The sequence below is a fragment of the Lycium ferocissimum genome, unplaced genomic scaffold, assembly GCF_029784015.1.
Source record: "Lycium ferocissimum isolate CSIRO_LF1 unplaced genomic scaffold, AGI_CSIRO_Lferr_CH_V1 ctg3077, whole genome shotgun sequence".
Classification (NCBI taxonomy): Eukaryota; Viridiplantae; Streptophyta; class Magnoliopsida; order Solanales; family Solanaceae; genus Lycium; species Lycium ferocissimum.
The window spans coordinates 1-71,003 of record NW_026725343.1 but is presented as its reverse complement, the minus strand read 5'-3'; the positions used below and the strand labels follow the sequence as shown (position 1 = coordinate 71,003).

The following is a 71,003-nucleotide window of genomic DNA, read 5'->3' as shown; positions in this document are numbered from 1 at the left end:
GAATAGAAGTTGAATAAAAGGTTAAACAATTAAAATTTGTGATTATATTTTGAGTTTATGGTGAATTAACATAACAAATACTCTATTTGTAGTTTAAAAATGTTCCGAATGGCAAGTAGTATTTTTATTTTTATAGATAATTAGAAATACCTTATAGTGCTTCTTGTTTTTTATTCATTTCGCGAATAAATTAGAGCATTGAAAAATTCAATAAAATGGACCTAAGTACTATGAACTATTAGTATACGTTTTTCATATACCTTTTTCAAGATTGATTTATATGTTATTGAAGTCTATGCAAAATATTATAAATTAAGTATTATTTATTTGTCTTGACAAGTTATAGTATTTCAACACGTTTGATCAGTTCTCATACAATTTATTTACTAGTAAAAAATAGGTACTTAAAGCCTCAAAACTACCATAACAGAGTTTTAAATTAAGCAAACAAAATGTTGAGCTCTCTAACTAGAAATTAGAGCTCATTGCTCAAATGGTCCGTCAATTATTGTAAATTAGATACTAAAGTAATCTTCTGCTTTTTCTTTAACAAAAAAGTCACTTTTCTATACTAATTAGATGGCGTATGTCCGTGCGCACTTTGGATTATAATGTATCTATGTGTATGTAGTTGTATTTGGGTAGTGATAATATAAGTATATTTTATATTGCTAATAAACATATATAAGTTTGCACTGTTTTTATGCATATGGATATATACTATGTTCAAAACACGATTAATATAACATTGTAGTTTGTGCTCCGTATCCAAAACTTTATTATATTAGTGTTTGCTACGAATAGAAAGTTTGCAAAAATTTATTAATACTTTTTAAAAGAGAAAACTTGTTTAAAAGGAAACTATTTTCCTCTTTTTGAGACAAAACAATATCAATATTTAAGTATCAGTTGATACTTTGAATTTTAATTCGATTAATTTAAAGGTGTAAAATATTCTATTGTTAATGTATGTAAATTGGACCTAAACAATACTTATTATTTTTTATCAAATTTTGATTTGGATAATTCTAATTCAAATTATTAAATTAATTTTACATGTTTAAAACGAAACAAAGTAGAAATTTGATTTTCTATTTAAACGAAAAACTACTATTTTTAAATTTTTGGTGAATATTCTTGGTTTAGCTCATTTTACTTGTCATGTTGTCTTTTGCACGGTTTTTTAAGGAAACGTCAATTAGAATTATAATTTGACTAATTTACCTTATTTATTATTTGATCTCCATTTTAATATTATTTTTTCTTTTATGACATTAATCTCTTTTCACATTTATTAGAGTAAGAATAAAAATGAAAAAGTAATTAAATTCTATCTAATTTTAAAATATAAATATTTTAAGTATATTTATTTTAGTAAACATAACAAATAAATGACATGACAAAATATCAAATACAACAGTTAAATATCTAGATTAGATCTCAGGCTAATATAAGAAAAGAAAGGAAATTGTATGGTTTGGCTATTTAACCTTTTGAAGAAAAGCAATAATATGGGGTCTACGTTTTTTGCTGTGCAATAATTTCATTTGCTGCCACTAATGGGTTGATACGCATGTAGCAATGAATCCATCATTATTGAATGGGGATACTTTGAGAATTACATGAATATTATTTGATTTTTAATATGGAGTGCCCCCCCCCCCCCCCCCCCTTTTTTTTTTTTGACATTGCTTGTTTTTTAATATGAGATCCACTTTTTTTTTTTTTTTTTTTTTATATGGCTTTATTTTTTTTTATTATGGGTCCACCTTCTTTTTTAAAAAAAAAAAAAAAAATGAGTTTGGAGGTGGGGGGTCTACTTTTTTTCCTTTTTTTTTTTTTTAGACGAAATCACTTTGGATTATATAGTGTATTTATGTGTATGTAGTTGTGTACAATTGTAAAGATTTATGTATTGGGTAGTGATAACATATATATTTTATATTGCTAATACATATACATAAATTTACACTGTCGATGCATATATATAGATGAACATTAATACATATACACAAATGTTATTTGTTTATTAAGTGAAATTGTGTGAGCATGATAAAATAGTGAAAAGTAAAAAGAGTGTAAAAGTGATACGTGGCCAAAAACATAATTAATACATACCACTTGAAATGACATCATCTGTCGTGATGCAATTTTTATGAGCACCGGATATAGTCGGGCTCTAATGCGGATACCGAACACCAGATGAAAAACCAAAAAATATTCTAACAATATGAAATGATAAATCTAAAATTTACCGATTATAGCTACAATAATAGAAGTTATATCATATAATATGTAATCTCATACATTAATTTGACTTTCCTATAAGATAATATTATGTTAGAAAAAATACCTAAGATGGTACCAAATAGAAGAACAATTAACAAGACACAAGATGCAACAATTAATTGAAATAGGGAGTAAATTTAGGAAGTGAAAAACCTATTGAATGCACACTATGGACGGCATATCCATCGCTATGTCTGTGCAATAATCTTGAGGCCATATTTCAAACATACAGCAAATCACTCAGAAATTAATGTGCACTAAAATAGAACTTTAAGATAACTTTTGAAAATCTCAGTTTGCTTTGTAGGAATTGGAGTGAATTAAGACAATATTGTTTGAGAAGATAGCTGACAATAACTTACTCTCTCCCAAAAACGGGATAAAAAGTTTAAGCATGTGAACTTAAATACATAACGAGAAATTCCGATTTGAAGGATCCGAAATATAAACACAAGGAATGAAAATGCCTTGCTTCAAACTTGCAACAAAAACAATTCGAATTGCAATGACTGGGAATTCAGATACAAGAACATAACATTACAGGCATTGACCTGAAATAAGACAGGTTAATATAAGGTTCATGAGCTGCCTACCTAGAAATTGCCGTACCCAACTACATTAATTCTAATTTTCAGAATATTCAAAATAACCCACTTTGTATATAAATTCTACACTGGGTGATGATAGAGGGAATTGCTTCATTTCCTCCATCATTTCCAATCCCTGCTTATTGAATTCTGGAATAGTGATAACGCATATTATCTCGAGTGCAGTTGCAGATGACAATACATACTTCAAAAGTTCCATTTCAAGTTCAGAAAACAGCATCAGTTTTAGATCCACCCTTTTGCTGCTTCAGTGCACTATGTAGCATTCCTTGGGAGTGCATGAAATATATAACACGTTCCGAAGGATCCTGTGAGGCATAACACTTTGAGAAAGTAAAAAAGGAGAAGTTAAGATTAATTGTCTGAAGAAAAAGCAGCAGTAATTCAGCCTGTTTAAGATCAGAAGATGAAAACCGTACTGTTAGTTGGAGCCTTTCTAAATTTGGGCAGTTGCTGATCAAGTAAAGCGCATATGCAGTCCACTCTAAGTTGATGTTTGAAAGCTTGATGTTACGCAGTGTTACATGAGGCTCTAGTACTGCAAAGGACTAAAACAAAGTGCGAAAAAATTAGCTCAAATTACAGAGCAAATCCATTAATGCATCTGACAGATTTCTCAATGATGGTCACTACCTCCAAAATGTTTGAAGACTGGCCCGCTATAATTTCCTCGAGCAAAGGGGTATTTTTTTTTAAGCAAATGGATTTTATTTTTCCGGTAGATTCAAAGGATTTGAGACGAGGGGCATCAACAACGAAGCAATCAAATGGACTGCACCAAGTCAACGTTACACATTCAAGTAATGGGCTACTTGAAAGGGGGGTCTGAAATGATGTTGGATTGAATTTCACAAACTGAAAGTTAAGGGTAACAAGCCTACTAAAAGCTGTGAAGTTGGCAGGAGAGGAGAATTTATGCCTATAAAGCTCCAGGCGCCTTAGATCCTGAAATTTGAATAGTTGAGAAGTGAGACGAAATTCCGTGAAGAAACGAATTCTAAGTGAGAATTCTTGGACATTTTTCTTTGACAGAAACAGAATCCAGTTATTAATATCAGGAAAAAGCTCAGAGTTAGAGATTAGGAGGCTAAAATTACGTAGTGGTCCTTCATGGATTAATAGAACTTGGTAAATAACTGTTTTCAGGAGAAGTCCTTTGTCAACATTATCATCAAACACTAGTTTAGAACGTACTGCCCATTTGTACCAGTACCTCCATTCTCGTGACAAAACACTTGTCCTTACAGCATAATGAAAGGCAGACATCCTAAAATCTTCTCAAGAACATCACAAGGCAAACTGCTAATTCTATCTGCAGCAGGCCTTTTCCCACTCCTCATATTAATGGACATAACGATTCAGTAACTCTGCAAATTGAATATCAGATGGTCAGACATAAGCACGCAAGAAAAAATATATATATCTCCTTTAAGCTCTTGAAGATTGCCTACTTGCCCATTAATAGGAATAGGTTATCTCCCCTGGATGATTAAAATTAAGGTTATACAGGTAATTATATAAACTGGGATACAATTAGTGCATTGAGCAACTCAATTCCAAAAAAGAATATATTTTTCCTTTCTAAACAGGTCAAACAAAACACATAAGGGAAATTAAAAAGGGAATGAAGAATCTCGAATAAACAATGTTATTGCTACAAAGATTGATCAATCTCGAACATTACCTGCAGCAAGGGAAGCATTTAACAGTATAGTTCCAAGAAAGTAAAAGGAGAGCAAGTGATGTTGATCTGATGGAAAATAAGCACATTGTACAATCATTAGAGAGTAGTTGAGCTTGTAAACCTAAACCCTAGAGCAAGAAGACGAACAAACTTAATTCTTGTGGTTGTTTTCTGAATAGCATAAAGGAAACAATGATCAAAAAAATACATCTAGAAACCAAATGTCTAGTTGTTTTCTGATTTTTTTTCACTGTTTCCTGATTGACTTTGTTATACATCATATAACCAAATATTACCAATTTAATTTTTTTTTCAATGACATGCGAACCCGCAACCGCTATCCTTCGGGTGCGCACAGGGTAAACCCAGCTCCTATGAAATAGCTCGCAAACTACATAGGAGAGATAACCCGCACTAGGCAAGCCCCGTGCGATGATAACAATTTTAATTCTTTTGTAGCATGTCCCAAGTTTCTTTTGAATTTGTACTAATATCCACCCTATTTCATACATGACATAGGTTCGAATCTTACCTATTTAAGTCGACTAGAGGAATGGATCCATTATCCACAAAGAACCTTGCGGCCCTCGCTATTTCTCTGTTTCAAAAAGAATGGGGAGCTCCTTCTTGTAATATTGCTACGCAATTTCCCTAAAAAGTACTGTAGCACCTAAGGGTGTAGCCTGGTAGTCAATGAATTAGGTTGAGAATAGTGCAGAGGGAGGAAGGGCCAAGGGATTCATCTGAACCCCTTTGGCGGAAAATTCTACTGTTTATATATGGTAAAAATTATTTTTGATGTATATATAGTAGACATTGAACCCCCTTTGGCTTCTCCGTGTGTTTACTTTTTCATATTTTGAAACTTAGTGAAAATCTTGGCTCCCCCACTGGTTGAGAATCAATACGTAATCAGCGGAGGCAAAACATTAGGCGATTTTCTCTCTTCTATCCAAGCCTTCATGGACAGAATTAACTACATGTGTTGGTGAGATGTAGCTTGTGCAATTAGTTGAGGTTGCATGCAAGGGACATCATGGTAATCCAAGAAAAAGAAATCCCAAAAGAAAACATAATGGAAAGGGTTCATGATAACCTGATTATTCAACAAAGAACTCCAATTTGAGAGCAAGTAATGAAAGATTATACAAGTACTGGTAACAAAGAAAAAACAGTACAAAAAGAGCAACACTATATAATAAAATAAGGGATATCTAAATTAAGTGCAGTCTGCAGAGGCTTACATGAAGCAGAGTCCACTGAGAGAGATGGAAAGCTGCCTCAACTTTTCACTCTCTTTGCTTCAGTTTCCTCTCGAGGCAATAAGGTGTGTAGCCATTTTTAAATGGTTATACGTACGCGTGTTGCACGTGTATCCCATATAAATATAATACATAACATATTTAAAAATTATATAGATATTATTAATAATATATTTGAGTTAAAAATTTTGAATCGAGGGTCTATCGGAAACAGCCTCTCTACCTCTCAAGGTAGAAGTGAGGTTTGTGTACACTTTACCCTCCTCATATCCCACTTGTGGATTACACTGTGTATGTTGTTGTTGAGTAAAAATTAAATTAAAGAAAAAAGTAAAAGATCTTGAATATTAATTTAGCTAACTCAATAATAGAAGAAATCAACAAAAAACTGAAAGGAAAACCTGTTCCGCAAGAGTAGAACAATGTGTTGACTGTATGTATGACCTTTATCCATTTTAATGTATGTTGTTGTTGTTGTTCAGTTAATTTGGAAGGTTTATTTTAATGTTACAAGCCTTCACAATTATAGGAAGATGGAACTGTATTTCTGACATGAGTAACATCACGATTATGACAACATGAAATGATAATCTAAAATTTACTGGTTACTATATCATATGCTAATATGTAATCTGAGACATTTATTTGACTTTCTGTAAGATACTCTCTCTGTTTCAATTTATTTTTCTGCTTTTAACGACACATGCTTTTTAAGATGATAAATAAGACTTTTGAGAACATACCAAAATGTCCTTGAATCTTGTAGTCTTAAATATGTCATGTGAAAAGTTAAAACTAAAGAGTTGCCAAAAAGAAAGAAATATTCTTTCTTAAACGGACTAAAAAGGAAATTAAGACAAATAAATTGAAAGGGGAAGTAATATCATGTTGGAAGAATCACCTAAGATGGTATCAAATAGAAGAATAATTAATAACACACATGACGCAACACCTAATTGAAAAAAGGAGAAAATTTAGGAAGTGAAAAACCAATTGAAATGTACGTTATGGAAGGCATATCCGTCGCTATGTTGGTAAAATAGTCTCTTGAGGTCATATTTCAAAATTACAACGAATCACACAAAAATCTTCTAATGTGCACACAAATAAATCTTTCGGAGCACTTTTAAGTATCTCAGTTGCTTTGTAGAAATTGAAGCCATGAAGAAAATAATGAATAATTCCCCTGCTGTCTAATCAATTTTAACTTCTTAGGAAGCAACAGTGTGTGTGAAGATGGCAGGCAATATCTTACTCCCTCTTAAAAAAGGAATAAAAATTTTAAGCATGTGAATTGAAATACTTAAAGTGTGATCTCCTATTAAAGGATCCCAAATATAAACACATAGAAATGAAAATACCTTGATTCAAACGAGCAACAAAAACAATTTGAGTTGCAATGATATGATTGCGAATTCAGATACAAGAATATACAGTACTTACATTGGCCTGAAATAAGACAGGTTAATAGAAAATTTATATATGAGCTGCCTATCTAGAAATTGCAGTACCCAACTAGTACAATTCTAATTTCTTAAATATAAATGATCCACTTCTTTACATATGAATTCTACATTGAGTGACGGTGGAGGGAATTGCTTTATCTCCTCCATCATTTTCATTCCCCTCTGACTAAATTCTGCACAAGTCACAATGCTTATAATCTCGAGTACAGTTGCAGATGACAATACATACTTCACAAATTCCATTTCAAGTTCAGAAAACAGCGAGAGTTTTATATCCACCCTTTTGAGTTGCTTCAGTGTACTATTTGGCATTCCTTGGGATCGCAACTGATGTATAAAACGCTCCACAACATTCTTAGAGGCATCACACTTGAGAAACTACAAAAGATGCCAGGTTTATGATTAATTATTAGAAGAAGAGCAGCAGCAACTCAACCTATTTAAAATCAGAAGATGAAAAATGAGACTACCGTAAATCGGAGCCTTTCTAAATTGGGGCAGTTGCTGATCAAATGAAGCGCATACGCAGCCCACTTAACCATATTGAAGAGAAACCTGAAATTCAATTGCTTGATGTAGTGCAGTGTTACCTGAGGCTCAAAGGACTAAACAAAGTGCGACACAATTAGCTAAAATTACAGGGCAAATACAGTAATGCATCTGACTTATTTCTCAATAATGATCATTACCTCTGACATGAAGCAATAAAGAGAAGTCTGTCCCATTATAATTTCCTCAAGCAGAGGGGTATTTTTGAAGCAATAAGATTTTGCTGCTCCCCAAAATTCAAAGGATTTGAGACTAGGGGCATCAACAGTGAAGCAATCAAATGGAGTGCACATAATCAACGTTACACGTTCAAGTAATGGGCTACTTGAAAGGATGGTCTGAAATGATGCAGGGTCAAAGGTGACGAACCAAAAGTCAAGGGTAACAAGCCTACTAAAAGCTCTAAATTTGCGAGGAGGGTCGAATGTACATGTATAAAGCTTCAGGTGACTTAGATCCTGAAATTTGAATAGGTGAGGAGGGAGACAAAAGTCCGTCTTGTCAGGAAATCCAAGTGAGAATTCTTGGACATTTTTCTTCGACAGAAACAGAATCAAGTTATCAATATTAGGACAAAACTCAAGGTTAGGGACCCTAAGGCTAAATTTCCGTAGTTGTACTTGATGGATTAACAAAATTTGGTAAATAAATGTTTTCAGGAGGAGTCCTTTATCAACGTTATCATCAAACACTAATTCGGAACGTGCTACCCACTTTTACCTCCATTTTCTTGACAAAACACTTGTCCTAATTACAGCATCATCCAAAGGCAAACATCCCAAAATCTTCTCGAGAACTTCACAAGGCAAACTGCTAATTCTATCTGCAGCAGATCTTTTCCCACAACCCATATTAATGGACATAATGATTCAATAACTCGGCAAATAGTGTATCAGATGGTCAGACATGAGCATGCAACAAAAACACACATATATCTCCTTTAACGGGAAATCAACAAATTTTGATAGCTTGCTACACGCATAGACAGCTAAATTTCACTTTTGCAATCAAATCTCAGTACAAGTAAAAAACCCCTCTTACCTATATTAGTTTTTCAATTTTGATGCTAAATCCTACAAATAACATTCTCAAAATCCACCTGAACACACTTCACCATAAACTACATTAACAAGTGCCTTTACCTTTATTGTTTCATGATTCTAGCTGTAAAAATATCTCTATATAAGTAGTGAAAATTCACAACTTATCAAACAACTTTCTTATATTCTGTTCAAGAAAAACCAGAAGTCAATGTCACACATGTTCCCTACACAAATATTATTAATACTAAATAATTTCAATTTGTCACAGGAGGAGTAAACTTTATATATATATATATATATCCATTCTAGGCAATCTCGAAATAAAGTGAGTAAAGCCGCAAATCAAAGAAGAGACTAGACTTGGGGCAAGGAGGTTCATGATTAGCATAAACATATACACATATGAGATAATGGGGACTTTAGTACCAGTGAGAGAAACCGATTGGAACTTTGGTTTTTCACTTGTCAAACTCCATCATAAATCATAATAGAGCGTCTAGTAGCAAGGGGTCGTTTAGTTCGTGGACAAAATTATCTTGGGATTAAATAATTCCTGGACTATTTAGTACTAGTTCTTTGTTTGGTTCACTGGTTTAAAGATGGGATATACTTATATACACTCCGAAACATGTGTTTGGTTGGAAGTTGGATAAAGCTGGATAAAAATTTATGTTTCCAATTTTAACCATGATATTTTAATGGCTTAGATGTAAGTGAATCATATATTGAAATGCAACGTTCACTAATATCTATACCCAAGCAGGGAATTAAACTACCATTTAAGTCACACTGTATTCTTAAGCATTTTTTATTCAAATTTTTACTCCACACATGAACCAATGCAGGAATAATGCAAAAGAAGAGCAAAAATTATGCAGAAAAATGCAAAGAAAGAAGGAGGGGGGGGGGGGGGGGGGGGGGGCAGGAATTGAAGCAAAAACTGCAGAAAATGCAAAAGGCATAATACATAAATAGGCCCTCAAACTTGGCCTCATTTTTTAAGTATGTCCTCCAACTTTGGATGTGCACGAGTAGGCACCTTAACTTGTAAAAAATTGAACACATAAACATAAATGCTGACGTGGCATTGACGTGGCACATAATTTTCGGGGTGTCTAGATGGTCATTTTATAAGTTAAAGTGTTCAAGAGACAAGCTGAGGTGCCTACTTGTGCACACCCAAAGTTGAAGGGTGAAATAGTTGGTTTTTTGTCATGTGATAGAAAAATTCATGTGACAATTTTAGTTGGATGATTTCTATTACTTGGAGCCAAAGAATGATTTACTTGGAGCCAAAGAATGCATTGCTTGGAGCCAAAGATGTGGAGGAGAATTGAAATGCCATGTAGCACACTTGGAGCCCAAGTCATTTTATGCCTACAAAATGAGAGGTAATTCTTCTTTGTTCATCATCCCAAAATTCATACAATCCTTTATAGTGAGTAGAGAGTTAAGAGAGCAATTCTCTTAAGTGTAATTGGAAAATCTCCCCTTTATTTGTTAATTATAAAAAGGCAACTGTTCTCTGGTGGACGTAGGATCATTTTGATCTGAACCATGTTAAATCTTGTGTTCTTTCTTTTACGTTTCCGCTAACAATTGGTATCAGAGCGTTAGGAATCTCTGAAGATCCCAGGAGGAAGAACAAGCAAAGATAAGTTCCATGAAGTTTTAAATCGATAGATTCAGTGGACGCAACAACTTCAATATCTGGAAGATCCAGATGATGGCGTTACTACGGAGGGAACGCTCAATCCATGCTATTGACGGAAGTATCCCAATGGTACATCGGCTTCCGACAAGGAGAAGATTGAAGGAGATGCATTGTGTATAATCCAACTATCCTTTACACCAAACGTACTTTGTGAAGTGAGTACAAGTACCGAAGAGACGGCCAAGCAGTTATGGGACAAGCTACAAGGGCTTTACCAGGACCGATCAGTGACAACAAGGATGTTGTTACAACGGCATCTTCACACATTTAAGATGGGTCAGGTACTTCGTTACAAGATCATTTAGACGCGTTCAATAAACTTGTCATGGACTTACAGATTACAGGAATTAAAAAGGACTAGGAGACGCTTGCATGTGCTTTGATATTTTCATTGCAGGATATCGTATCGAGAATTCAATGATGTATAGCAAGGAGCCTATCAACCTTGAGCAAGTGCGGCAAGCACTTAACTCTAGTGATGTGAGGAGGCATTTTGAAGGAGAAAGAGATGATCAGGCAAGTGGTCTCTTTGTGAGAGACCGGACTAGCCAACAGGGAAGAAGCAAATCAAAGCACAGATTAAAGTCTCGTATGGACAAGAAGAATGCAGATTGTTAGGGCTGCGGCAAGAAGGGGCACTTCGAACGAGATTGCCCAACATTAAAGTCCAAGGAAAAGGCTAGTGCATCCACAGTTGAACAGGTACATGATTCTGATAATGATTATGTGCTTACAACATCAAATAATAATGGAAGTTATAGAAATAAATCGGTGTTAGACTCAGCTTGTACTCTACATATGACATTCCGAAAACACTGGTTTAGCAGATATAAGAAAAGTGGAGAAACCGTAGTAATGGGCAATAATACAACTTGTGCAATAGTTGGCATTGGCTCAGTTCGGGTTCGCTGCCATGATGGAGCCGTGAGGACTATTAGACAAGTCTGTCATGTTCTTAATCTGAAGAAGAATTTGATCTCCCTGGGTACTATGGATGAACAAGGCTACAAGCACATGAGCGAAGGAGGAACTATGAAGGTGACTAAAGGTTCTTTAGTCATGTTGAAAGACAAGCTGGAGGATGGCCTTTACACATTGGCAGGAAGCACCATTGTTGGCTCTGAAAATGCATCTATAGTGCAGTTATCTAATGATGACAAGGCAAGATTATGACACATGAGATTGGGTCATATGAGCGCACGTGGACTGGAGATGTTGAGCAACCGTAACCTTTTGAAAGGTGAGAAGATCAGCACACTTGAATTTTGTGAGCACTGCATTCTAGGGAAGTAGAAGAAGGTCAGCTTTAGCACTGGCAAGCACAAGAACGGAGGGGTGCTAGACTACATCCATTCAGATTTATAGCGTCGCTCTAAACTTTCATCGAAGGGCTGAAAGAGGTGTCTTCTTACTTTTATTGATAATTTCTCACGAAAGGTTTGGGTGCATTTTTTGAAGGCAAAAAGTGATGCTTTTGAAGCATTTAAAGAGTGGAAGATTTTGGTTGAAAATCAAATGGAGCGAAAAATCAAGTATCTTCGCACAGATAATGGCTTGGAGTTTTGCAGCGAAGAGTTTAATGATTTCTGCAAGGTTCATGGGATCTCAAGACATAAGACTGTTAAGCACACTCCACAGCAGAATGAAGTTGTCGGGAGAATGAACAGAAGTCTTCTTGAAAAGGTTCGTTGTATGCTCTTACAAGCCAAAATGTCCAAAGTATTTTGGGTACGATTAGAAGCGATTCCTGCCTTCTTGCTCATATTGCCAATCGATCTCCAGCATCGGCGATTGACTTTAAGACTCCGAATGAGGTATGGTCATGTGAACCCTCTAACTATTCATACTTACGAGTATTTAGGTGTCCAACTTATTATCATGTTAATGAAGGAAAGCTTGAACCAACAGCTAAGAAGGCCATATTCATAGGGTATGTGGATGGAGTAAAAGGATACAAATTTGGTGTTTGTCTTTACTCAAATTTATAGTTAGTAGAGATGCCACCTTTGATGAATCTTCCATGCTTGATCCCCATAAAGTTTCTATGGAGTTTTCAGGAAACGAGAACAACGAGCAGGTGGAGCTTCCGGTGGAGCATACCAAGGAAAAGGATCAAGAGACTCGGGTTAAAGATGAGTCAAAAGATGTAGATCGTAAAGAACTTACTGTCAATGAACCATACACAAATGCGAAGGGAAGGGAGAAGAGGCAGATACGAAGACCGGAACGCCTTATAGATCAAGCAAGCCGTTGAATATGCGTTCGTAGGCTGAGGAAGAAGAGATTAAGGATGCGGAGCCCTCTCGTATGCTGTGAAGCAACTTCTTGCAAGATCTTTCAATGGCGGTTAGCTATGACGGAAGAGATGGAGTCTCTTTACAAGAATCGAACATGGGTCTTAGTGAAAAGGCAAAAAGGGAAGAGGGCAGGTTGGATGCAAATGGGTCTACGAGAAAGAAGAGGAATTCCGAGTGGAAGATGCCAGGTTCAAAGCGAGGTTGGTTGCAAAGGGTTTTAGTCAGAAGGAGGGAATTGACTACAATGAGATTTTCTCTCCGGTCGTGAAGCATAGATCAATTCGCATGCTACTAGCATTGGTTGCACAATTTGACTTGGAGCTTCAACGACTTGATGTCAAAACTGCTTGCTTTCTTACATAGTGATCTAAAAGAGACAATCTATATGGATCAGCCTGAAGGTTTCCTAGGCGAGGGGAAAAGAAGATCATGTATGCCAACCGCGGCAAGAAGCCTTTGTATAGTTTGAAGCAATCCCTGAACAGTGGTACAAAAGGTTTGATGCATTCATGACTGCAGCAACTGAATTCTCGAGGAGTGCATTTGATAGTTGTGTGTATCACAAGAAGATGTCTGGTAACTCGATAATTTATTCTTGTTGTATGTTGATGATATGCTTATTGCTGCTAACAACATTATAGAAATAAATGCTTTAAAGAAACTGTTAAGTAAGGAATTTGACATGAAGGATTTAGGAGCTGCAAAGAAAATTCTTGGTATAGAGATTTCAAGAGAAGACGGTGTTGTACATCTTTCTCAAAAGAGGTACATTGAAAGGGTTCTCGAGAGATTCAATATGCATACGTGCAAGCCTGTAAATACATCGTTAGCTCCTCATTTTAAACTTTCAGAGTTACAGATGCCTCGGTCTGAAGATGAGGTGGAGCATATGTCAAAGGTTCCTTATGCCAGCGCAGTTGGTAGCATTATATATGCCATGGTATGCACACGTCCAGATATTGCTCAATCTATAAGTGTGGTAAGCAGATACATGTCCAACCCAGGAAAGAGGCATTGGGAAGCTGTCAAGTGGATATTGAGATATCTCAAGGGAGCTTCTGATGTTGGTCTAACCTTTCAAAAAGGTGGTGGAGGTATTTTAATTCTCGGTTATGTGAATTCTGACTATGAAGGGGATCTGGACAGAAGGAGGTTCACAACCGGATATATCTTTACTCTTGTTGGCAGTGCCGTTAGTTGAAAATCAACTTTGCAGTAGATTGTTGCTTTGTCTACGACAAAAGCAGAATACATGGTAGCAGCGGAGGGGGTGAAAGAAGCTATCTGGTTGAAAGGTTTGGTGGCAGAATTGAGTTTGGTTCAGCAGGAATCAACCCTTAGATGTGATAGTCGAGTGCTATTCATCGATTAAAAATCAGAGATTTCATGAGCGCACTAAACACACTGATGTCAGATTTCATTTTATTCGAGATGTTGTTGAAGAGGGAACTATCAAGGTCGTGATGGTTATCACAGACGATAACGCTGCAAACATGTTGACTAAGATAAGCCCGCTCGCTAAGTTGCACATTGCAAGGACTTAACAGGAGTACGCATCAACTGAAGCAACTCCGAGAGAACAGTTGTTAGGTGGAGGTGGTCTGTTCAACAATGGTTTGATTCTTCTTGTTTCTTACAATGGGGTTGCCCAGTAAGCTTAGAAGCTTTGGCCGGAGTTGTTCATACGCATGCTGGTGACGCAAACCAAGGTGGAGATTAAAATAGTTGGTTTTTGTTCATGTGATAGAAAAATCCATGTGACAATTTTAGTTGGATGATTTCTGTTACTTGGAGCCAAAGTATGATTTACTTGGAGCCAAAGAATGCAATTCTTGGAGCCAAAGATACATTGCTTGGATCCAAAGATGTGGAGGAGAATTGAAATGCCATGTAGCACACTTGAAGCCCAAGTCATTTTATGCCTATAAAATAAGAGGCAATTCTTCTTTGTTGATCATCCCAAAATTCATACAATCCTTTATAGTGAGTAAAGAGTTGAGAGAGCAATTCTCTTAAGTGTAATTGGAAAATCTCCCCTTTCTTTTTTAATAATAAAAAGGCAACTGTTCTCTGGTGGATGTAGGATCATTTTGATCTGAACCACGTTAAATCTTGTGTTCTTTCTTTTACGTTTCCGCTAACAAAGGGCATACTTAAAAAATGAGACCAAGTTTGAGGGTCTATTTATGTGTTATGCCAATGCAAAAACATTGAAGGTGAGATTCAATTGAACTCATAACTTTCGACGCCGAGCATAAATTTATTAAAATTGCAATAAATAGTAGACATGAACCCATGATGTTTAAAATACAATGGGTTCAACTAAGAATTTAAATCCTGAATCCACCTCTACCACATCCTGACATGGGTGTGGTGAGGCTACATAACAGCATAGTCATGTATAAACACAATAGTCAATTCTAGTAGAACAATGATACTAAAAGAAAGTAAAAAATCATCAATATCCCGCTAAAACTCTATTAGCAACATAAAAATAACTGAGCTTCAAAAAGCCAAAACCCCAACAATATTCATGACAGAATGTGGCCCTTCCTCCTCATTGGCCAAATAATTAGGATTTGAAAGTCGCTAAATCATGTTATGTTCTGTAGTGGTTGTGATACCAGATAAAGGGGGGAAAGTAGCCGAAACAAAAAGAGAAACTTACGATCATAGTAACTTATTTCTTGGAATATCAATGGCTGAGTGCTCTAGTGGAGAGGTCCATGTCTTAGTAGGAGTTTGGACATGCGATTTTATCTCATGAGATGAAGTTATGAGATGAAATCAGCGTTCGGACATGCGATTTCATCTTTGATTTCATCTAGTGAGGATGATTTGGGATTTGCAATCATGATTTCAAAAAAAAAAATATAAATATAAAATTTGACTCATACATTTATATTTTGTAAAAAAAGACCCATAAATTGGTAGAAATTATTTACCAACCATTTGTATTAAATATTAATCTACAAGTTGGTAAAATATATTTACCAATCATGTTTACCATGTAAGAGGATTATATTAAAGAGTAGTTATATTACTATTCATGTTAAATTTGGTAAGATTGTATAAGAATTGGAAAAATTTTGATAGTTTTCACAACTTGTGGGGTTTTTCATGTTTATAAAAAAAAACTATGAACTTAAGAAATCTAAATTATATGTCCAAACATGATTTCATCTCGTGATTTCATCTCATGAGATGAAATCATGTCCAAACGGCTCCTTAAAGGAACCAAGCAACAACCGTACTATCAATCAAATGCGTTTAGGGTTAAGAGCCTGTGTTGGCTTAGCCATATCGAGGCCAAAACCATTTGTTTTTAAAAGAAAAAGCACTATTTTGGATATTTGAGCTGTTTGGTCAATTAGTAAAATTGTTTTTGGTTTACTCAATTACTTTTTTAGAATGGTAAAAAAAAAGAAAAGATTACTATACTGCGTGATTTTTTGAATATGCCTATATCTATCGCCTTTCCTTCATTGATTTGATTCCTTCAATAGATACCGAAATTCATACTATAAATAAAAAAAATCTAGTAATTCAAACTATAAGACATAAGAATAATTTAGATTGATCAGAAAAAATAGATATAGCAAATAGAAGCAGTTTTTCTTCCATTGGGAAGAAGCTGAAAATTCCAGCTTCTTGAAAAAAGCAGAAGCAAAAAATTATTATTTTTTTCAAGACAAAAATATACCCTCCCATAAATATCTATTTACCAAGTGTATCCCTCAACAATCCATGAATTTCTAATTAATAATTCTTTGTTGAATTTAATTTGTGGAAGGATTTTAAATTTATTTTGGTTTATTTTTTAGTATATTTAAATCATCGTGTTGATATTATATCAATATTTAGTATTTGCTTTTTATTTATCTATGTATTATTAATTGAAAATTTTGATACGTACCGTTATTTTAATTAGATAAAAGTAAAAACTTAATTGAAGTCTTCCATAATATATATTTAAAATAATTTCTCTCTATAAAGCAATCTTGATATTAAACGTTCATCGGTATTTGTCCTTTTTCCTAATTTGACACTCAAAAGTACTTTATTAAGAAGATTAGTCAAACACAATCTGCTTGTTAAAAGTACTTTTTAAATGAATTAGCCAAACACAAATTACTTCTCACTAAAAGTACTTTTTTAAAAAGCACTTTTAGAAAAGCACTTCTCAAAATAAGCAACTTTTAGCCGCTAGGCCAAACAAGCTCCAAGATGATCATCTAAAAATATTATATGAGGATACCAAAAAAAGTAGCTTTTGGCCAAAAGCACTTCTAAGAAAAAAGACTTTTTAAAAGTTTGGCCAAACATTAATCAATGTTGATAAGCTCTTTTTAAATTAATTGGTCAAGCACAAGCTAAAAGCACTTTTTAGAAAAGCAATTTTCAAAATAAGTTGATTTTAAAAGATTGGTCAAGCAGGCAGTGGCGGAGCCAGGATTTTCATCCAGGGGGTTCAAAAATTCTAAAAGGTAAATACACGAAGAAGTCAGGGGGTTCGACATCTATTATATATACATAACAAAATAATTTTAACTTTGAAAATACTGTTTGTAATTTTTCGCGAGGGGTTCGGATGAACCCCACGGAGCCACATGTGGTTCATACGCAAGCGGCTATTAATTCTGGAATTAATTATCCCATCTAATCCAGGGTTGTGGTATAATTTCCATTTCATAATAATGAAAATTGACTAAACAAATGTTCAACTTTATAACTAAGTATAATGATAATGTATTATCCAGTTAGTTACTTTTTTTATTACAAAAAAAATAGCCGTTTTGAAGTAGTGTTCGATCAATTACGTATTATTCAATATTCGATTGATTGGTCTGAGGTTATCGACAAAAAAGATTTGTCTAAGTCACTTCGTCTCTTTTTGTCTAAGCCACTTCGTTTCTTTTTGTCCAAGTCACTTCTTATTTTTAGTGCTGATTGTCCTTCATATGGACTGGTCTTTAATTTTTGTCTCTCAAATCGCTGATCTTTAATTTTTGCCACTTCTCATTTTAATGAAAATTTGTAGGCCAGAGAATCCTTATTCGCTGGGCAATTTGCACTATTGCCTTACTCGGGGGTGGTCTTTAATTTTTTTCCCTCAAATTGCTGCTCTTTAATTTTTTCCCTTCACCTAAAATACCGCAAGGTTTGGGTTAGAACCCCGGATTAGTCAAAAAAAAAATCGCAAGGCAGAGTTTTATTGTAAAATTAGGCCTATTCGGGAAAAAGATTAGGCTTAAGGCCTAACTTTGGAGAATTCCAGCAGAATAAAAAAATAAAAAAATAAAAAACACTCTCTTTCGCTTCAGTTTTCTCTCGAGGAATACCGCAATACTAGGATATCGATTGAAATTTATTTATACACCCTCCGTTCACTTTTACTCGTCCACTTTTGATTTTGCGTGCCCCTTAAGATTTAATAAATGAAGTATGTATTTTACTAGAATACCCATATTAATTAGTGTATAGTCATATTGAACTTGGAGAATAATTTGAAAATGAGTAATTAATGTGAAGGGTAAAACAAGAAAAAAAGTTTGTCTTTCCTTAATATTCTAAAGTAGACAAGTAAAAATGAAAATGTAATTTAATATAGTGAACAAGTAGAAATGAACGGAGGAATATATTCTTTTACTTATGTAAAGAAAATAAAAGGAAGATATTTTAGGGAATGAATTGTTTAGCCAGAAAGGGATTATAAATGCCCCATATGTTTGTATATACATACTAATCTATCCGTACGCGTGTTACATCGTGTATCTCATATTATAATATAATTTATAAAAATTTAAAAAATCATAGAAATATTATTAACAATATATTTGACTTAATAATTTAATTAAAAAAAAAGTAAATGATCTTGAATATTAATTTAGCTAATTTAATAATGGAAGAAACATTAATTTAGCTAATTTAATAATGGAAGAAACCTACATACAAAAAACTAAATGGAAAACTAGTTCCGCAATAGTAGAATAATGTGTTGACTTGTATTCACACTGATTACATTAGTATTTCAGCTCTGGTATGCATGACTGTATTGGGGAAAGAGTAAATAAGTCATGCGAAGGTATCACGTGAGGCGTGCATCCTACGGATCAATAGATTCCAGTTGTGATCCTAGGGAGATATTAGAGTCCGGGACAGGACACAAGAAAGAGACTGTTAGAACGCGAATAGGTAGGTTTGGATGCTTCTTACAGCTGATTTCCACTCTTACCAACCTCCGTCACATATGTCAGCCTCGGACCACACATCTTATATGTCTGCCGGATGGAGCCACAGTAACGTCACGTCACATCGATTCTACTTTTATGTTGAAAAGTCCAGACTGGCATAATTAAATATCCTTCTAGGGAAAGGAACCCAAATCTCTTCCTTCACACTTGCAACCCTAGCAATATTTTCTCCTCACCAAGTGATACGAATCGATTTGGTGATGAAGCCAAATCAATTCAAACGCGGAAATTAAAGGGATACGAAGAAAAGGGATGAGGAGTAGAGATAAATACTTGACTCGAGTGGTAGAATTCTATAGACAAACCTAGGTATATGAAACTTAAATCCTTCTAATATGAACTCGAATCCACAAGAAATAAAGAAATATGGATCAAGGCAAGAAATTCACTTGAAATCCACAAATGAACAATCTTCATGAATTCATTGGAAATAAGGCTACCTACAACCTTGAATGAAATCTACCATCATAATGTGACTAAGCCAACACTAGATTCTACCTAACAATCTATCACTCAAAATATGAGTAACTCTCAAAAATTCATCATCAAAGTCTAATCTAAATGAGGCTAAGTCTAATACTTATACTCCTAGAAAATAGAAGAAAGCTAGCTATTACATATTTGCCCTTAATGAGGCAAGGGTCTTGTTTTGCTAGTTGGATGTTGGCTTGGAATCCGAAATGTCTATCCCTTGCACAAATAGCCATCATCCAATCCTCAAAGCTTGCAAATGCGACCATTTGCATGTATATCCCTTCTTTGCATGTTTGGCCACTTTTGCATTTCTACCCCTTTGCACATCTAGCCACTTTTGAGTGTTGGCTTTCTTTTTTGCCCAAGCTACCTTCCATACATCGTAAGCCATCTTGTGTGGCTTGTAGGAGCCTCCAAAGGCCTCAAACGACTTCTTCATCCTCCATGTAGATTGTAGAGCTTGAAGTCTCATATCTCGTCCTTGAATATACGTCTTGAAATGAAGTGTGCTAAGTAGGATCATATCATCCTTCCCTTCTTCAAAAGGATTTATCCTCAAATCCGAACCCAGCAAAACCCAAGAGAAGACATACGAAAACATACTCCTCAAGGAAAGAGGGTTAGCACACAAAGTAATAACCACACACATGCCAAGGATGGACAAATTTGTGGTACAACCACTCATCAATAACAATCATGAATAACATTGGCACACGTGAGGTATCAAGAAGTTGATCCCTCCAAGGTTCATGACATAAGGATGAAGTAATAAAACCAATGGATGCAAAATACGAAGGATCTAATACTACATTGGTTCTATTTGACATGAAGCACCCTGGAAACTCATTTTCCAAACAAGGTGTCCCTAAATCAAACAAAGGAACACCCGGGTCAAATGGAAAGTATAGCCCCCTATTAGGGTCAATAACAGAACCAACTACCCACAAATACCTTCCCTAACATAAGATGCACCCCCAACACAAATAAGAATGTCATCATATGCAAACAATTAATAAAGAAAGGTATCACTTATGATAACTTCCTTATCTATGTCATCCTCCAATGTAGCCTCACTATTAGGTTCAAGAATAAAATCATCTAATAGGCTGTTAGGAAGTTGAACATGAAAGGAAGAATTTGCAATTTCTAGGCAAGAATCACCTTCCTTTTTAACACTTCCCCTTCCAATAAGTTCAACACAATTCCTCAAAGGAAGATCTCCATCGTAGGGAAGAGTGTTATCATCCCATAGTGGATTACAAAACACATTATCGCCTCCAAAGATGGCTACATGCTTAACATTGCACTAACAACCACTATGCATATCACCGTCACTAGTCATGTTATCATCGAATAGGACATTATCTTTTAAGAGAGAAGAATCTATGAACAACAAAGATTCGAGCATCTGATTCCGCTCTCATAAAGACAAAGGTCAACTTTTACAACGAGATTTCATGCATATTACTAGGTAAATGATCAATTATATCAACATCATCACTAAATTGAGGGTCATTATGCATATCACAAGGTTCCTCAAATAGTGAATTTTCATAGCAAACAAATTGACAACACAAGTAACCACACTAGTTGGACGCAAATCGATCTTGCTAGAAGAATCAATTCGGTCATCACCAGGATCAACTAGTGGGTATCCTACCATCTCACATGACAACGTACTAACACGGGATCAACACTAGGTGGACACAATTTCCACTTAAAGGAAGAGTCAAGATAGTTATCAATAGGATCAACTAGTGTTGGATCACCCATAACAACTACATTGTCAATTGTCATTATAGCACTAGGCATATCACAAGGCAAAAATTCATTAAGCTCATTTAAGGAAAAGCTATCATTTATACTCACTTCAATTTATTCACATCATTTAGAGAGTTAAGATTAGCTATTGTACCTTGAAGACTGGATTCATCTTCTTTGCCTTGGGTTTCATCTTAGGAGCTCACTTGCCCGTTCAGGAAGCTCTCAACTACCTCAAAATCCTTCAAAGGTTGATGTTCATCATTTGACTTGTTTCTGATAATACATGCACTATCAACAAGACCACTAGAAAAGAAAGAAAAGTTACAAGGGTTAGAAAGAGGTTGTGAAAACTCTCTCACATCACTTCTCACTTCCTCTCCTTTTTCCTCTCTAGAGTTGTCACTTTTCACTCCCTTAATCCTCTCAATGTTTTCTCTCTCAATTTCTTAGGAGTTGGAACAAGTGTTAAGTATTCCTTTACAAGGGTTAGGGAAATCCTCCACTTCATCCCCCTCTTTTGCTTCACAAGGGTTGGGTTTCTTTCTTTTCAATTGTTCCTCCTTGAGCATTCGGAGGAGTATTTTCCTTATGTACTTGAAGTCTTCTTTTATCTCCTTGAACCCATCACTTGTGCTTGTTTCTTCTTTGGGATCATTCCTCGCTTGAGGTCCCTCATTCCTCCAACTTCCTTCATCTATCGTCACTCTTCTCCTACCTTCCATAGCATAACAACCTTGAGAATATGGTAACCTCGAATTAGGATAAGAGTAATGATTCATTGTATTCTTTGGAGTAGGATAAGATGTTAGATTTGAGTAACCGCCATAAGGGGTTCCATACCCGACATGTTGGTCATCTCCCCTCAACACTTTTCTCCTCCTACCTTCCACATCATAACCATATTGGGAACATGGTAACTCCGGTTTAAGATAAGAAGCACGATTCATTGTGTTTCTTGGAGAATGTATACTCTGTTCTCTTCAGAACAGACTCCCACGGCCCAATCCATGTACTTATACCTTTTTGCTTGGAATAGGAAGTATCATAAGCCGATGTACGGGAATATCTACTAGAAGATCCCTCATAAGAGTTTTGTTCAATCCCATTATCTTCACAAGTATATCCACCACAAGGCACATAGCTATTAGGCTCATAATCATCACATTCTTCCCATTTTGCAAGTTCTTACCAAGTGGTTCATATCGAAAGTGTGAGGAAGGAGCATACCTCAACTCATCTCCATGTCCATGGTGTGTAGAATGAGACTCTTCAGGCTCGTGTCCACCATAGGACTCTTCATCATACTCATTTACTCCTTCTTCGTCATAAGCCTTATAAGGTGTTGCCTTACAATTGCCCTCAGAGTAGTATTCTTCACCCTCATACAGGTTATGATCTTCATTCGGTCTATGAGCACCATCACCATCATATTCATTTTAAGAATAGTGATGCTCATATCCTATGTCATCTCCTTCATAGCCCCCATATCCATCATAGTCCACCCTCCATTGCTAGAGTCATAACATTCGTAATTGTCTCCACAAGATTTAGAACCTATGGATGACATCCTTATACCTTCTCCTTATGTCTCCTCTTCATATACCTACAAAACGAGTAAACAAGATTAGTGGCAAAAAATCCTCACGTCACTCGTATTTGCACTCAAACTTACCTCTCAACCTAAAGCTTCTTCCAAGGTTGGTCAACAACCCTTTTAAACCAAATCAATTTACAAGATTGCTAACCTTTGTGGAGGAATAGATTCTTGTTAATCGAAAGGCGGACGACTCGATAAAGTAAAAGGACTTGAGCCAAGAAGATTCAACGAGGTTTAAACTAGAAAAGCTTGAAAGAATTAGCACGAAAGAAATGTGGACACAAGAACTAGCAAACACAAGTAGGAAAAGTACTAAATGCACACTAGTTGAAGGGAACAAGAAAACGAAATGCGAAAATCGGGAACAAAATAATATTTCGGGCCCGGGTAGGTGATAACTTGAAAACACGACCGTGAAGCCCCAATTGATCTAAGGTATCAATTTGAAATAATGAAAATTTTAAAATTTCTACACTCATTTTTTTTCTTTTGGCTCCCTACCAAAGTATTAGGGACACAAAACCAATAAGCAATCCCAAGAAAATTTTTGGAATTGAAATGAATTAAGAACAAGATATGCACCTTAGGAAGACGACTGAAACTTCACCAAATACGGTCCGTTTTTGGAAATACGGTCCGTATTTGTGAAATATGACTGGGCTTCCAAGTTATACGGTCAATCACCTTCAATTATACGGCTTGTATTTTATGATACGGTCTGTATTGTCAACTATATTTAAGAATATACTCAAAACAATAAGCTCCTTGAGTTATACGGTCGAACTCACCTCAACTTATACAAGAGGTAATTCAATATACGGTCCGTAACTCAGACCGTATTTAAGCATTGTTTCCAAAATAGTAGCTACAGTTTGGTCCTTCACTTTTACGTCCAAGACAATACGGCCCGTATTCTTTATTACGGTCCGTATAGTAGTCCGTAATTAAGGACCTAAACTTAAGTAGAAACTCCAATGAAGCCCTCAACTTTTATGAGCAATAAGATACGGTCCGTAAAATGAAATACGGGCCGTATTTAGTGATGTCTTCCAAAAATAGTAGGCTCATTATGCTTCAGTGAAATACTTGTACCTCGTTTGCGTTGGGATTTATGCTAGATTTTCTTAATTTTGCTGACCTCTTGGGACCCACTCAACCTTGTATTTACCCTTTTGGGATAGAATAACAACTTTTCACAACTTTGATTTGGCCATCTTGGATCAAACTCTTCTTTTATCTTCTTCTTCACTAAGAACAAGGATGAACATTGAAGAACACCCAAAAACCCAATGTAGTCTAAATCAACTCGTTTTTGTCCCAATTTTCAGATCTAAGCTCCTTCTACCTAGACAACAAAGCCCAATATCAATCGAAGCTCAATTTTACCAAAATCAACTAAGCCCACTTTTAGTTCTTCAAACTTTGATGAAGCTTCAATGGTGAAAACTTCAAAACCCACCCAAACAACTTCAAACTTCGGATTTAGATGTTTTCTACCTCAATGAACTCAAATCTAACTTCAAAAACAACAAAATCAAACCACAAATACAATTTTTGAATTTTTTTTTTTTTAAATTTTCAGATTTTTTTTTTTTTTTGTGATTTTCATATTTTGAGCCTAGGATTAGAAATTGTAGGAACAATATCATAGGTAGACAAGAGTATACATCCATGGAGCAATGGGCGCATATTTAGTAAAATTGACAGAGCCCTTGTAAATCATACCTGGATGAATCAGATGAATGTTGACACCCAATTTTGTCCCTCATCTATTCCGATTTAGTTCCGTGGGCTTCTAATTTTATTGATAATCTAAATACTTTTTACTCACCACTATGTTATTATTATTGCTGCTATTATTTGCAGGTAACGCTACTTTATTACGATTAGTATTTTAATATTACCCTCACATTACTACTTATTTATCACTTGTTAATCATAAAGTTAAGCTAGATAACATTTTCTACACTATTATTACATTATCTATATATTTATAGTTTGTTATTATTAATAAATTAGTAACATTGAATTATATCCTTATTACTATTAATTACTAATTATGGGATTATTCCATACACTTTCCAAGTTATAAAGAAACATGAGAAATTGGAAGAGGCCAAACAAACGGCCCAATTTTCGGCCAAGAATAGAGCCCAAACGAATTATTAACAGCCCACAATCCCAATACCCGACCCGACCAGCCCACACCCGACCAGCCCATATTTTCTTTTTCCCAAATCCCTAATCTCTTCAACTTCAGCCGTCTCTCTCTCTTTCTTTCTCTTTCCCTCTGCTCTCCCTCTCGTCGTCTTCCTCCATTTTTAGCAGAGGTCAGTCCCTCTTTCACCATGAACAGACTTGCCACTCTATTTTCGTGCATATTTCCCCACTTATCCCAGGCGTATCAAAACTTAATAAAGCTAACAGAGCCGCACATGACCATCTCTTTCACCTCTTGCTATTTTCGAACAAAGGGTTTGTTTGCCTCCAACAATGGCAGATTTTTGTAGCCCCATTTTCGTGCAAATTACTTTTCTCTCATCTTCAACAATTTGGTCAACACAAAGGCCAAAATATTTTTCTGAATTCTCTGAAAATCAGCTTTAAAGATCCGATTCTTGATTTCAAACGGCTCCTTGAACTGTGTTTGGAGCCAAAATCTCAAGTTCAAACAAAACCCTAGCCTTTTTACCTATAAATACGATCTTATGTCCTTAGCCGAGGGAAGGGTTGTTGATCCTAGCTTACCCCTAAGGTTTTATACGATTTGAGAAAATTACTTTATTTGTTTCTTGAACATTTTCTCATACATAAATTTTCGGGTCCGTTTCGATCTGGGATTCGAATCTGTTTGAGTGTAGATCCGAGGTTCGAGCCCAGTTCACTGCACCCGAAGCAGGTGATTTTCCCTCTTGTCTCAATATTTCTTATTTTCTTAGTTCTGTGTTTCAAGTAAAATAGCTTAGCTCCATCTTCGTTTGGATGTTTAGGTCCCCTTTCAATCCTATTTTCCAGTTCTGTGTTTTCGAGTTCGCGTAGGTTAGCCTAGTTCGTTTTCGTTTAGTTTGGACAGTGATTCCCTTTCTCTTTCATTTGCCTGCATTTCATCCTTTTTAATTTGTTCCGCGTTAGTTTAATTTCCTGCTCGTATATGATCTGTATGTTGTGTTTACTCAAAGTTTATGTAGTTTGAGATGCCTATGTGTTCAAACTAGTCTGTTCTTATGTGTAGGTTGTATTCGTTCTTAGTTTAGTCTTAGTTACAAATGAATAGGATTATGTGATTTAATCAGCTATCAAGCATGCTAGATAGATCAGTATTGCCCTTTCCCTTGTTTTGGTATGTTTGGATTAGTTTAGTTCGGTATAGTTGAAGTATGCTGGATATGTAAATGTTGGTTCCAATGGTATGATTAATCTTGATTAAACCTGTCTCATGCGCTAACTTGATCCAGTTTGCCTAAATATGAGTCGGAAAGTCCCTGTTCGAAATTTGGAGATGATGCTTTAGCTTAATGTTTCAAGAGTACTCAATAATATTTGTCCATTTCCAACCCCCCCCCCCCCTTTTAGGTAATATGGATGTCATTTTGTTTCTCCTATTTGGTTTGAGTAAGTTTAGTTCGGAGCTGTTGAATGGCTGGCACCTTATGTCGATTCATTTTTAGTTGGCTTCAGCTCCCAAAATTCAGTTTGTTTAATTTCAAATCCTTAGTCAAGAGTGCAAATCTCAGCTAACTGCTATCCTAAACTCGAATAATCAAGCATAAGTTGTTAGGTATCTTACATTCACTTTCCCGTCTATTTCATTACTTTCATTGTATGGGATATATGTCAAAATCATTTTGCTCTTTTTATGAACATCCGTAGTAATAGGCTTTAAAGACAGTCAAGTCAATTAATTAACAAAAGGATAGTCGTCTGGTTCTGTCTTGGTCCCATTTGAATCAAGTTTGAAGCTTTTGAGTGATCGTCCTCAAATTAATCAATCATCAACCAATTTGCTCCCTAACTTTACAAAGAAAAATGCTTCTCTTTAAATCAATAAATCTTTCTTCTCTGTTTCATTTGGGAGGCAAACAGAATGGCAAGTTAGTGGTAGAGACCCTTTAGTGTTGTTGTCTTTGTTTGAAATGGTGGTTTCCTCTGCGAATTGTACTCTTGGAGCTTAAAACAGGTTTGATTTTTTCGTGTGTGTGGGAAATACCCTTTCGGACCATTTTTTAGGATGCCATTGAATCAGGCAGTTTCCATTGTTTCCCTTACAGTTGTCCAGTTTAGACGAAGTTGCATTTTAGCCATTTTGCCGCTTGACTTAGGCTCATGAACTGCTATTTTTTTATCCGCTTTGCTGTCGTACTTTGGGCAATGAATCACGACATTTTTAGTTAAATCTCTGCTGCATTTTAAGCTAAATCTCTTACTACATTCTGAGTTGAATTGTTGCTGTATTATGAGGCCGAAAACACTGCTTTAAAGTAAATTTGCTGCTGCAAATTTTTAGCAAGCGTTTGCTATACTTGGCTAGGCAGATCCTCTATTTCGATACCTACTTGAGGAGAGGCCACTGTGAATTATTTGTTGTATCCTTGGCCCACTGTGACTGCTCTTCTAATTCATTGTTGTTGCATTTTTGGACCATTATGCTACTGCTACCTTTGTGATTAAGCTACTGCATGTTGCAAAGAATAGGTGCTATACTCTGATAAAATCTCTAAAAGAACAGGTGCTATATTTTGATAAAATATCACTGATCTGAATATGTTTAACTTAGCAGATATGCTTTCTCTTAACCTGCCCTGTCCCTAAAATGATTCGCACAGTGCTGGGCCTGTTATGATTTCATTTGTCCAAAACGTGAAACACGTGTAAATTTGATTTCGTGTGTGGATATGCTCATGTATGGACAGCCCAATTAAATTTAATTTTCTTATTGTTATGAGATGGTATTTGAAGTTTCTTTCTTTGAGTTATGAACTTTGCATTAGTAACTATCTTGATTACCCACTAATCCTTTTCCTTTCATTTTATGCATGACCATCGCGTGCGAGTCCAAGGGACTCGTCATCTTCAACGTCCGGTGTTGAGCCAAAGCCCAACGAAATCTTCTTCTCAATAAGCCCCAACCCGCGATGTATAAAGGATTCTTGGGCCAAAAGCCTATGTGAAAGAAATTGGCTGCCGTGCTTAAATGGGCTAAGCCCATTTAGTTATATTTGCTCTTTTACTCTATTGTGTGTGTTTGATTTGTATTATACGACTAACATTTTATCTTTTTTGACTTAGACGGGTCTTGGCGGGGTTTGTAGGAATTCTAGTTTTTTTGGAAGATTAAGTAGGATCGTTTAAGACTTAGAATGAATTTGAATGTTAGTATCTACAACATTTTGGATTACACGAAGATGATTTCCTAAAGGACGCCAAAGGTTAAATAATAACCATGCCTTTCAAATAAATCATGATGACTTCATAATATTTCTTTTTTAATAGTAAAGGCTTGGATCATTTTTAGACATTAAAATCCCCCAAATTTCTGACTATTCCGCCATACTTTAATATCGTATAATTTTAAGTCTTACTAATATTAATCGTATAATGACTCTCTTAATTTGTTATGTGGTATGACTTACTTTCCTCAAATATATATAAATGTTGCACAATTGTACGCCTTTTTCAGTTTATTTATGACTAAACTCTTTTACGCAAAAAATTATAATTTTCTACAAATCTTATTTTTAATAGCATCACTATATTTCTATTTATAACCTTAACAATATTTACAAACTATTTTATTTTCTATAATATTACATTTACCCTTAGCCTAACTAATCATAAGTCCGGTCGGTTAACCATTGTTAATGGGTCTTAAAGGGTGCCTAATACCTTCCCTTTAGACTAATTGAACCCGTTCCTAGAATCATTTGGTTTCGTAGACTTTAAAATAAAAATCAACTTTAGATAATTACTTTAATCAATTTTAGGTGCCCTAATTCACCATAAATAATTAGGTGGTGACTCCTTAATTTTAATTAACCCCGGAATTACCGGGATGTTGTGAACTATTTTGACCCCGGTTAAAATAGGGTATAACAATGAATATTACTAGTGTGGTTGCAATGGACCAAATTTTCTCAGACCACTCTCCACTAAGCATAGTAATTCCCACGCAAAGAGCTACATGCCACAGGCCCTTTAAAATTTTCAATTATATGGTTGAACACCAGGAGTTCCTAAATGTGGTTACTGGCTGCTGGAATAGTGCTTCCCCTAACCCATCTCTATATAGTATATGGAAGAAGCTGATGAGCACAAAGGGAGGGATGAAGCAACTTAGGAAAACTGAATTTGTTGGGATATAAGAGAAAGCCGGCGGCTGTGGACGGTTATCGGAGATCCAACAGAAACTAGCTGATGGTCATCACCAAGAGCTTCAAGAAAAGGGGAAACAAGTGAGCACAATATGAAAAATGGGCTATAGTGGAGGAAAGCATTGTTAGTCAAAAATCAAGAGTGAAATGGCTGAAGTTAGGAGATTCCAACTCAGCTTTTTTCTTTGCTAACATGAGGAGCAGAACAGCAAAAAATAAAATTACTGGACTAACTACTGATAGTGGTAATAGCATCTATACTGAGAAGGACATTGAAGATGAAATTTGCAAATTCTATAAAGGTCTGTTGGGGACAAGGGCACACTCAATCCCAGCTATAAATCCAGATGTGATGAAGGATGGATATGTACTGGATACACTCATGCAACTTAACCTTATCAGAACAGTGACTACTGAAGAGGTGCATCGGGCCATACATGACATTGATGGTAATAAAGCTCCCGGACATGATGGGTTCAATGCTTGTTTCTTTCAAGCAGCTTGGCCAGTGATTGGTAAGGAAGTTACTCAGGCTGTTATTTGTTTTTTTGAAAATCTGGTTATGCCAAGTAAGGTGCGCAAGTGTCACCTTAATCCCTAAGGTCAAACACCCCACCTCTATAAGGCAATATAGACCTATATCATGTTGTACTGTCCTATACAAGATCATCTCCAAAATCCTCACTAGGAGATTGCAAAGTGTCATGGAGTTGATAGTAGAGAACACTCAGACAGCCTTTGTACCGGGTAGACTAATAAACGACAATATCATCTTGAGCCACGAGCTAGTAAAAAGGTATGGGAGGAAAGGTATCTCACCAAGGTGCATGCTCAAGATTGATATGCAAAAGGCATATGACTCCGTAGAGTGGGCCTTTCTAGAACAAGTTCTCATTAGCTTGAATTTTCCTGCCAAATTTGTTCAATGGATTATGAGATGTGTGTCTACTGTATCCTATGCGATCGTAATTAATGGGAAGGTATCTAAGGCTTTTCCTGACAAAAAGGACTGAGGCAAGGAGATCCCTTATCGCCCTTCTTGTTTGTGATTTGTATGGAGTACCTAACCAGATTACTCAAAGGGCTGAAAAAGGATCCTGATTTCAACTATCACCCAAGGTGTGAAAAGCTTGATATTGTGCGACTTGGGTTTGCGGATGACCTATTGTTATTTTGTAGAGGTGATGTGGGGTCTGTCATGAAACTTTATGACTGCTTTCTGAGCTTTTCTGTTGCATCTGGCCTGATTGGTAACACAGCAAAAAGTTCTGCTTATTTTGGTGGTATGGACCACAATACACAATAGGAAGTTCTGGAGAAATTGCAGTTTACACAAGGTAGCCTACGATATAGGTACCTTGGAGTCCCATTGAGCACTAAAAGATTATCCGCTATCCAATGTGTGCCCTTGATTGATGCAATGATGAGTAGGGTCACTCATTGGACAGCCAAGTTACTGACATATACTGGAAGACTACAGGTGCTTAAATCTGTTTTATTTGCCATCCAAACCTTTTGGGCTCAAATCTCTATTCTACCCAAGAAAGTCTTGAAAAAGATTGAAACTATATGTAGAACATTTCTTTGGACAGGAGCAATGAGGTGTCAAACAAGGCTCTGGTGTCATGGGAGCAACTGTGTATGACAAAATCTATCGGGGGACTTAACATTCTACATGCCCAAACTTGGAACAAAGCTGCAATATGTAAGATGCTATGGAATTTGTGTAAAAAGGAGGATAAGTTGTGGGTTAGGTGGGTACATGCTTATTATATTAAGGGACAATCTTTATGGAACTGCTTCCCAAAACAGGCTTCATGGATGCTTAAGAAGATTTTCAAAGAAACACAAGTTTTAGAGGCAATTGGCATAGATTATACTCAGGTGATGGCTCTACAGATTTTTCAATTAAACAAGTATATACCAAGCTCAGAGGAAGTTTCCCTAAGGTGCCGTGGAGAAAGCTAGTTTGCAATAACTATGGGGCACCTAAGTGGACTTTCATACTGTACTTAACTCTTCATAAGAGGTTATACACAAGAGATAGGTTGCTAAAGTGGAATATGATCGACCAAAATGTATGTCCTTTGTGTGGTACTGAGGAAGAATCAGTTGACCACTTGTTCTTCAAATGCTCTTACTCTGCTGAAGTATGGAACAAATTGCTCTCTTGGCAGAAGTACACAAGAAGAGCAATGGAGTGGACTGCAGAGGTTAGCTGGATAGTGACTCATATTAATGGAAGGAATGCACAAGCTGAGGTGTTTAGAGTAGTAGCTGCTAGGACTGTGTATTTGATTTGGCAGGAAAGAAACAATAGAGTCTTTCGGGCAAAGGGAAGAAGCCTGACAGTTCTTACTAGACTCATCATACAAGAGGCAGTGATGAGATGCAATCTGAAGCCACGACTCACTACTAGGATCGATGAGCTTAATTACTACCCCTGATATACCCCACTAGTTCTGTTTAATCATTAAGTTGGTTGGATGCTGAAAGCTTGGGATTATGTCCAAGGCTTCAGCGAATGTTTGTGAACCTGTTCTGAATTGCTCATTTGGTCAATAAAAATTTATTTACCAAAAAAAATATCTTAGCCTATGCTCTGATACCAAATGATACGAATCGATTTGGGAATAAAGCCAAATCAATTCAAACGCGAAAATTAAAGGGATATGAAGAAAAGGGATAAGGAATAGAGATAAATACTTGACCCGAATGGTAGAATTCTATAGACAAACTTAGGTATACGAAACCTAAATCCTTCTAATGTGAACTCGAATCCACAAGAACCAAAGCAATATGAATCAAGGTAAGAAGTTCACTTGAAATCCACAGATGAACAATCTGCATGAATCCATTGGAAATAAAAGGCTCTACAACCAACAATGGAATCCACCATCATATGACTAAACTAACACTAGATTCTACCTAACAACACTAGATTCTACCTAACAATCTATCACTCAAAATATGAGTAACTCTAAAAAAATCATCATCAAAGTCTAAATCTAAATAAAGGCTAAGTCTAATAGTTATACTCCCAGAAAATAGAAGAAAGCTAGCTATTACATATTTGCCCTTAATTAGGCAAGGGCCTTGTTTGGCTAGTTGGATGTTGGCATGGAATCTGAAATGTCTCTCCCTTGCTCAAATAGCCATCATCCAATCCTCAAAACTTGCAATTGCGACCATTTGCATGTATGTCCCTTCTTTGCATGTTTGGCCACTTTTGTATTTCTACCCCTTTGCACATCTAGCCACTTTTGAGTTTTGGCTTTCTTTCTTGCCAAGCCTTGCCCAAGCTACCTTCCATACGTTGTGAGCCATCTTGTGTGGCTTGTAGGAGCCTCCAAAGGCCTCAAACGACTTCCTCATCCTCCATGTAGCTTGTAGAGCTTGAAATCTCATATCTCGTCCTTGAATGTATGTCTTGAAATGAAGTGTGCTAAGTAGGATCATATCACCAAGGACTTTGAATACACAGACTTGTCCCTGAGTTCTTTACATATTTTAGCTGTTCTGTTAATGATCCATTTTTCTTGTTTTCAGCATCATCTATAGTCACTAGACCCAATCTAGCGTTGTTAAAAGAGTTTGTGGTTGGATATGATCCACTTATTTTTAACCCGATTTTCTAATAGATTTAACTAAGAATTCTAAAATCATTTTTAGCGGTAAACATTGACCTTTGCACTTTTTTTTAGTAAATTTGTAATGTTGATTTAAATAGCATAAGCCTTCGGGAAGATGGAACAATATTTCTGACACGAGTAGTATCACAATTATGACGACATGAAATGATACCTCTAAAATTTACTAATCATAGCTATAGTAATAAAAATTATATCATATAATATGTAATCTCATATATTTATTTGACTTTCCTATAAGATACTCCTTCTGTTTCAGTTTGTTTGTCTTATTTTGATTTGGTACGAAGTTTAAGCTAGTTAAAAAAAAAAAATTGAATCTTGTGATTGTTAACTAAAGATATGTGGAATATACCAAAATATTCTTAAATCTTGTGGTCTTAAATATGTCACGTGAAAACCGGACTAAAAAGGAAAGTAAGACAAATAAATTGAAAGGGAAAGTAATATTATGTTGGAAGAAGCACCTAAGATGGTACCAAATAGAAGAACAATCAATGACACACAAGACAACAACAATTAATTGAAAAAGGAGAAAATTTAGGAAGTGAAAAACCGATTGAATGCCCATTATGGATGGCATATCCGCCGCTATGTCCGGTAAAATAGTCTCTAGATGAGATGTCATATTTTAAAAATACAATAAATCACTCAGAAATCTTTTAAGTGCCCTCAAATAAAACTTTCGGAGCACTTTTAAATATCTCAGTTGCATTTTAGAGATTGAAGTCAATGAAGAAAATAATGAGCAATTCCCTGCTGTCTAATCAATTTTAACTTCTATGGAAGCAACACTGTTTGTGAATATAGCAGGCAATATCTTACTCCCTACCAAAAAAGGGATAAAAAATTTTAAGCATGTGAACTGAAATACATAAAGTCACTGGGTATGTTGTTGTTGTTGTTTGAACTGAAACACATAAAGTGAACGCCCCATTTATAGGATCCCATATATAGACACATGAAATGAAGATGCCTTGATTCAAACTGGCAAGAAAAACAATTTGAATTCCATTGACTGGGAATTCAGATACAAGAACATAACATTACTTGCATTGACCTGAAATAAGACAGGTTAATAAAAGGTTCATGAGCTGCCTACCTAGAAATTGCAGTACTCAACTACATTAATTCTAATTTATAGAATATCAAAATATATATGGTCTACTTCTTTGTATATAAATTCTACAATGGGTGATGATTGAGGGAATTGCTTTACCTCCTCCATTATTTCCATTCCCCGCTGACTGAACTTTGCACAAGTCACAATGCTTATTATTTCGAGTACAGTTGCAGATGACAATACATACTTCACAAATTCCATTGCAAGTTCAGAAAACAGCATGAGTTTTATATCCACCCTTTTGAGCTGCTTCAGTGCACTATGTGGCAGTCCTTGGGATCGCAGCTGATGTATAACACGCTTCACGACAGCCTTAGAGTTAGACACATTAGATTTGAGGAACTACAAAACAGGGTTTATGATTAATTGTTAAAAGAAGCAGCAACATTAGCAATTCAACTTATTTAAAAATCAAGAGATGTAAATGAGACGTACAGTAATTTGGAGCCTTTCCAAATTGGGGCAGTTGTTGATCAAGTAAAGTGCATACACAACCCACTCAACCATATTAAAGGACCAAAACTTGAAGTCTAAAAGCTTGATGTTGTGCAGTGTTTGCTGAGCCTGTGGTAGATCAACTGTAAAGGACTAAAACAAAGTGCAATACAATTAGCTAAAGTTACGGGGCAAATCCAGTAATGCGTCGGTCAAATTTCTCAATAATTATAATTACCTTTGAAATCTCATGACAAGCCCTGGCCATTATAATTTCCTCAAGTAGAGGGGCATTTTTGAAGCAATAAGATCTTGCTGTTCCGTAAAATTCAAAGAATTTGAGATGAGGGGCATCAACAATGAAGTTATCAAATTGAGTGCACCACTTCAATTTTACACGTTCAAGTAATGGGCTGCTTGAAAGGAGTGTCTGAAAAGATGTAGGCTCGAAGGTCACAAACCGAAAGTCGAGGGTAACAAGCCTACTAAAAGCTTTAAAGTTGGGAGCAGGGCGGAATTTACAACTTAAAAGCTCCAGGTGCCTTAGATCGTGAAATTTGAATAGGTGAGAAGGGAGAAGAAAGTCCTCGCTGTAACAAAATCTAAGTGAGAATTCTTGGACATTTTTCTTTGACAGAAACATAATCCAGTTATCAATATCAGGAAAAAGCACGTATTTAGGGACCGGGAGGCTAAATTTACGTAGTGGTCCTTGATGGAGTAACAGAACTTGGTAAATAATAGTTTTCAGGAAGAGTCCTTTGTCAACATTATCATCAAACATTAGTTCAGAACGTACTGCCCATTTGTACCTCCATTCTCGTGACAAAACACTTGTCCTTACAGCATAATGCAAAGGCAGACATCCTAAAATCTTCTCAAGAACATCACAAGGCAAACTGCTAATTCTATCTGCAGCAGGCCTTTTCCCACTTCTCATATTAATGGACATAATGATTCAGTAACTCTGCAAATTGAATGTCAGATGGTCAAACACGGTCATGCAAAAAGAAAAAACCACATATATTTCTCCTTTAACAGGAAAACAATTACTACAAATTTTGACAGCTTGCTAAACGCATAGACTGGCGAATTTCACTTTTGCAATCAAATCTCAGTAGAAGTAACAACCTCTTTTACCTATAATTAATTTTTCAATTTTGATGCTAAATCCTACAAACAACATTCTCAAAATCCACCTGAAACAGCTTTACCATATGCTACATTAGCAAGTGCCTTTACCTTTATTGTTTCATGATTCTAGTTGTAAAAATATCTCTACATAAGTATTCACAACTTATCAAGCGACCTTTTTATTCTGTTCAAGAAAAAACAAAAGTCAATGCACTGCATGTTCCCTAAACAAATATTATTGGTCTTAGATATCCAATCTAGGCAATCACGAAGTTCATGACTAGCATTAAAGATAGAGTCCGGAGCCAAAATGGCTTCTTTTTACAGCCATTACACCAAAATGGTATGCCTTTTTTTTTTTAAACACAAGTAAAAGTCTGCCCCCTCCGGCAGACTTTTACTTAACACAACTAAAAGTCTGCCGGAGGGGGCAGACTTTTACTTAAACACAAGTAAAAGTCTGCCCCCTCCGGCAGACTTTTACTTAACACAACTCCAACTCCAACTTCAAAAATTCCAAAAAAAATAAATTTATTTTTAATATCTATGGCCAAACTCCTGCTGCAGAAACATAATCCAGTTATCAATATCAGGAAAAAGCACGTATTTAGGGACCGGGAGGCTAAATTTACGTAGTGGTCCTTGATGGAGTAACAGAACTTGGTAAATAATAGTTTTCAGGAAGAGTCCTTTGTCAACATTATCATCAAACATTAGTTCAGAACGTACTGCCCATTTGTACCTCCATTCTCGTGACAAAACACTTGTCCTTACAGCATAATGCAAAGGCAGACATCCTAAAATCTTCTCAAGAACATCACAAGGCAAACTGCTAATTCTATCTGCAGCAGGCCTTTTCCCACTTCTCATATTAATGGACATAATGATTCAGTAACTCTGCAAATTGAATGTCAGATGGTCAAACACGGTCATGCAAAAAGAAAAAACCACATATATTTCTCCTTTAACAGGAAAACAATTACTACAAATTTTGACAGCTTGCTAAACGCATAGACTGGCGAATTTCACTTTTGCAATCAAATCTCAGTAGAAGTAACAACCTCTTTTACCTATAATTAATTTTTCAATTTTGATGCTAAATCCTACAAACAACATTCTCAAAATCCACCTGAAACAGCTTTACCATATGCTACATTAGCAAGTGCCTTTACCTTTATTGTTTCATGATTCTAGTTGTAAAAATATCTCTACATAAGTATTCACAACTTATCAAGCGACCTTTTTATTCTGTTCAAGAAAAAACAAAAGTCAATGCACTGCATGTTCCCTAAACAAATATTATTGGTCTTAGATATCCAATCTAGGCAATCACGAAGTTCATGACTAGCATTAAAGATAGAGTCCGGAGCCAAAATGGCTTCTTTTTGCAGCCATTACACAAAAATGGTATGCTTTTTTTTTTTTAAACACAAGTAAAAGTACGCCTCTCCGGACTTTTACTTAACACAACTAAAAGTCAACGGGAGGCAGACTTTTACTTAAACACAAAAAAGTAAAAGTCTGCCCCTCCGGCAGACTTTTACTTAACACAACTCCAACTCCAACTTCAAAAATTCCAAAAAAAATAAATTTATTTTTAATATCTATGGCCAAACTCCTACTAAGTGAGCTTTTTATTCCGTCCGAATTAGAGACGCATGCATTCGACGCCTCCGTTCCACCAAGCACCACTTCAGTTTATTTTCTCCTTTGGCTCTTTTCTTTTCATGCTTCATTCAGAAGGATTAACGTTTCGTGAAGCACTTTTTTAACAAAAAGAGTAAACTGGTAGTTTTAAAAAATCAGCAATTAGCCATTGTGAGTTTTTAGTTTTGCTAATAAATCAATACAGTGCCTATAGGTGAAAGGTATTATGGAAGATACCTTATAACAGTTCCACAATTGTAACTATAAAGAATTTAGCACCACAATATCTCACCTATTCCATAATAGTTACAAACTCGTAAACAGTATTCCAATTTCCAGAGACAAAATTGAAAAACCTGGCGAACGTTTATATTCCAAAACTTCTTCATAGACGACATTCTTCATTGAACAGGAACTCAAAATAAAAACAGTGTTCAAGAGACCGCAAGACCACAGACACAAAAGAAAATGGATGTTTTTTTGGTTCCCACAGCAAGGTTAAATAACGCGGTGTTGGTTCAAGGAACGAAACACTCAAGTAGCTCTTGGAGCAGCCCATTCAACTCTAAGAATGAGATTGTCATAACCATAACCATTGAGCTTGTTTATAGCCTTATCGGCATCTTCTCTGTTGACAAAGTTGACAAAACCAAATCCTCTGCTCATTCCCGTCTTTTGATCAATGGCAACATACACTCTGCTGACATGACCAAAGGGACGGAACAGCTCCAACAAATCAGCCTCCCGAGTGTCCTCAGAAAGGTTGGTGACCCTAACAGAGTTTTCTTCATTCCTTCTTCTCATCTCAGTCCCGCCACCACCTGCTCTCTCTGCAGCACCACCTCTCATGCTCGGAGGAACATAAGCACTCTTTTGAGAACCGGCCCCACCAGCAGCAGGCGCTTCAGCTGAAGGTGGCTTATCCATGAAGGTTTCACTTGGCTGAGCAAGATCCTTGAAAGGGCATTTTGATGTCCAGTGATCACCCTTCTTGCCACAGGTCCTACAAACCATAAGAACAGCCCCTGCTTTCCCAATTTGAGCCAATGAGTCTCCACTAGCTTTAGCTTCATCTTTGTTGGAACCTATTCAACATTACATGATCACAATAACAGAGTTAGGTAAACTTAAAATAAAGCTCAAGTCAACGAATACATATCCTTGGACGCTTAAAACATATATACTGCATCTAAAACACAAAAAGATTGGCAAGCACAAAGAGAAAGAACCCGCCTATTAATTAAAACACAGACGAGAACAACAGTTTTGTAAATGCATCAATGAGAGTCAATAATGTGCTCAACTCTCATACTCCCACTACAGGAGATATAGATGCAACAATACCATCTCTTTACTAGAGAAGATTTGCAGTATTACTAAAATAGCTAAACAGGCAGCATTCCACAAGCATATAATTTTTTTTTCCATTTCTCATCACTCAAATAGGAGATCACAAACACAGCTGCAAAATCCATTCTTTTTCCATAACAGAAGTGAGATGAATCACGGTGAATGCGTACAATTTATAGCAACTCCCAAATTCTCACTACTGAGGTCGAGTAGCCAATAATATGTACATGAGACATATAATTGCGTAACTCTATTTTTTCACTCTATATAACAGGCAATACGAGAGAACCTGGATCAATATGTTTTTAGCACACGAAGAATGATAAGGATACAATCTCTTTCTTTGTTCACAAGATAGAACTAATGTATTAGATGATAAAGTTAAAAGCATTGCATCATAAAAGATTGCATTCCACGCCTTTGTCCTTCTAACCAACTAAAGAGAAGAGGAAATTCATCCCAACGGCGGTCTCCATCTTAAACCAATTAACAACTTTTTCAAACAAAGTTCCCCCTTTTTCCCTAATTCACCATAACACCATTTAACCCTCCTTACTACTTTGAGATGCAATAACACAAACACCAACAGAATTCACAATAAACATAGCTTGACAATACATCAAATTCAAAACACAACGGTACAACAAGAAAAAAAAACTCCTCCTTTTATTTTATCCATACACAGAGAGATCCAACAACTACCCATTTTATTACAACAACCAGATAATTACCATGCTACAGTAATCAAAACAGTAACAAGCAACTCACAATAACCAGATAATAACACAAATATAGCATTCGACAAATCGATTAAAAAAAAAACACGAATTCACAGCCAAAAGAGCAAAGCAATAACGACCCAATTGACAATTAAGCACAGAATTACAAATCACAACCAAAACCAAGAAGAAACAATAATAAAAAGTAAAAACCCCCTCGAATCACAACAACCAAATAATAACACCAATACGGCATAGAGGACACAAAGGGCATCACAACAATAACAACGAGAAAAAAACAAATTGATAAAGCACCATGAATTCACAACTAAAAGAGCAAAATAATAACGACCCAATTTAAAACAAGCACATAGTTACAAACCACAACCACAACCAAGAAGAAAAAAGACCAAATCGATTTTGAAAAAAAAAAAAAAAAAACACCGAATTGAGATTAGATGTATACCAGGAGCTCTAGGACGTTCAAGAATAATTTCCTCAGTAGAAACCATAGTAAGTCTAGCACCAACATCTTCGTGAACAGCATCACCAAATTTAGGCCAATTCCTCCTCTCAATAGCACCTTTACTGAGCCTAGCATTAGCTAGCTTACGTATACGTGTTGTGGTTGTTATTTTCACCTTGTTACCTTCATCATTAAACTTGTATTCCACTACTTTCTTTACCCCATTTGAATCTGGTCCAAATACTTGTTTCGGTGGTAACAGGAAATCTAAGTCCTCTGCATCGTCTTCTAATTCTCCCCATCGGATTTTTGGTTGGTTTGCTGTTTCCACCGCCATTGATTGATGATTTGCTATAACAAAATGGTTTTGGTATTAGGGTTTTGTTTTGTGTTTTTCTGCTGATACCAAACAAAAGGGTATGGTTTTGGGATATATGTGAATCGTGAAGAGTTGATCCAACGGGCTAAAGAGATTTGTGATGGCGGTGGAGGAGTTTGGGCTGGGCTTTTGTATTTGCTGAAGGCCCAATTTTAGATGTAATAGGATTTAGGTCATTTGCACTTCTGTTCCTATTTTGTGTTGGTCTTTTTCTCTCTCAATTTTTTTTTTTTTTTTGTGGCGCATAAATTTATAAAGTAATATTTCACAAATTATGCGTTGACCTTAAAAGAACTCATGCCCTACTCGATATGAGTTTGATTTTGAAGAGCAAAAATTAAAGACCGACCCATTTAAACGCCAAACCGTGCTATTTTCATTTCTGTCCCCACCCCGCTTTTTCCTTCCTTTTTTTTTTTTGGGGGGGTAGTCTAGACTTTATTTATTAATATTAGCTAAACATTACACCCGAGTTCATTATACATAAGTTACCTAACTTAGCTAAATTAGACTGAGACCCCTCTTTTTCCTTCATTGGCAAAACTTCCATTTAGAGTTTTGATATTAAAAGATTCAATGGGATTAATAGCCTGTTTGGCAAAGCTTTTAAAATCAGCTTATTTTAAAAAGTATTTTTTTTCTAAAAGTACTTTTCAAAAAAGCATTTTTGGAAAAAAACAGTTTGTGTTTGGTCAATTAATTAAAAAAACACTATTGAGCAGTCATTAGTGTTTGACCAAGCTTTTAAAAAGTGCTTCTATTTGTATTTTTCTCAAAAGTACTTTTCAAAAAAGTGCTTTTGGGCAAAAAGTCGTTTTTTAAGCTTACGAAAAGCTAACTTCAAGTTATTCTCTGTAGAAGCACTTATTTTCTCCCAAAAGCTTGACCAAACACCTCACTTTTTTAAAATAAGCACTTATTGAAAAAATAAGTACTTTTGGGGAAAAAATAAGCTTGGCCAAACAGGCTATAAAAGTGCTTAATAGACTATAGACCTCAACTTTGTTAGGGGACGTTTCGAGATATAAAGTGTTTGAAGAGTGGAGTAAGAAATTAAGAAAAATTTAGTCATGTAAATGTTGGCGATTTGTTAATCGAAACGTACATAGTTAATCTTAGGATGTTGAAGTATATTAGCGGTACATTAGTCCAAACTAAGTAATAAAAATTACAGTTTCTTTTCTTTTAAAGGTTGAGATATTTTTATTTTAGTATATTGGTTGAGTTATTTTCGTTCAAGTACTATAAGGAAGTAGACAACAATAGGCAAAAACTACTAAGCAAAACGAAAAAATAATTGGAAAAACTAGAGGGAAGAGAAAATAGAGAGAAGTGGAATAAGAACTTGTTTCATTTTCAAGTCTTAAACTTAAAGACTTCTGATTAACAAAAGTGGACACACCTTCGGCTAAGCTATTTATTCAATTTTATTTCGTAAAAGATTATAAATATTAAATTAAATATAAGTATCAATAATTTAAAATGACAAAGCTCGACTTCATGCAGTGGTGAAGCACATCCTCTACTTGTTAGAGATCAGGAGTTCGTAACTCTAACTTAATTCATAGGTGTGCAATTCCTTTAGACTAATTCCTTTACAAAAATAAATCCTACTTAACCCTTCGTAACCTTTTGATTTCGAAAAATAATATATTCTTCACGTTTTAAATGGGCTAATAAACCCTCATTGAATTGATCGTAAATCAACGACCAAAATTGAGTTGGATCATTAGATGTAATTATAAGAAAAAGCTATGCAACTAATACTGTGAATCTGGCCATTTGAAATGAGAAAGTATAACTCTTTTGAAAAATGATAATGCTGGTATCAAATTAAAATATTCGAAAGGGAAATAGCGACAACCAACTTAAGGTTGAGTGGGTATAAATTTCCTTTATGTACTTTCTACTCATTGTTTCACTAACAAAGGACAAAAGGTAAACATCAAACACAAGATATCATCCAATAAACTCTTAATTAATTGGTTCACCACTACTTTCCTAAGATTACAAAAGTAAAAGAGTATAAAAACAAAAAGCTGAAAACAATAAATAAAAAAGATGTTACCGAATAAATAAATAAATGACGTGGTGAACGTGTCAAATCTTAAACGGTACAAACAAAAGTCACACACTCACATTGTTCCCGAAGGGAAATCCATAAAATTGAAATGTTTCATAGACAATGCCGCATGAAGCGCGCATAAACGGAAAAATGGTCCAAATAAAATAAGAAAGTCACACATTCACGCTCTAATAAAGTCAGCCGGCTACTAAAAAAAATACTTGTGTTCTAAATTAACTTGATCATAAATCAACGGTCTAAATTAAATAGGATTACTACATGTAAGTATAAAAAAATAAAAAAGCTAGGCAACTAATGTTGTGAATCTCTCCGCTTGGATTGAGAAAATATACATATCACTTTTGAAAAAAGATAGTATCGAATTAAGACAATTCGGAAAGGAAATAGGGACAACCAACTTGAGGTTGTGTTAATTCCTCTATTAGGGATACTTCGTAACTTGTGCTCATCGTTTCGATAACAAAGGACAAAAGATAAACACCAAACAAAATATATCATCCAATAAACCCTTAGGTCCAAAGGCGAATCTAGGATTTGAAGGTGGCGGGTGCCACAATTTTTTTCAATATATGTCTTGCTACGAACATGTATTTGAGTCGGATCCATCTCTTTTGAGTTTATTCAAGTCAACCTAGTAAGCCTTTTTTTTATTTGCAAATATGAAAATTGCATCTCAAAAATCAAGAAACGAACATAATTAGCATCTTAAACAAGAAATCACACCCTTTAACAACAGAAGTAAAATCAAAATTTTCACCAAGGGACTTACATCTTTTATATATATTAAAAAATGAAACCAATCAAAATAAAAAAAAATAATAGAAAAACTTTTCAATAGGTAATTACACCCCATAAGTAACCTACAAGTTCTCAAAAATAAATCATAAATTTCATGTTTTTCCTAAGCAATACTTACAAAATTTCCATCGCAATTTAAGTAGTAAAGTGATTTAAATTGAATTTAACAATTATATAATAGCACAAAAATTTATAGTGCTCTCCCTCCGTCCATTTTTATTTGTCCACTATATTAAAAATAGATGTTTACTTTTACTTGTAAGTTGTATAGTTTGAAAAATCAAGACATAATTTACCTCTTTATACTTATTTTACCCTTATTATTAAGTACTCCAATTCATTTCTCATTTTATTTATTGCTTATTAAGAGTGTCCCAAGTCAAAAGTAGACAAGTAAACATTGACAGAGGGAGTAATAAACAAAAAAAATTATAAAAAAAAGAAAAGAAATGAATTTTGATCTCAATCCAAAATTTTCATTGAGACACAAGTTTTTCGATTTAAATACTTGCAGATTTGAGATTAAGAGAAATGCTTAATTTAAGAGAATTTGAAGTTTCTATTTTGTGTGTTCTCGCTAGAGATCACAGATAAAATAATGCTCCCTCCGTTTCATGATAAGTGATTTGTTAGGCTTTTCCTATTGTTTCAAAATAAGTGGTGCTTTAAGATTTCAAGAAGAAATTGATCTTCTTCTTCCAAAATTACCCTTATTTACATTTTCAAAAATCATTAAGCTTTTGTTTTTCTAGGCATTTAATTAGGGGTAAGTTAGTAAAAACACTCCTAATTTTCTAGGAGTGAGCACTTTCTTAAGGGTGTGCATAAGCTAAAAAAATCACTTATTATGGAACGGAGGGAATAAGATAGAGGAAAGGCAAAATAAATAATAAAAAGATAAATAGAAAATTGGGAGAGTTGAAAAGGAAAATGACTGGTATAAAGGAACTAAAAAGCACAAAGAAAAACGGGAGTCGAAAAATGTTCAAGATAGATTCAAACCAAAACGGGAGTCAAAAAATGTTCAAGATAGATTCAAACTTGTGTCTATCAGTTACTACCTTTGTCAATTTACTTGCATTTGGGGTGGCGGGGATCAAATTTTTAACCTAGTTTAAGCAAATTGCAACATAGGTATATAAACAATTATCAATCTAGGGATTGCTATACCACCCCTACCCTAAAGGGTGGATCTGCCCCTGCTTAGGCCAGTTTGTTAGCCGGTTAGAATTATACATGTATTAGTTATGAGGAAATATATGTATTAATTTATGCAAGTATTAGTTATGCCTATATAGTTATTCAGCTATTAGTTATTCATGTATTAGTTATACCACCTTTTGCACTGCATAAAATAATACATAAATTTCCTCATAATCTGTACATGTACTATTAGTTATGTGGTTTCTAAATTGCAAATCAAACACTATACTAATTTTATACAAGAATAACCCACCTCATAACTAACTACCAAACACAATATTACTTGTGCAGGATTTTATTACATGAATAACTTATTCCGAATCAGCTACCAAACGACCCCAATTAATTGGTTCACCCAGCTTTCCTTATATTAAAAAAAGTAGTAAAAGAGCAAAAAGAAGAAGCAAAAAACACAAAAACCTTACACAATCCACCAAGAACAATAAATAAGAACATATAAACCGAAAGAAAAATTGAAGTGGTGAACATGTCAAATCCTTGAAAAGGACAAAAGTCACACACTCACTTTGTTCTCGAAAGGAAATTCATAAAATTGGAATGCTACACGCTTACACACATTGCAAGAATGACACGGATAAATCGATAAATGTCCAAATAAAAAAAAAGAATTTTTTTTCTCCATCTTAAATTATTTATTGTGATTATTAAAGAGAATTATCTCAAATTATTTATCATTTGAGAAGTTTAAAATACAATTAATTATTATCTTTTTCCATTTTATTCTTAATAAATTTGTTATTAATGAAGATAATACATAAATAAAATAAAAACTTAATGGAGAGAATATAACTTAAATATAAATAATGATAAAGTTAGATTATTTCTCGAGGAGACGCGTAAAAAAACGAAAAAAGTAAGAAAAGTCGCACACACACTCTAGCAAAGTCAGCCGGCTACTTAGAAAATAGCACTTGTGATTTCTCTCTGTTTTCCACTATCCATTCTTCCTTTTTAACGCATCAACTATTCTTCTTCCTTTTAGCGTTATATTTTGTACAGAAACAGTAACCGACACTTGTTCTCTTATGTCCCATACCCTTTTTATATTATTTTCCAACCCCACTTTCTCTTTTCTTATTGGTTATTGCTCTTCTGGTATGTTTGTAACTTTACCTGTAACAAAAAAAGAAGATTCATTCTCCTCTTCCTCCAAGAAAAAGGGTATAATCCATGTATGTAAAGCACCTTTTTGGGCACCCTTTTGCTTGTTATTAAGTGGGGTTGTGTCAATATTTTGAATTACTACATACTTTGGGAGAACAACTGAGAAGGACTTGATATGGAAGCTATAAAGAAACAAGCAACTAAATTGAGGGAGCAAGTTGCTAAGCAACAACAGGTTTTGTTTTTTACATACTTTCCTTTAATACAGTTATGTGTTTGTTTTTTTGAGTATTGTTCTTTTTGGTTGGGGAAGTGACAAGTTACTAAAGGTTCATATTTTTTTGGTCTTAGAGAAAAGTTGAGATGAGTTTTAATCAACTTGCTAAAGTTGTTACTCACTTAAATGGACAAAAGATTACAGTTTCATTGATAGTATTGCATCTTATTGTGAGTTACTGTATTGTTTGATTATTTTTATTAATATTATTGTATATATTTATTTATTTTTGAGGATTTTTGGTAGGAGAAGTGACAAGTTACTAAAGGTTTTATTTTTTCTTGGTCTTAGAGAAAGTTGAGATAAGTTTCAATCAATTTGCTATAGTTGTTACTCATTTAAATGGACAAAGATTCCATTTTTATTAATATTATTGCATCTTATTGCGAGTTACTGTATTGTTTGATTATTTTTGTTAATATTATTGCATATATTTATTTATTTATTGAGGATTTTTGGTAGGAGAAGTGACAAGTTACCAAAGGTTTTTTTTTATTTCTAGAGATAAGTTTTAATCAGCTAGCATAGTTATTTCTGGCAAAGATTCCATTTTTATTGCTAATATTATTGCATCTTATCGTGAGTTACTGTATTGTTTGATTATTTTGTTTGGAAGTTTATTTGGAGCCTGTTAGAATTTGTTTGTGTATTTCAATTTTGGACTTTGGGCGGTTTTTAGTTTTGCTATTGGGCAACAGCGTAGTATATATGTTTAAGTAAGAAAAGGATTGAACCTGAAGTAGCTCTGGTAGGATTTCTTAAGTTTTGTGTTGCTTTGTCCATGTAGCAAGGCAATAACATTCGTGTGCTTCCGATAACATAACAAGCCACTAGAACTAGAGAAAAATAAATTTAACTGGTGATTTAAAGAGGTATAGCCTAGAAGTGAGGAACCCCGATCACCAATCATAAGGTTGGGGTTTCGAGCCAACAAGGGGCTAAAGTAGGAAAGGGCATCACTGCTTCAGGGAAGCCAACCAGCCTGCTGACAGATTGATTAACCTGAGCACAGTCTTGATGAAATTCAGGTGTTCAACTCTTTTGCTGACCTTCCTAACAACATCAAAGGCTTAATAAACATGGACAAATGGAACCTACCATCATTCAGGATCAAACAAAAAAAGCCTTCTCAAATAGTTTATGATCCTCCTTGAGTTGTATTTCCTGTTGCTGTTTTTGGTTAGGAGCTGAGGGTCTTTCGGAAATAGCCTCTCTATCTTCCGAGATGGGGGTAAGGTCTGCGTACACTTTAACTTCTCCAGACCCCACACTGTGGGATTTCACTGGGTATGTTGTTGTTGCTGTTTTTGGTTAGGACTTAGAAGGATAGTCTCATCTCAATGATCATGTACAAAGTTTGGGATGCCAAACTCAGTATTGTAACTTCTTGCACATAAATTATCAATGGAGAAAAAGTTTTTTTTTTTTTTTTTCTCGAAAAAGTAGGAAAGGGCCACTGTTACTATCCTTGCTTTGGTGGTGGGGTTTTTTTTGTTGTTGGGGGGGGGTGTGTGGTGGTGGTTCAGAGTGGAGGTACCTATATAAAATAGGGTGATTCTCTTTGGAGCTATGAGTATAATTATCTTTGGAGCAAGTAAGAAGAGGTGGGGGGAATGAGGAAGGGAACTTGTCAATTTACTTCATTTGGCAAAGTATTATTCTTCTCCTCCTGTTGCTTAGTACAACTGGAAAGAAGTAATAGACACCTACCTGTTAGCTTCCTTTCCTATTACTTCCTACCAAAAAGCCTAATTTAGGTCCTTAACAGAGAGGTGTAAGCCCCGAAAGCCTTTGGTATGCTGGTAGGGCAAGAGGTCCTTAGACCCAAGAAAAGGATTGAAGCACCTCGATTTCATGCAAATTGGACATTGAGCTTTTCGTATAGGTGTCTAGAGGCTAATATTCTATTAAGAAAGGAGGAGAAAAGGCAGATCAAGCAAAAATCCTTTTCCTCTTAGAAAGGGGAATAAATCATTTTTCTGTATGTCCATTAGATGTATATGTAATTTCGTCAATAGTTTGTTGTTTGCCGTTTTAAGTTGGAATATGGGACTTTGATTATATACAACAACAACATACCCAGTGTAATAAGTGGGTTCTTGGGGTGGGGGGGGGGGGGGGTAGAGTGTACGTAGACCTTACCCCTAACTCGAGTACCCCTAACTCGAGGAGGTAAAGAGGCTGCTTCCGAAAGACCGTCAGGTCAAGTGCAGCAATCAAGTAGTTATGAAAAAGGCAATACGGCAGTGACCTTGATTATATACTAAAAGAAACTTCGTAATAATACAACAAGCAGTTTTTATTTAACTATAGTATGAGAATCCTACAAGAAGCTGTTCCCGGCTACTTACCAGCATCATGTCTTCAACTTAATCTGTAATGCAACATTTCATTGGATCAATCTGAAATTATTCCGCTACATTTATAAGTTTCCGTATCTCATGCTTCTCTTTTCTGTAAGTTTCGGTTGGGAAAGTAATTACTTGTGAGTTCTAATTCCTGTTCCTGCAGATCTAGCCTATGACTGTGATTTCCATAAAAATAGTTCCCGAATTTTTCAAATCACAATAGAAACAATAGTGAAATGTGAAAGTCAATGTACTGTAATTGTTAGATGCAAGTGGAAGGATGCCTTTCTTCAGAGAATCTTCCGAGAGAACAAGGAAACCATACTCCTGGATCATCTCTCTGCTCTTGTAATTTTTAGAGTTATGAGGAAACTGAGTTGGAACCAAATACTTGACTCAAGTATTTGGAGATGACTAAAATAACTTACTAATAAGGTTATTCCATAAGTAGCTGACCCAAATACTTGACCAACATTAAACAAGTAAATCCGAAATTTGTGAGATCATAAGCTGGGTCAGACTAGTATGGTAATCATTAAAATATAAGTTCAATCAAGATATTTTATGTAGATGCTTGACTTCTATCATGAAAGAGTTCATATTCTGCTTTTTATTAGGCTATTTTGAGACAACTAGGGCACTTGGGCCATGAATCTGTGATGGTCGATGAAGCAGAACTGGAGATTCATCAGCGACTTCAGGAATTATATATATCTACAAGGGCTGCGAAGGTAACACCATTACAACTTTGTTAACTATTTTCTGTCTATTAAGAAAGTCGTCAAACTCAAAGAAGTGAATAGGGTCCCAATATAGATAGGTGAAAAGCAGGCGGATATGCGTGTTCCATATCCTAAATTGAGTGTAGGTAGAGATCCATATGTAAACATAGTTTTTATTTAGATAGAAATCTTTTTTGATTCCTGTTAGTAAGAGGGATCTTGAACACTTGTAAAAAATTCTATTAAGAATATCCTCTTGTTAACAACATATGGATATTTCTTGCAAGCAAAAATCTAACTTTGTGCATTGTGGTTAACAGCATTTCCAGAGGGATATTGTTCGTGGTGTAGAAGGATATATATCAACAAGTAAAAAACAAATGGAAATAGGTTTGTGGACCTCCATCCATATCTTTTGTTGCTTCAGATAGCATGTAAATGGAAGTCTCAATTTTCAGCTTGATCTTGCAGCTAGAAAGTTGGCAGATAATTGTTATAAATACGGGGGTGAGAATCAAAATAATCCTTCTACCTTGCCAAAGGTTGCCGTGGAATTTGGAACTTCACATGCTGCAATGGAAGATCAAAGGGAAATTATGCTAGGAGTACTTGGACAACAGGTTAGATCTATGCTTGTTTAGCTTTACAGTCATGCACACTCCCAATGGTTTCCCACAAAAAGGATATTTATATTATGGAGATTGAAGGTCACCTGATGAAGGTTATTTTTGTCTGTCTTTTCCTTACCATTTTGCCTCATTTCTTGCAACGGGAGTTGTGAAGTCATGCTTTCTGATTTTAAGCTATGCACAATAAATGACTGACAGTTTAGAAGAAAAAATGTGTAGAGACCAACTAGGCAGCATAAAACAAATAGACATGCATAAGGTCCAAAATTATGCACTTCTCACGCTTCATACAATGCAAAAAGAATAATGCATCAGTAAGATCTAAGTTCAAATCATTTTTGAAAAACTTGAATGTGTTATGTGCCTTGGCAGAATTTGATAAGTCGAGCGCAAAGCTATCTGTTTCTGATGTCTAAATAAAACAACCAGAACAAATAGTCAGGTATCTCTCTGACATATCATATAATGCATTAAAGTATGTCAAGCACATATATTTCCCTTATGATGAGAGCATTCTATCTGGGGTTCTTAGGATGGTTAAATTTGGAGAGAGATATTTCTCTCTTGAGAGGTTAAAACTTGCAGATGCTTTTAGCATCTTCAGTTCACATAGTTAACTAAAGGTATGTTTATTGATGAGTTATACCTCTAATTACAAGATACCTGAAGTATGAATCTCTACTGCTTTTAGCCCAAGATGTGATGTAGGTGAAACTATAAAATGGTATAACTTGATGAACCTTTTTCTAGCCCCTGAAGTATGAATCTCTACTGCTTTTAACCCAAGATGTAATGTAGATGAAACTATAAAATGGTATAACTTGATGAACCTTTTTCTAGCATTATGCCTTGGGGATTCTAGTATTCCTTTCTTGATTCTTGATGAGTATTAGATTTGGCATAGTGACTGTGGCCATCTCTTGGTTCGTAGAGCGCATAGTGTTTGATCATTTTTCCTTTTAGCTGTAGGTTTGTGAGCCGTTGAGAGCATCAATACATGGTGCTCCTTTAGAAGATGCTCGCCATTTGACTCACCGCTATGACAGAATGCGCCAGGAGTTTGAATCCCAGGTATCTTTCAACCTTCCATTTTTTCTTTTTTTCGGGTGTGTTGGGGGTATTAAAGAACATAAAGCAACATGTCATGCAAGAAATCTGGCAGTTTTAAGTGGATTCCCGCTCTTTTCAGGCTACTGAAGTAATAAGACGCCAATCAAAGTTTAGAGAAGCTTCTACTGAAAGTTTGGCAAAGCTTAAAAATGCAGAAACAAGATTGTCGGAGCTCAAATCTTCGGTGTTGGTTCTTGGCAAAGAAGCAACTGATGCCATGTTATCTGTAGAGGAGGAGCAGCAGCAGATTACTTTCCAAAAGCTTCGTACCATGGTATTGCTTGTTCATCTTTCTTCATTCAATTCATATGCGTGTTATGCTCACAGAAGTATCGCAATTGGTCTTGGTGTTGTACTGATAGGGTTAGTTATTTGCAAATTTTGTTTCCGTTAGTAACGGTGATGTGCTGAATGTACAAATGGAGATTGTTACATTTTTAAAGTATGATCTGTGCATCAAGTTGTTGAACATCTTGATTTGGCCTTAAAGAAAGACAAAACTGGTTTCATTTGAAACAGAACGGTGAATATTTTCTCTTTTAAGGATATACCTTGTTCTGACATCACGATTGTGTTGGCTAACTTTAACTGCTTAGTCAAATGACCTTGAATTGATACAATTTAGTTTTAGGAATTGTAGTTGCTAACTTCAGTCATTTGAAATGAAGGAACACAATGGACATAGACACTTCGTAGTTACAACATTTATGTAGTTAAAATGCTTCTCATAATGGAGGAAAACATAGACCTGCTAGTATCTTTGAATATATTTTGAAGGTAAAGTCACAGAAGTAGCCGATCAATCAAAACTTAATGATGCACCCCTCTATTATTGTGATGACAATGCCGGTATTGAAAGTCATGTTAGTGATTAATTTAGGAGTAACCAAAGTTTCTTTTTTTGTTTTTTTAACCACTTCCCCAGGACCTCCCCCTTGTTGCTCCCTTGGTGACTCAAACCCACAACCTTGGGGTTGGAGGTGGAGGATGCTTACCATCTGAGCAAGCCCCTCTTGTCAATCAAACTTAATATAGCATAGGGAAAATATTATATTAACTAATGTAGCATTTGGAATAACAGGATCATAATACTAGTTCTTGGAAGTGTGAAAAGTAATTTTACTATTTTGATATAAATACCAGTGGTTGAGGGCCAAATGATCAAGCAACTCAAATTATCTGGGATACCTTGGCATAATGGGGTCATAATGCGCCTCTTCATGATATCCACTTGACTGGTTTTCTGCGAGATTGGAGATCCCTATGTTCTTAGTTATTTTGTTTAGCTTGAGAACACCTTGGTCATTGCTTTCTACTTTTCTTCCGTATTAATAAATATTATTACTAAAATTTTCTTCCTATAAAAGTTAAAAAGAACAGAAAGTTCATGGCAGACTTGCTTTTTCATTTTATTAACTAGTACTTAGTGCAAGAAGTCTTGAACACTTTGGTGAAGTTTGATTTTTCTCTCCTGTTAAAACCTACACTATTTTTTTTTTTTTTTTTGATTTAGCACTATTTTTGTCTCTGCATTGATCACTTCAGGTTGAAATCTGTGTGATTCGTTTATCTAAAAATGATTTTAGCTTGCAGGTCGATGCTGAAAGATCTTATCATCAGAATGTTGTTTCCATTTTGGAGAAGTTGTATTCTGAGGTCTGTAGATTCAAACCTTTATTTCCTCCAAATCGTTCGAATAAAACTATTCAATTGGCATTTTCTGTTCTGCAACGCATAGAATCGTAAACTTCTATCTTGAGACAATGAGATAAAAAAGATAAATGACATAAATGTTTAACATTTTTTCTTGGGGTTAGATGCTTGAAGAAGAGCAATTAAATGAGTCATCTCCACAATCTTCAAATTCACCAAGAGTTTTGCATGATACAACTTCAAATGGAACTGAGCATCCAGAAGCTGAGGATAAAAGTCCTACCCATTTTAGTGCCAAGGTACCCTTCTCAAAAAATTTTAGTGCCAAGGTAAGGACTCTAAAAGGGTTGGCATATTTACTTCTACAGAGTACTCCTTTGTCCTCAAAATCTGGATCTTTCTGTATTCGCCTCAGTATTCTTTGATCTCCTCGATTCTTTGGCTGGTAGGTCATGCACTCGTTTGAAGCCCAAGCAGATGGCGAGCTAAGTCTAGAGGTTGGCGATGATGTGGTAGTTCGGCAGGTATTTATCTTCGTTTCCTGGTTAAGCAAGACACGTTACACTGCCTATATTTTATGTGTTTTGCATGCTTAAGTTGACATATTCTGGAGTACCTCGACGGTATTTAACATCAGTTTAAGAACTTTCCGTATGCATATTTATTGCTCCATGATATGTTCATAAGCCTGAAGTGCTTTCTTACTATGGGGTAGATATTAAACGGTTCACAATTTTTTTGCTAAAAGACAAGTGATGCTGTACGCTGTACGTGAGGTATTGTCATCTCCCGGTTGTTAGTCAAAATCCGAAACTACAGGTCAATGGTCTCTTTATTTGTTGATGTCCCTTTCAACTAGCCAGTTCTAGCAGTAGTAATTGTAGGAACTAAGAGTATGTTTCATCAAATCCTTCTTAAAGTTAGGACAAAGTCCCAATCTGGATCAAATGTGGTGGTAAGACTGATATTGGTGGGTTATAATATATAGTAGGTCAGTAATTATCCTCCTTTCAAAATAGCCAACAAGAAGCGAGGGGCTTAGACATTTATCGTTCTCAAGTTGCCACCTTTTAACTTTTGCATATGCTGAATAGATGAGCCTTATGAAATCCCCCTGGTATATGATGATTAAAGATTTGGTGTGAAGAATCTTAAAAAGTGCTGCTAATAAAAGGGACACTAGGCATATTATTTCCCTCTTCCTAAGCCTGGGTGGGTAGACTTGCCGATATCTTTGTTGGTGGGAGATAGCAAGTACCAAGTGGATTAGTCAAGGTGCACGCAAGCTAGCCATGTTGTATGACCCCGAGGAATCTTCCGTGTCTCATGACTTCAGATATTTTGACTGTGCTTTGTTCTGTTGATAATTTTTTGGAGGTATATACTCGATTAACAAATAGATACTTATCTATGTAGCAGAAGCACACAATCTTTTAGCAAGCAAAATAAGTTACATTCTAACGATATTGCATATGGTTAACTATAGGTAGCTCCAAATGGATGGTCTGAAGGAGAATGCAACGGTAAGTCCGGTTGGTTTCCCTCGGCTTATGCTGAAAAGTCACACAAAGTACCAGCAAGCAAAATGGCGGAAACGGATACCACCCCATAAGATAAAACACTAAATTATCATGCTACCTTCATATAAACCTTTGCTTTTTTGTAAATTTCCACTTGTATAGGTGTTTGAGGAGTTCTCCATTTTGCTTTTTTTTTTTTTTTTTTTTTTTCTTCTCCCGATGTAAATGCATCAAAGCTTATAATCAAGTTTATTATTTGCTGATGTCCCAAGATCAGTCAATTTTGATACGGGAAAATGCATTATTTTGCACTTGTAATTGATAAATATTATGACTAATTCTAGATCTTAATCTCCATCGGGTCGTTGGTCCTCAACCTCCCCTAGCTAACGTTCCAGTGCCTACTTAATTCTTACAGTTCTATCCAAAGGAAAAAGAAATTGGCTCCTGTGCAGCAAGGAAAGGAAATAAATGGAGATTACTATTTTGACATAATTGACAAGAAAAGAACTATGCATGTTGAAGTACGTTGTATTGCCTGAGGGCTAGGTATTTTCCAAGGCTAAAATTGGATTGCTAACGCATATTGTTCAAAGTACTTGACCTATTTTTTGAAACAATCATTAAAACTACACTAAAACTCACTTTTTCGTGAGTTTTACGCCCAAAATATCCTATTACCATCTATCTATTGTAAAACACATCTAGGTGATAGTTCAGGTATGACTTCGTATAAGCATAGGTATGACATTTAAATAAAGGACCAAGAGATGTAGACATACACTCAATTGTACTCATCGAAAAATAGAGTTTATCTGAATAGTTAACCTTTTTCGATAATCTTGAGCTCTTTTTCAATTTTTCAATTTCAAATGACTTGTCATTAAGACAAGGTTCTTTTGAGTAGATTCACTGTTATCATCATGTGCAAAGCTAAGAATATATTCAAATCAGTGTGTCTATCATGGGGTAGATACACAAATCATCTTAAATCTAAGAAGCCGAGTCGGTGGGTTGATTTAGGTGCACAAAAAAAATAAAAAATGAATCGAACTTAAAATCATTTCTAAATATTCATTTTCCTGGAGAGACGCAGCTCATCATCTAATGCAAAACTGAAGCAAGAGGGAGAAGCAGGGATTGATAGCTTTCCAGAACCGAGAGATAGGAAGGACTTCTTAAGGTAAAAACTAAAAAGTAACAACATTAATTTCATATTTTCAGTATGCCTATCATTGTAAGCATAAAGATTCTTTTATCCTTCCCATCTCGTTTTCTACTACATTCAATTGCTCATCGAAGCCTTTCTTGTTCTCTCTTTCACAAAATCATGTAAGGATTTTCTTTTGTTTGATTTAATTTGTGTGGAACAGTAAATTTAGAAGAAAATTGCTCAATCCAATAAAATATCAAACAAAATAGCCTAATTGTACTAGAAGTCACAAGCAATCCATAAAAATCCACTGAATATAATTCCATTTCATGACATCATAAGTGGAAGGGAATCTGTACTACTATAAAAGAGATCAATAAAAATAAAGTAAAAAAGCAAAATACTTTCAGTCAACCGATATATCAGCTATTGTGTGAAGCATAATATACAAAAAGGATATTAACTTAGCAAAAGGTAGACGTCAAATCAATTCAATTGTTTACATATACAATTACAGCAAAAGAGGCCACAAACAAAAAGCAAATGAAAGAAAGGGGGATTTGATTGCTCATACGACTCGTACAGATTCCGTTCCCCTGGTGAAATTAAAAGCTCAATGCACTGGAGCAGAATGATGAAATCAAAAATAGAATTAGGCACGGTGAACCTCGTGATAACTAGCTGTCAACTTTGAACTTGAGGAATGAGGGCAGTTGAAATGGTCTTCTTTTGTCACGTATCTGCAGAAAGAATCGATAAAATAGAGTACAACAAAGAATCTTTCCAGACTTTAAATCCCATCAAATGCTTGGATCCCTCCTCTATTTACTTGCATGAAATTGCAGATGCAAACTCGAATCATTAATTTTCTTCACATCCAGCTAGAGCCTTCAATCCGAATCATAGAAGTCACTGGGACATGGTGTCATGACTTCAGATTCAAGAATCTGAACAACCCTGTGCATGGTGGGCCTCTCGTCGGGGTTTGAAGATACACACTGTGTGGCAACTGAAAGTAGGGAATCGAGGCTTTCAGTCTGTACTCGTTCACAAAGCGGATCAACTATCTCCATTCGTCGATTCTCAGACGCTAAAAAATTCAGCTGCACGATGAGTATGACAAGGGTTTAGAAGACCAGTGATCTGAATAAAATACCTGCAATTCTAGCCATATGATCTGTTCATCCTACTTGGGCAGAATACTTAACTACAAAAAGTGGAAAAATTCTTTTGCAAAATTCAATAGGGTAATTGGAATGATTTTATCCAACTTGTTTTGGGTTTTCACATGATCTGATCAAACAACAAAAAACATATAGATAGATTCTGAATTGTTCTTAAAATTGATTTGATCAGTGGTGATATTCAGTTTAGTCAGGTGCATAATGACAAGGATATGCATTTAGATTTTAGCATTGTCTGGGTGCATAAACAGTCTTCTCCTTCAGGCTCTTACCTCTTCCTACCTACCTGGAGGGGGGGTCGTCATTAGTCATCATTCTCCTATTTGCACTCTTTAGTTAATTCTGCTAAAAATCTGTCCTTATTGTCCCTATATAATTTTTCATGACCTAACGGCCAGGAAGACTTAATACTGTTTTATATCGTAGCAAAACCATCGTTACTGATTGTCTCAGGTGCAAGTTTTACCTGAATAATTTTGTGCTCATATCATACCCAGGTGGGGGTTAGGTCTGCGTACACTCTACCCTCCCCAGACCCCACATAGTGGGATTATACTGGGCTTCTTCTTGTTGTTGTTGTTGTTGTATCATACCCGCATGCATTTTCAACTAATAACCTCATTTGCTTCTTTTTCTTTTTGTTGAGAAACTAACCTCTTTTTCTTTGTTGAGAAACTAACAACCCCCTTTAGTTTATTGTGTCCAAAAAATGCAGCTTAAAACACTCATCACATCAAATCTTAAAAGGGGTAAAGTTGGAATTACTCGCCCACCAACATGCTTCCCTCTACCTCTTTCCCTTGGTAATATCATTCTCACCCCCTCACCCCAACAAGGGAGGAGTATAGCAGTAGCTGAAAAATCAGTGGGAAGAGGAACTGGAAAGGAATTGAGGTCGGGGCAAAAGGTGGCGGTGGCAAATAACTTTTCAGCCTTACCCATTTAAGATCTCACGAGATGCAAATATGGCTGCTTCTGATATAATTGCACTCCAATAGGCAAATAAACATCTTCGAGAGATTATACTTCAGGTAAACAGAAAACTACAATGAAACTCTTCAGGGCAAACATTTAAGATGGATATGCGCAATTAGCTCAATTAGTTTTTCTTTAGGCAATTTTAACTTTGCCTAAATAGAGACCTCAAGTGAAGCTCACATGCATCTCTGCAGTTTGGACTCTGGTAAGCCAAAAAGAATAGACCACGATAAATTATATGCATAACTAAAGATAAAGGTCAAACTAGTAAACTGGGACATACATCAAGACTAATTATGCATTTAGCTATGTTTAGGTAACAATCAGTTTTTCAGTAAATAATTACTCTTTGAATCAATCACTATATAGTGGTTTTGGGTTGTTAGCTTCTGCTATGTTAGGTTGTTTCTATGTTCTTGCTTTAGGAAGAAAAACACAGACATCATCAACAGGAAAAGAATATCAGATGAGGTTAAGTAGCAATTCGAAGACCGTTCATTTTCCTCCCTAGCACCTTTAAGTTCAAGGAACAAACGTCATCACTGCAGTTAAGTACATCATTCATGTAGAATTTGTTATTCTCATATACCATTTGAATTACAAAGATGATTTCGGGAGTCGAATCACAGTGGAAACATCCTATCCAGACCCTATTTCATCCTTAAAGGATTAGTTGTATGTTGTATGCATTCGTCAGATTTTCCCAATAACCTTAACCTTGCCAATAAATAGCCATACTGACATTTGTAGGCGTTAAAAAAACAAAGGTAGCTACCTTGTAAAGAGAATGCCAGGAGTTTCACCCAAGAGGGAATAAACTTAAATGATTAGAAGTAAGATATAATTAATTACATAACATACCCAGCCAACGATATTGAAGCCCTTCTCAATATATGATGCATCAGTGGGCCGCTTTCCACTTATGACTTCCAGAACCAGGACTCCAAAACTATACACATCAGTCTTTTCTGTAGCCCTACCACCCTGCATGTATTCTTGAAAGAAGAAAAAGTAGAAGAGAAAAGAAAACACACAAGCTGTAAAACAAACAACGAAATATCCCAAGTGAAGCAGATATCACTTGCTCAAAATGAAAGCATATAAAATCAGATTTCCACATGGCACTGCAAGGAGAACTAAATTCTTTAAGCACATAGATAATCTCTCATCACATGTCACAACTTGATGCAGCAGAGACGAATGTGCATAAAGAACAGTATTTCCGATGCCTAACTTTATAGTTTCTCCCCCTCCCTCCCTCTGTCATTCAACTAGGCCCATATTATCTTTTGTCAATATCAAGAAAAATAAGCATGAAAGACATCACAGGTGCAACTTCTACAGACAAAAGCAGTAACCATCTTGTACTTCAAAAGTAGTGAAACTGTTACAGAAAAAGGAAAATCAGACTGCTCTCTCCCAGTTTCGACTATGTAGCAGCAGAAATTCATTTCAAGCATAGTTTAATATTTGCAACTTCCTAAATAGAAGATGTTTATGTCTAATCATTGGGTATACCTGGAGCTAAATACCCAAATGTTCCGGCTACAATTGTTGTGATGTGAGACTCCTCATCCCCGAGTAATTTGGCCAGTCCAAAATCAGATACTCGAGCCTCAAAGTTGCCATCAAGCAAAATGTTGCTAGCCTTTATGTCTCGGTGTATTACTCGAGGGGAACAATCGTGATGTAAATAAGCCAGCCCTTTCGCAGCTCCCATGATCACAGTTAGCCGTGCACCCCAGTCTAGTTGCTCAGATCTCTCTGTATAGAACATCAAAAACGATGTTTTAAATGGACCCAAAAGCAATAGTCAAATCTAAAACTCTCTACCCTGAGGATGTGAAAACATCAAAACAGTAACAGCAGTTTAACAACCAAGATGAATTAGCTTAAAGGAATGTCATTTTTTATTATTATGCTCTTTGCTCTAAGAGTTGCTTTCCGCCCTAGATGCTGAAAGCAAACATCATGTCACAGTCCACTTCCCTAACATGAAACTCATTTTGTTACTCTATCGGATATAAGAACACTGACTCAACGAGATATTCAACCAATTTGACAATTCATTTTTATTTTCATGGATTAGTGAACATACCATACTATGATAAAGATTAGCTGACATTACTACTGTACTGTCATTTCCCGTAAGTGTGGATGTGGTTCTCATGCAATATAGCTGCATAAAAGGGCTGCAAGCCAGCCATCTGGTAAGCCAAAGCAAAGGAGTTCAAATGTAAATTCAAAGTTTCTTGAAAACAAAGTTCATATTCAAAGTTCTACAGCAATCCAATAACAACTGCTTGAATCCCAAACAAGTTGGGTTCGGTTATATGAATTCTCGTTGACCATGTTTCCCATTTAAGCCCAACTCATGTCATCATCATACCAAAAGAACCTATAGCAATATTTAACCAAAATATAGAACACATATGAAACATCAATGACACACCAAGATATTCTTTAGTGCCATCAGACCATCAGAGCGTCTTGGTTAGTTAGCAACTTATCTCCACTATTTCCAAAGAAATGAATAGTTTAACAACCTAGACGTGAAAACATCTCTAGAGTGCCATCTGCACCAGCCAAAGATGTAATCACTATCTGCCTTTTTTTTTTTTTTTCCATTATCGGCTCTTGTATTAAAAGGTCAGAAATTTGTTCGATCAAGCCAATGGGTACTAATCCATGTATGTTTAGAGTTGCATTAGGACATCAAACGCAGAGCTTAGTCAATCCCATTCGGAAATTTTCTCCAAAGGCTGACAGTATTTTTCCAATCAATTGCATATCAAACACTGCTTTAACAGCATTCCCTTCTGTCCCAGTGACAATCTGCCAGACTTTTTGAGACAATATTTCGCTGATTGGATCAATCAGGATAGCAGTAGAAAGTGACCCCTTATCATAATTTATCCTCATTCTTAATAGACCCCTGTCTAATATGTTTGCTCTTATCTGCATATGGATTTTGCCTTTGAAAAACAGAAGGTCTCTCATGCTTCCACAATAGCGCATATCCAATATAATTTCTGTCTCTGTTACTGTTACTGTTACTATTAGATTGCGCGTTTTACCTCCCAACTGAGCCACAACACCCAAAGTTCAATCGGGTGCTCTAAACGGAAGATAACCAACCCTATTGAGCTATGAATATCAAGATTGCTAAAATCTCAAATAATTTTCCAATTAGAAGAGAAATGCCAGAAATTCTCACCAAATCCAGCTAATGTGCTGAATCCGCAAAATAACAAATATTTTCACCATTTGTTGACCACAAGATATTTTACAAAGGGACGTATGTCTCGCCGTGCAGAACTTCATCTAGGCTACCTCCGGATAAGAAGTCATAAATCAACAGCTTTGATGTTGGAGAATTGCAATACCCTCGAAGATTTACCAGATACCGGTGCTTAATGCTTCCAAGAATTTCAAGCTCCCTTTCAAAGAATCTATCGAAGCCTTCATTCATCTTGATAATTCTCTTCAACGCAAATATATTGCCGTCATCCATTGCAAGCTTGTAAACAGTTCCAAACCCCCCAGAACCAATTATGTGTTGTTCATCCAGTGTCTCCAACTTTTTGATGATATCCTTTGAAGAGTAGGGCAAATCTCCATGAAACATCACAATCGATGCTGAAAATTTAATATTTGGACGGTTAAGCAAAGCAAATAAAGATGAAGAACTTTAGAATGTAATTTCTACATAGGTTCTAGATAAAGACCTGCACAAATATCCTTCCCAAGAGTTTTGCCGTCATTTTTTCCCAGTCTCTTGTAGAGGAAACAGCCCCAGAAACACATGAGTGCCACCAATAGCAGCGCACCCACAGTGGCAGATGCACTTATAAGTAGTCGACCATTCTTACTTTGGTTTTGGGCCGACAAACATGGAAAGTATGAGACATTACCAGGTAACATGAAAGGAATGAAGTGAAATAATGAAAAGAAAAAAAACAGAAAGCGCTGAATATATAATATAGCGCTGCTACTTAAAACTATGAGGTCTGCATACTTAAATGATTCCGCCATTTGAAGTAAAAAGTTTTCTTGTTAGAGCCTGACAGATGAACAAGTCCTTTACAAATATCATTGAGATTCTAGTCAATACAAATCACACAAAAACAAGAAGCAAGTGTAGCTATTGCAGTACCTTGAATTACCTTTATACAAATTCAAAGTTAACAATATGAAGATACTTACAAAGAAAAAAACCATATACTAAGTCATTAATTTTTAGAAGAACAAAGAAATCTAGATATTGACAAAAGATAATATGGGACATTCACAAAAGGACAAGTTGCTATGTTTAGCAGCTGAAACACTATGAGTCCTTTTTGTAATGACAGACAAATCTGGTGGGGCAAACCCTTAGGACCAACGGCAACCTTAAAAACTCAGGGATAATGGGTCCGCCTCGAGAAAATCCTTCTCCACGAATTGATAAACGATGCCGCACACGATATAGACATGCATTAGTTATGTCGACAATACATAAACCAAACACGGTATCTGAGGAAAGACAAGATTATAAGTAATACAGACTCCGTAGATGCCTTGAAAATCCAAATGCACTTAACACGAAGGAACTTTTGTAATGGTGTTACTTACGAATCATTTCCAAAGTTGGCAAGGTGTCCATCCGAAGGTATTTGCCCAACCAAGAAATTTGTCGACACGTTGCTGTAAACATTGAACAACAAATATTAATTCAGAGGCATAACTCAACTTCACCCCTCGAGTAAATGTTTTACACTTTATTGGTAAGTCAAAAGAACTTGTAGGTTACTCACAAAGTGCCAAGATTGTTCAGCTTGCCAAGGGATGGTGGAATGATTCCACTGAGAGAGTTGCTTGAAAGGTCTCTGGCAAAAGTAATAAACCAACATCAATTGGTTGCACTGTAGAAGTAATTACTAAGCTCAACGATATATCACATGCATAGAATTAAGAAAGGTAAATTAAATATGCATTAGAAGTTACAAGCTTATAAAAGGTAATTCACCCAGACTAATCAAGCTTTCAATTGTTAACTCACAAGCGAAAATTACAATTTTTCCTCTGTTAAAGCCTCTTTATTTTTTTTCGATAAACTGCTCGTAAGGCCTTTTATTTCTCAATTAGGTTTCTCTCCGCTTAGGGGTGGTTTGCCCGAGTGGTTAAGAGGGACGACTTAAGATCTTTTCCCCACTTGTGGAACCACACTGGGTATGTTGTTGCTGTTGTAGGTTTCTCTGCGTTTCCTGACGCTAAAGAGGTAAAGTATGCATGACTTCCCTTTGCTCTTTAATGGGAAAAGAAAGGTTGTACCAGTCTAGCAAGAAAAACACTCATGACTCCAAGAACCAGATCCTTAGTCTATGAGAAATCTAAAAGAAATCAGTTGATATGATGGTCCTTCTTCACTTATAACTCCTGCAGAGCTAATTCATGAAATCCTCCAGTTATCTCAGACCACAATGATACTAGAGTGTGAAGCAGAAGCACCAGTCATTGTGTCAATAGAGGAGATTACACCACCATGAGACCTACAGGTCCAGACAATGGAGCAATGACAATAGAACAAATGAATCTCCAGCTGCCTCTCATTCCAAAGGCTCATCATGCTCAGAGGGAGGGAAAATGCACAAGAGGGGTTGTCAAATTAGAAAGGAAGATGACAGCAGGCAGGAAAGTGGCTGAGCCATTTAGGGCAATGGAGTGTAGTATGTCGTAACCGGTGTTTTAAAAGGCGTTTTCGGGGCAAGGCCTGGGGCGGGGCGCACTAAAAACGCTCCGAGGCGATGGTGGGAGGCGAAAGTCTTAGAAGGCGTACACCCAACAATTTGGGGCGTACGCCTGGGCGTGTGAGGCAATTTAACCCAGAAAACTTTTTCAAATTAAAACAAAATTTGTTAAATAAGTCCTTAATATAACGCCTAAATTCTCAAAAGTCAACTTTTTGAAATTCAACAGTCAACTTGTAATTAGTCAAATGTTTTAAAAAGGAACTGAACCATTAAAATAAAAGTCAAGACCTTTTTTTATTGCTAGATGCCCTAATTTATGTTCTTTCCCAATTCTTTATCTTTTCTTCTACTATCTTAAAAAAAGTAAAGAAAGTCACGTGTTCTTGTAAGTAGCGTATAATAAATTGTTTTGATCAGTCTTTTGTGGGGATGGAGCACATCTATATATATATATTTTCACTTATTTATAGTTTTCTTCAAAAATTTATGCAAATTTAACTATTTAAAAATATTTATTTTATATATATATATATATATATATATATATTTTTTTTTTTTTTACAACTAATTTTTTATTTTTTTTGAAACTTTATATTATTTTATAAAATACTAAAAATTAAATACCCATAGGGCTTATGCCTCGTTGAGGCATACGTAAAACGCCTCGTCTTACACCCCTGCCTTTTGAAACACTGGCCGTAACAATCAACATATGAAAGATACACCTTCAGACTTGCACATACAATTGAATTGGAGTTTGTGTGAGATGGAGGACAAGCAAAAGCATGATTATTTGCATTGAGAAGAAAGGTTTGGAAGAAACTGATAAAGAAAGCCAAAATAAGGGTGACTGTAGGTAGTAGAACCACGGAGCAACAAACATCTAGTTGAAATAAGAAGTTTTTATTTCTATTTAATTGTTATGTGGGCTGAGGGGAAGGAGAAAGAGGTAGAAGATTACATAGTGGGCATTTGAACCTCCAACCTATATGGTGGAAGGTGTGTAAGCTCAGCAGGTTATTAGGTTACACAGCACAAACTGTGAAAAGTCAAAAAATGGAAAAGGTTGCATCTTTTATTCGAGGAATGTATATAATTATAGATATTTTGGTTGCATGGGTACAGTCATTCACGAAGACCTAAATGTTGTCCAAATACCATGCTTGCTTATGCAAACTAAGGTGAACAGACCATGTGGGTGCTTGAGACCTGCAGAATAGCATGCACGGAAAAGAGAACCAAAATATGAGACAGAGAGTCTTACAGCTGCTCAAGCTCAGGAAGGTTCCCCAACTCATCAGGAATCGGTCCGCTTAAATAGTTACCCTGGAGAAACCTGCATAATAGGATTAAAATTCCAAGCAAATCACCTTAGCATGTGCATTAATAACTTTGTAATTTGAAATTCTAGAGGAACGCCAACAAAAAAGCCACGCAAACCTCTCTTGAACATATCAAAACCAAAATACGGCTTAAGTTTATTGTATTTTACATATCAAGATTAGTAGCATAGCAAGGAGCCAAGGACTATAACATCTAGCAACCCCAAGCCCAGTTGTGCAATATGAACGGGGATGAAGTGATTAATTTATACATGAACTAAAAAGAGTGTGACCACAAAATGTGAACCACTGTCCATAGAGATATTGAATTTTGCACTCAAAGTTTTATGCTCGACCTCCACAAAACGAAATGCCAGTTTTACTGTTTGTATACGCATCCTTGTTACCTAGCAAGAGGGGGATCAACCATAATATAAAGCATAAATTCTCTTAATGAACAAACTGATAATGATCTCAAAATTCCAACCAGAGTATTAACGCCAACTTACCTCTGAAAATTGAGTCATGGGAATATGGTGTGGTTCAGGCTTAGTATGATTTTAGATGGTACTGAGGTTAAGGGGAAGAAGGAAGAGGTGGGACTGTGGGGCAGCTGAAATAGGTATATCGTATCTTAGGAAGTCCTACAAAAGCACGCAAACTAAGTTGGAGTTCTTCATATTCATGCAAGAGCTTAATAACAGAAACTAAAGCACCTCGATAAATGAAGAAAATTAAATATGTGGGTTACGCCAAAGAAGTGCAATTGCATAACTTACAAGGATTTCAGCTTTGTACAATTTCCCAATGTAGGAGGTATTGTCCCATAGAAATTATTGTCATGAAGAAATCTGCATTTGCGTAGATTTGTGTTAGCATAGTATAGTGGTACTGACAATAAATAGAAACGAGAACCGGAGAACAGGAGGGAAACGAAGCATACAGAAACTGCAACTGGTCTAGCTTCGCGATATCTGGTGAAATGGGTCCACTCAGTCTGTGATAAGGGAGGCTTCTGGATGATCAAAAACAACAATTCTAGTAGTTCAATAGTAGACTTAAATATGAAGTTAGGTCAGTGTTAAGTGTTAGAATTAAATTAGTTTTTTCTTAGTTCAATACAAGAATGTGGAAAGCAACTCGAATCTCAACTACAAAAATTGCTTAAAGATTTTGTAGAAATATTCGGCCATTTGACAAGTAGCACTGTCAAACGGTGCTAGAGGATCAGCCCTACAGAGATGCAGCATAATGCGATCGAAAACCACTTCCACATATAGTCAATATCAGCTGTAATTCAGTTCTACGAGATCAAAGATCGAATTTGATCCAGAAATTACTTTATCCCAACTACTGGGGATTCTCAGCATTCATATAGTGTTATTTTTAATCAAAATGTTTCAGATATTTCAGAATCATGGAGCCCAAAAAAACAACTAGAACCACAACAATGCCATCACCGGCAGAGAAGCTTTAACAATAATACACAACTCACAAAGATGTAACTCTCTTTGATTTTGGGTCACATTGTACTCCTTTCCAGCCACAAGGGTCAGAATCTTCTGGTCTCCACTTCTCGAGAACACCATCTGAACCAGGTATTGAGGTCCTAAAGTTGACGAGTGCTTGACCTGCAAAGATGTAGAGAAGTCTAGAGTATGGACTGAAGTGTAACTCTTACAAGAAGGAACAAGCTTCAGATATGTGACACACATCAGTTATCAAGTGAGTAATAGCATTAGATTCACGTAATGTATAAAGTAACAACTGAAAAGAAACTCAACAGCATTAGAACACCAGAACAACAGAAGATTGCAAATATCCAATTATTAGAGGCAAACAAGCTTCAATTGATAATCACCTCACAATCATCTCAAACTAAATAATATAATTATACTGGTACTTGATTTAGGAAACTGACCAAGGAACTAGACCTATTGTATCATCTTGTTAAATATCTATCATATTCTCATCACATAAAATTTCACACAGCACCTAGCCTGTAAACTATATAGAAAAATCAAGCAAGAAATGCTGAAGCAAAGAGTAGCATCGCACCATCAGGACTGAGAGCTAGCGTAACTCTTGAGGAAATGCAAAGCAATAGCACGACTAAAATCAACAGCTCCTGAATTTTCAAAAAGAAGACGCCCATCTTGGCGTTGGTCAAGCATAATAAGGCTACTGAAGCACATCTGACAGACTAGCCTGCGCTGCAATTCCCTTTGACATACAGTAAACAAGATGTAACACCAAGAAACCAGCAGTGGAAAATGAGAAATACTCCCTGGACGAACACAAACGCAGCAAAAGATATTAGAAAGAATCCTGTAACGATCAAGGAAACTATTATGAATGAAATAATGAAGAAAAACATAAACAGCAAATGTATAGATAATTCTCACAGATCAGTGCACATTATTTCCTACTGTTTGACACTACATTGATGTGCAGTTGGCACTTCTGTCTTACAAAGAGTGCACTGAAAACATTAAATTATCCTCTGGAATCATATGCGCCATGTGAAGGCTACATCTGGCAATCTAGAAATAACTTCCCAAACATAGAGTAGAATGGTCATACCAAGAAAACTACTATTCTTCTATTAATCTTGATAACCAAATCTTCAGTAAAGTTTGCACAAGGTACAAAGCACATCTATTGTAGAATACAGCGAACAAGTTTAGTTGATAGAATTCAGCTGAATGATAGAAATATATATATGAACAGCGTGAATCAAGGAAGATGACTACTGATTTTTCAAGTCTTTTATTAAGAAGTATAGTCCCTGCAACCTGTCACAAGTTTCAGAAGAATGCTACTTAGCTGCCTGGACCTTGCTGCATTCACGTTACCAACCCCAAGGAGATTGTCAAACCTTCGTTGATCAAGGATAATCATCTCATTCTTATCTTTTTATTAGCCTTAACATCAATGTGTAAGAGTACTATTCAAGAGTGTTCCAACTAAAAGTCTAAGACTCAGCTCTTTATCTTCAGAGAGTAACTACAAAATCATGCCCTTCCTATCAAACTAAAGGTCTAACTCTCAGGTCTTTGTCTTCAGAGAGTGACCATAATCTCCAAATTGATCTGTTCAGTTTCCCTTCTCCTTGAAACATTATGCTAAAGTGAGCGGAGCTTATTCCCTAGAATAGGCTTAGTTTATTGTTTGGCAAATATTTGACCAACAGTGCTTAAATCGTTTGGCCAAATATTGGCCAACAATACTAAGAATATGCCATGATACAACTAGTTTTGGATGATATAGTAAATATAATCCACCTTTTCCACAAAAGCCCCCATGGGCCAAATAGTTTTTCATAAATACTAATCAATTTCAAGCAAAGCTTGATCTTGGCAATTGAAGACTCTGTAAACATGTTAGCAAGATTGTATCTAGTATTTATCTTCTAAACATGGACATTTCCTTCAGCACTGGTTTCCCCAATAAAGTGACACATCACATTAATGTATTTTATCATGGTATATCTGATCTATAGTCAAGTGAATGGCACTTTATCTATCATAGGAAATGAAGACTAAGCTCAACAAACAGACTGAGTCTACAAAAGCAACCAAAGTGTTAGTATATTTTCCAAACTTTAAACATGTGTTTGGAGTACTTCAAGTATCTGAAAATTCATTTCGAAGCTCGTCAATGGCCCTATGTGTTTTTACCCGAACAAGCCACATATCGGGTTACTGCACTCATTGTTGTGGAATGTTTGGACAATCAATGGGCATACACACACCATTACATACATAATACTTCCAACTAGACTAGAATAAGGTACATGATATACCTACCTTCTTCCTCTTACTAGGGCGACTAGGTAGCTGATAACCTAAAGATAGCAGCAAGATAGGTACTCACTGGCTGGAATGGAGGAAGAAAGTTAGGGACCTAAAATGAGTACAGAACCAATTGTTGAGGCGCCTTTTGGGTTAAAACCCAAGAGACAAATCAGTGTGAGCCTAGACCCAAAAGCGGAAATACCTAAATAGTTGGAGCAGGACCGTTACAGATGGTATCAGAGCAAGACTCTCCCTCAGTACGGTGGTGGCACAAACCTTAGCGAGGGCGCTGAGTCCCAAGGGGGAATGATGTCCACGACGGAGGGCAAGCCTTTGAAGAAGGGTGAACATTACACCTTAGGTGAATCCCACATCGGAATGGGAGAAAAAAGTTAGGGACCTTACAAGAAAGAGTTCAGAACCATCTATTGAGGCGCCTTTTGGGTCAAAACCAAGGGACAAATCCGTGCGGACCTAGGTCCATAGCGGACAATACCTTAACAGTTGGACCGGGACCTACACAAACATTGTTTTCATTTCCTTTTAACTTCAAATCCTCCATGTTGTTACATATATACTTGTTCCACAAGTTTTCCATATAAGAAAATTGTCCTAACATCACGTTGTTCCAATTTCAAATTGTACATGACTTCCAAAACAGGCAAAACATGAAAAGAGATATGTTTAACATGTAAGAAAACACCATCAAAATTAACCCATTCACAACTAACAGAGCTTTTATACCTTGCAGCTTCAACCCCTAGAATGCCTTATTTTTTTCTTGAAGAAACCATTTGCATCCAACAATTCTCTTTCCTAATGGCGATTTCATAAAAGATTAATTACCATTCTTGTGGAGAGACTCAATTTCCGAATGTCGGTTTCACTAGTCTCATTGAATAAGTAAACATTTGAATTGGATCAATTGCATGGTGCCAATGAAATCGAGTGTCAATTCCCATCTTATTAAATTAACCGATCAGCGTGCTTCTCACTTCAGTCAATTAGCAATAATATTTCCATGGACTACTAGGAATCTGTTTCATGTAGCTTGACAAGGAAATTTCTAATATAACGACCTTCTAACATGTAATTACCAGTTCCTATAATCCTAATGGTGGCATATGTTTAACCTTTAACTGCTCAAGCCCTAACCATAAATCAAACCAATTACAATCCTGAACCAAAAATAAGAGCATTACAAGTACATTTCCATTTCACCGGAACACATTCACCCCCTAAGCCAAAAATTCATCTACTGAAACTACTTCAACAATCCCAAAAAAAGCAGACACATACATAAGACCCCAAATCCAATGTACACCAATCACAGCCTTGAGTATAATCCAACAAAAGATCCATCTAAACAAACATAAAAAGAATAAAACCTTCATACACACACTCACACAAACAAAACCAAAATCAAGAACCTGAAAATGCAAACCAGTGTACACCCATTTAAGCACTCAGTATAACCACCAAAATTTCCCAAGAAGAGAATCATCTAAACAAACAAATAAAGATCAAAACTTTATACACACACTAACACAAACAAAACCAAAATCAAGAACCAGAAAATGCAAAAATGAAACCCACCATCACCAAATCCCAGTACACCAGTGTACACCCATTATAGCACTCAGTACAATCCACCAAAATTTCAAAAAAAAAAAAAAAGAATCATCTAAACAAACAAACAAAGATCAAAACTTTATGCATACAGTAGCCAAAATAAAGTACCCCCATCAAAGCACTCGGTACAAACAGAAATTAAAGCTTTATAACATCATCTGAAACACACATTAAAGCAAAAAAAAGTACCTGATGAAAATGCTAGATTCGATCTGCAAGTGAGTACTAAACGTTTCTATAACTCAAAAAAAAAAAAAAAGTAAAGACAAAGAAAGATGGGAAAATGGAAGTTTGAGCTGTAAAGTAGAATATGAAGTACAGTAATACAAAAAAAACACTAAAGAGAGAGAGAAAAATAAAAGAAAAAGCTAAGGTTTGCTTATGACAGAGTGTTGATTTTTGGCTGTTCTTTATCTATCTATCTATAGAAATAGTTTGTTGTTTTTATTGTTAAAATTGAATGTAGGTAGATTTGAGATTTTTTTTTTTTTGGAGAAAAGAGTGTTTTGCTGTGAAAAATTAAAAGTGTGTGTGAGAACCAATGAGAGTGAAGTGGGTTTGGCACGTGAGAGAAGTGACTACTCAAGCGTGTAACCGACGTTGGCGTGGGGGTTTGGTGGGTACAAGTTACAGTACATTTGGTCGAGGCACTTTCTCATATCCAAACCTTTCTCCTTTGAGATGATGATAAAAATAGTTCCTATTTTTGGTAGCGAGTTTAAATTAGAGTATTGAATTTAAATTCTCCTTTTACATCACATTTATCTTGTTGGGAGAAGATTTGATTAAATATTTTATCATAATCCCAACTTGAATCATTTATGACAAATTCACAAATATCTATTACATTATAAAGATAATTGGAACTCTACAATATTCGTAGAGTTGCAATCTTTGTGTCCATCCTCAAGTTTCTCCTACAAGTTGTTATTCACATTTTGATCAAACCCTCCACATCAAAATCTTGGTGAGGCGGACCAACACCCGATGCCTTAACCTGATCGAGCGAACCGGATATATGAGAACTGATGCAACTCTTATAAACACATGAACAATGCCACTGGCATAAGTATACATACAAATGATCATGAAAACATATGACTACTATACTAAAGTAAATAACTGACCCGTAATGCATGTCTATAAAGCCTTTACAATGACTGAAACTGTACAATTGTCTTATTGTCGGGACATGGCCCTGACCTACCCGTAATCTCGCTATAGATGTACTAAACTCGACCCAGCTCCACATAAAAGTGGAGCTTACCCGCAAGCGCCTAGCGAGGAAATCTGCCAACTTGTACATCTAAAACTGCAACATGAACATGGCCCCCGACAAAAGGGACGTGAGTACAACAAAAATTGAACTCGTAGGTAAGGCATACGGGATAGTATATGCAAATATTGGAACTTGTATACGAAACAAATGAAACATAATCAAAAGAGTTCATGAGAAAGCTAA

General features: G+C 35.8%; 7 protein-coding genes across 10 annotated transcripts; 1 reads left to right on the top strand and 6 right to left on the bottom strand.

The window, feature by feature from the left end:
• Window positions 1–3,103: 3,103 nt before the first annotated feature.
• Window positions 3,104–4,163, bottom strand: LOC132043940 (F-box/FBD/LRR-repeat protein At1g13570-like). The gene is made up of 2 exons (XM_059434400.1): window positions 3,531–4,163; window positions 3,104–3,445 (listed from the first exon to the last, which is right to left on the bottom strand). The coding sequence occupies exons 1-2, from the start codon at window positions 4,161–4,163 to the stop codon at window positions 3,104–3,106; spliced, it is 975 nt and encodes a 324-aa protein (XP_059290383.1).
• A 388-nt stretch (window positions 4,164–4,551) lies between these two features.
• Window positions 4,552–8,709, bottom strand: LOC132043939 (uncharacterized). Its single transcript, XM_059434399.1, has 5 exons — window positions 8,614–8,709; window positions 7,999–8,394; window positions 7,780–7,914; window positions 7,418–7,687; window positions 4,552–4,581 (listed from the first exon to the last, which is right to left on the bottom strand). The coding sequence occupies exons 1-5, from the start codon at window positions 8,707–8,709 to the stop codon at window positions 4,552–4,554; spliced, it is 927 nt and encodes a 308-aa protein (XP_059290382.1).
• A 25,282-nt stretch (window positions 8,710–33,991) lies between these two features.
• Window positions 33,992–34,726, bottom strand: LOC132043930 (uncharacterized). Its single transcript, XM_059434394.1, has 2 exons — window positions 34,578–34,726; window positions 33,992–34,484 (listed from the first exon to the last, which is right to left on the bottom strand). Exons 1-2 carry the CDS (start codon window positions 34,647–34,649, stop codon window positions 34,158–34,160), a joined length of 399 nt encoding a protein of 132 aa, XP_059290377.1. The 5' UTR covers window positions 34,650–34,726; the 3' UTR covers window positions 33,992–34,157.
• Window positions 34,727–34,761: 35 nt separating this feature from the next.
• Window positions 34,762–35,517, bottom strand: LOC132043938 (F-box/FBD/LRR-repeat protein At1g13570-like). Its single transcript, XM_059434398.1, has one exon. The coding sequence runs from the start codon at window positions 35,515–35,517 to the stop codon at window positions 34,762–34,764; it is 756 nt and encodes a 251-aa protein (XP_059290381.1).
• Window positions 35,518–37,705: 2,188 nt separating this feature from the next.
• LOC132043932 (uncharacterized) lies at window positions 37,706–40,334 on the bottom strand. Its single transcript, XM_059434395.1, has 2 exons — window positions 39,894–40,334; window positions 37,706–38,443 (listed from the first exon to the last, which is right to left on the bottom strand). Exons 1-2 carry the CDS (start codon window positions 40,228–40,230, stop codon window positions 37,893–37,895), a joined length of 888 nt encoding a protein of 295 aa, XP_059290378.1. The 5' UTR covers window positions 40,231–40,334; the 3' UTR covers window positions 37,706–37,892.
• A 5,076-nt stretch (window positions 40,335–45,410) lies between these two features.
• LOC132043942 (SH3 domain-containing protein 2-like) lies at window positions 45,411–54,006 on the top strand. 4 transcript variants are annotated; one of them, XM_059434404.1, is made up of 11 exons: window positions 47,902–48,512; window positions 48,560–48,637; window positions 48,727–48,840; window positions 49,152–49,221; window positions 49,303–49,451; window positions 50,430–50,531; window positions 50,650–50,844; window positions 52,164–52,226; window positions 52,388–52,552; window positions 52,673–52,747; window positions 53,710–54,006. In XM_059434404.1, the coding sequence occupies exons 2-11, from the start codon at window positions 48,635–48,637 to the stop codon at window positions 53,833–53,835; spliced, it is 1,062 nt and encodes a 353-aa protein (XP_059290387.1). In that variant the 5' UTR covers window positions 47,902–48,512; window positions 48,560–48,634; the 3' UTR covers window positions 53,836–54,006. The 4 variants fall into 4 exon arrangements, with proteins under 4 accessions (XP_059290385.1, XP_059290384.1, XP_059290387.1 ...); XM_059434402.1 differs by lacking the exons at window positions 47,902–48,512; window positions 48,560–48,637 and adding an exon at window positions 45,411–45,719 and having other exon boundaries at window positions 52,388–52,522; XM_059434401.1 differs by lacking the exons at window positions 47,902–48,512; window positions 48,560–48,637 and adding an exon at window positions 45,411–45,719.
• A 1,184-nt stretch (window positions 54,007–55,190) lies between these two features.
• On the bottom strand, window positions 55,191–69,989 carry LOC132043937 (LRR receptor-like serine/threonine-protein kinase FEI 1). The gene is made up of 13 exons (XM_059434397.1): window positions 69,731–69,989; window positions 66,171–66,399; window positions 65,608–65,743; window positions 65,056–65,127; window positions 64,892–64,963; window positions 64,055–64,126; window positions 61,855–61,926; window positions 61,673–61,744; window positions 60,787–61,115; window positions 60,368–60,697; window positions 58,577–58,822; window positions 57,920–58,053; window positions 55,191–55,999 (listed from the first exon to the last, which is right to left on the bottom strand). The coding sequence occupies exons 2-13, from the start codon at window positions 66,265–66,267 to the stop codon at window positions 55,787–55,789; spliced, it is 1,845 nt and encodes a 614-aa protein (XP_059290380.1). The 5' UTR covers window positions 66,268–66,399; window positions 69,731–69,989; the 3' UTR covers window positions 55,191–55,786.
• Window positions 69,990–71,003: the final 1,014 nt, after the last annotated feature.

Bases quoted from the DNA above. Each gene is read 5' to 3' on its own strand.
- LOC132043940 (XM_059434400.1), bottom strand. From the start codon at position 4,163: ATGTCTGCCTTTCATTATGCTGTAAGGACAAGTGTTTTGTCACGAGAA. The intron at 3,446-3,530 runs GTAGTGACCATC...ACTTTGTTTTAG, and splicing joins AGTCTTCAAACATTTTGGAG to TCCTTTGCAGTACTAGAGCC.
- LOC132043939 (XM_059434399.1), bottom strand. From the start codon at position 8,709: ATGGGTTGTGGGAAAAGATCTGCTGCAGATAGAATTAGCAGTTTGCCT. The intron at 8,395-8,613 runs GTAATTAGGACA...TTTCTGTCGAAG, and splicing joins GTTTGCCTTTGGATGATGCT to AAAAATGTCCAAGAATTCTC. The intron at 7,915-7,998 runs GTAATGATCATT...CACTTTGTTTAG, and splicing joins TTTATTGCTTCATGTCAGAG to TCCTTTGAGCCTCAGGTAAC.
- LOC132043930 (XM_059434394.1), bottom strand. From the start codon at position 34,649: ATGGTTGAGTGGGTTGTGTATGCACTTTACTTGATCAACAACTGCCCC. The intron at 34,485-34,577 runs GTACGTCTCATT...CCTGTTTTGTAG, and splicing joins TGGAAAGGCTCCAAATTACT to TTCCTCAAATCTAATGTGTC.
- LOC132043938 (XM_059434398.1), bottom strand. From the start codon at position 35,517: ATGAGAAGTGGGAAAAGGCCTGCTGCAGATAGAATTAGCAGTTTGCCT.
- LOC132043932 (XM_059434395.1), bottom strand. From the start codon at position 40,230: ATGGCGGTGGAAACAGCAAACCAACCAAAAATCCGATGGGGAGAATTA. The intron at 38,444-39,893 runs GTATACATCTAA...AATGTTGAATAG, and splicing joins TGAACGTCCTAGAGCTCCTG to GTTCCAACAAAGATGAAGCT.
- LOC132043942 (XM_059434401.1), top strand. From the start codon at position 45,660: ATGGAAGCTATAAAGAAACAAGCAACTAAATTGAGGGAGCAAGTTGCT. The intron at 48,841-49,151 runs GTAACACCATTA...TGTGGTTAACAG, and splicing joins TATCTACAAGGGCTGCGAAG to CATTTCCAGAGGGATATTGT. The intron at 52,748-53,709 runs GTATTTATCTTC...GGTTAACTATAG, and splicing joins ATGATGTGGTAGTTCGGCAG to GTAGCTCCAAATGGATGGTC.
- LOC132043937 (XM_059434397.1), bottom strand. From the start codon at position 66,267: ATGGGCGTCTTCTTTTTGAAAATTCAGGAGCTGTTGATTTTAGTCGTG. The intron at 61,116-61,672 runs GTAAGTAACACC...TGTCAGGCTCTA, and splicing joins GCCAACTTTGGAAATGATTC to ACAAGAAAACTTTTTACTTC. The intron at 58,823-60,367 runs GCGAGACATACG...TGTTCTATACAG, and splicing joins CCTAGATGAAGTTCTGCACG to AGAGATCTGAGCAACTAGAC.